At 50.1% G+C, this 69,621-nt stretch overlaps 3 protein-coding genes across 4 annotated transcripts; 1 reads left to right on the top strand and 2 right to left on the bottom strand.

Moving 5' to 3' along the window:
- Window positions 1-1,270: 1,270 nt before the first annotated feature.
- On the top strand, window positions 1,271-31,220 carry PCSK7 (proprotein convertase subtilisin/kexin type 7; the record flags this gene model as incomplete). Its single annotated transcript, XM_080703559.1, has 15 exons — window positions 1,271-1,738; window positions 2,998-3,132; window positions 3,803-3,968; window positions 6,791-6,881; window positions 7,879-7,933; window positions 8,589-8,727; window positions 9,645-9,745; window positions 12,472-12,639; window positions 13,049-13,156; window positions 13,637-13,739; window positions 28,629-28,785; window positions 29,234-29,328; window positions 30,136-30,229; window positions 30,477-30,594; window positions 30,858-31,220. The coding sequence occupies 15 exons, from the start codon at window positions 1,271-1,273 to the stop codon at window positions 31,218-31,220; spliced, it is 2,361 nt and encodes a 786-aa protein (XP_080559685.1).
- Window positions 31,221-32,445: 1,225 nt separating this feature from the next.
- Window positions 32,446-38,610, bottom strand: TAGLN (transgelin). Its single transcript, XM_080705619.1, has 5 exons — window positions 38,567-38,610; window positions 34,072-34,263; window positions 33,817-33,994; window positions 33,396-33,498; window positions 32,446-32,890 (listed from the first exon to the last, which is right to left on the bottom strand). The coding sequence occupies exons 2-5, from the start codon at window positions 34,249-34,251 to the stop codon at window positions 32,746-32,748; spliced, it is 606 nt and encodes a 201-aa protein (XP_080561745.1). The 5' UTR covers window positions 34,252-34,263; window positions 38,567-38,610; the 3' UTR covers window positions 32,446-32,745.
- Window positions 38,611-43,992: 5,382 nt separating this feature from the next.
- On the bottom strand, window positions 43,993-58,209 carry SIDT2 (SID1 transmembrane family member 2; the record flags this gene model as incomplete). 2 transcript variants are annotated; one of them, XM_080697906.1, is made up of 27 exons in its annotated part: window positions 43,993-44,055; window positions 44,144-44,257; window positions 45,726-45,836; window positions 46,356-46,461; window positions 46,905-46,951; window positions 47,124-47,200; window positions 47,440-47,548; window positions 47,726-47,862; window positions 48,308-48,425; window positions 48,687-48,810; window positions 48,947-49,020; window positions 49,791-49,857; window positions 49,941-50,014; window positions 50,293-50,411; window positions 51,245-51,307; window positions 51,489-51,560; window positions 51,743-51,814; window positions 52,494-52,546; window positions 53,135-53,228; window positions 54,156-54,221; window positions 54,411-54,510; window positions 55,335-55,418; window positions 55,526-55,627; window positions 56,014-56,059; window positions 56,139-56,303; window positions 56,495-56,616; window positions 58,036-58,209. In XM_080697906.1, the coding sequence occupies 27 exons, from the start codon at window positions 58,207-58,209 to the stop codon at window positions 43,993-43,995; spliced, it is 2,553 nt and encodes an 850-aa protein (XP_080554032.1). The 2 variants fall into 2 exon arrangements, with proteins under 2 accessions (XP_080554032.1, XP_080554033.1); XM_080697907.1 differs by lacking the exon at window positions 51,245-51,307.
- Window positions 58,210-69,621: the final 11,412 nt, after the last annotated feature.

Genomic DNA, 69,621 nt, shown 5'->3' on the forward strand with positions numbered 1-69,621 from the left:
GTAGACCTCAGAGGCTTTTAAAGGAGCCCAGCCACCCACTTTGCTACAGCTGCCCCAACAGTTGTCCACCAGTTCGAATTTGGTCCTTCTTTTTTGTTTTAGGGCTCCACAGACCAATTCCCTTGTTCTGTGAGCTTGGTCAATGGAAGGCCAGACTTGGGGCCCAGCTCATTTCCTGCCACCCTCTGAGCTAGCACTGAGCTGCCTGCCTTCCAGGCCCTCCTCTCTCGGCTGCTCACTTGCCCTGTACACAGGTTCAGTTTGGTTTTCACTGGCAGAAAGCCAGTTCCACCTGCCTGGGCATCTAGGAAGTGTATACCTTCTTCTTCAGGAGGGGTTTTGGGAACTGCTAAGTCCTGTGCTAGGCCTCTAGAAAACAAACATAAAATGAGTGGCATGGCAGTTAGGAGGAGAAGTCGAGTTTCTGGATTCTGTACTGATTTGGCTTTACCATGCCAGAACAGTCCTCATTTAGGACCCATTTTAGGAACCTGAACATAGTACTTCCTGCTGATCAGTGTCTTTGGTCAGCATCCTGGGCTTCATGGCTAGTCTCTGCTTGCTCCACTGAATTGGTGTTAAATTGTTTCTTCTGCTTGCTCCACTGAATTGGTGTTAAATTGTTTCTTCTGTTCTTGGGGCCCCCAGGTCTGCAGCCTGTGCCCAGAACCAACCCTCCTCACAGTGAAGATGACGCCTTTCCTCCATTTGCACAAAATGAGTGGGACGTTGCTAGGCAGACCAGGCGCTCGCCCTCACAGACAGTCCAGGTGGGAATGGTCTCTTGTGTAGGTTAACCCAAAGGACAGCTGGACTGAAGTCAGCTGGGATAAGAGTCATGTCCTGGCTACATAAAGGGGCAAGTCCTCTTTTGAAAAACAGCCAAGTTGCTGCCAGGCATTCACGGGATCAGCATGTACTCTGAGCCCTGTGGGTGGGACAGTGGTAGAGCAACATGGGGCCTGTGGCAGCGGGGTGCTGCCTGGCCACCTGGGGTCGGGGCCCTGGCCCCTCATGCCATGGGAGGTCCTCCAGTGGTATTAGTCCTGGCCCATACCCACCAGGGCTTAGCTCTGTTGGTCAGGGGTGGGTGTTATTTTAAAAAAGAGAGGATCTCCCCTGAAAGGATCATAAATTTAATCATTGGGATGGTTGATTGGGTGCTTCGGGGGGACACATTCATGGCCCAAAGCCACCTCTCAGCTTCCCGTGGTTATCAGCTGTCTCATCTCTTTTATACCTTTCTCTTTGCCCACAGCCTGCTGCTCTGATGCCGAAGAGGAGGCAGAAAGTGCCACATTTGGATGCCCCCCTGGGCCTGCCCACCTGCCTCTGGCTGGAATTAGCCGGGCTCTTCTTCCTGGTTCCCTGGGCCATGGGCCTAGAAGGGACGGGTGGGCCTGATGCTCAGGGTACAGGGGGGCTGAGCTGGGCCATACACCTTGACAGCCTGGAAGGTGAGAGGGTAGATGAGAGCCTAGGACAGCAGGCAGATGCCGTGGCCCAGGCTGCAGGGCTGGTGAATGTTGGGCGGATTGGCGAGCTCCGGGGACACTACCTCCTCGTCCAGCCTGCTGGTCACAGGCAGGCCGTAGAGGTGGAGCTCATCCGGCAGCAGGTGGAGGCTGTGTTGTCCAGGCATGAAGCTGTGCTCTGGCACTCAGAGCAGAGGCTGCTGAAGCGGGCCAAGCGCAGCCTGCACTTCAATGACCCCAAGTACCCGCAGCAGTGGCACCTGGTGAGTCCAGCCCTGAGTGTCCATTTTGGATGGGAGGGTTCTGGGCCAGCTCTCCAGTGGGCTTTGGACTGCATCCCTCTACAGCTGTTCCACCCCAGACCTTGAGGGAAATATCGGGGGTGGGTGCAGTGGCTCTCCCTCAGCCCTACCTTCCCCACCCTGTCCTCTGGTCTAGGGGGCACGTGTGCTACAGCCAGGCTGGCAGCTTATTAGTGCGTGCCTCAGTTCCCCACCCCCATGAAATGGAGATGTAACTGCCCTACCTCATAAAGTTATGGTTTGGACAAATGAATTAATATATATAAATACATACCTGATACATGGTAGATACTCTTTCATACATGATAACATATATATATATATATGTGTGTGTATATATATATATATATATATATATATATATATATTTATATTTGTGGGGGGTACTGGGGATAGAACCCAGGGGCATTCTACCTCTGAGCTACATCCCCAGCCCTATCTTTTATTTTTATTTTTTTTATTTATTTATTTTTTTTGGTGGTACTGGGGTTCCTGGAAGCCCTTCTACCTCCGGGCTACACTCCCAGACCTATTTTTACATTTTTCTTTGGAAACAGGGTCTCCTAAGCCAGCGCGCGCGGCTGGCTTCGAACCTGCGCGATCCTCCTGTCTCCGCCTCCCAAGCGCGGGGATTACAAGCGTGCGCCACCACGCCCGGCTACTCCCAGACCTATTTTATATTTTATTTGGAAACAGGGTCTCACTAAGTTGCTTGAGAGCCTCACTCAGTAGCTGAGGCTGGCTTCAAACCTGTGCGATCCTCCTGTCTCAGCCTCCCAAGCGCGGGGATTACAAGCGCGCGCCACCATGCCCGGCTTATTCTTTATTTTGAAACAGGGTCTCACTAAGTTGCATAGGGGCTCACTAAGTAGCTGAGGCTGGCCACGAACCCTGATCCTCCTGTCTCAGCCTCCCAAATGCTGGAATTATAAGCATGCACCACCACGCCTGGCTAACCGCTGACATTATTGTATAGTTATAATGTTATCCAAACCTTAACTCTAGCCACCATTCCACCCTGAGTCACCAGTGAGCAATACCAAACATCCCAGGATCAAGGCTCCGGCAAAGCTCTTGGCACTGTCTCCTGTACCCTGTTGGTCTACAACCACAGTCTGGCTCTTTAGTGGCATTCAAGGGTGAAAAGGGGTTGCCAGCTGTAAATCATCTCTCTGGGCTGAGATGTGTATCCCTGGATTCTTATCCCATCTCTCCCACAGAATAACCGCCGGAGCCCTGGCAGGGACATCAATGTGACAGGTGTATGGGAGCGCAATGTGACTGGAAGAGGTGTGACAGTGGTGGTGGTGGACGACGGCGTGGAGCACACCATCCAGGACATTGCACCCAACTACGTGAGTGGCCCAGAATGCCCCTCCACCCCACATCCTGCCTCCTTGAGGTCTCCTCCATCTCTCCCCTTCTCCAGTGGGTACCAAGCCAAACCACATAGCCTAGGGGGAGGGGCAGGTTCTTCTTTCTCTGCCTTCCTAGCTAGCTCTCCAGCCTGGCAGTTAGGGCAGGACAGGTGGCTCCAGCCCCAAGAGGGAGCAGTCCCTGGGGTGCTTTCTGTTCCTGATGCTGTTCCCTTGCAGGGGAGTAAGGAGTGTTCCCTCCCCTTCCCTGAACAGCTCTGAGCACCTTCCTCTCTCTACATCACGCCTTTCAGACTGTCCTAAATCTCTGTAACTCCAGGCTTCCCAAGCTGTGGAGCAGTGGACACATTCCCATAATAGGCAAGAATGCTGAGAGCTCGGGCACTTCTCAGTGCTGGCATCGTGTCCTTTGCTCCTATCTCCTAGCCCCTAGAGTTTGGAGAGAGAGAGAGAGAGAGAGAGAGAGAGAGAGAGAGAGAAGAGAAGAGAAGAGAAGAGAAGAGAAGAGAAGAGAAGAGAAGAGAAGAGAAAGAGAGAGAGAGAGAGATGAGCCTGTGGCCTTGGCTTAGAATCCCAAATTCCCACTTCCTTTCTCTCCCTGACCCCTCTGACCAGAGAATGACCCTTGATCTACCACTTGATCTTTCAGAGCCCAGAGGGTAGCTATGACCTCAACTCTAATGACCCTGACCCCATGCCCCACCCGGATATGGAAAATGGCAACCACCACGGCACGAGGTGTGCGGGAGAGATCGCTGCAGCACCCAACAACAGCTTCTGTGCAGTGGGCGTGGCCTATGGGAGCCGCATAGCAGGTGACTCCCTTCCCAGACAGCCGTGATGGGCTTCTCCTATGGGCACCGTGGTCATTCCCGCCCATCCCTCTTTGGGAAACTTTTGATCCCACCCTCAACAGGCACATCCTAGAGCAAAGGGTAAGCTTATAATAGGACAAATTAGCCAGGCATGGTGGCACACGCTTGTAATTCCAGCATTTGGGAGGCTGAGACAGGAGGACTGCAGACTCGCAGTCAGCCCCAGCTACTTAGTGAGGCCCTTTGCAACTCAGTGAGACCCCATTTCAAAATAAAGAATAAAAAATAGGTCTGGGGGTGTATCTCGGAGGTAGAATGCCCCTGGGTTCCATCCCCAGTACTGTAAATAAAATAATAATAATAATAATAATAATAATAATAATAATAATAAAAAATAATAATAATACAAATTAGCTCACTGATTTTTCTCAGTGCAGTGTTGTTTCAAACAGAATTTTTGAGCAACAAGTCCCACTATATAAAGTAGTTAGGGCTAGGGATGTAGTTCAGAGGTAGAGCTCTTGCCTAGCACACCCAAAGCCCTAGGTTCCATCACTTGCACCACAAGAACAAAACAAAACAAAAACAGATAAAAGTGGGAATGCTCTTGATATGGGCTGGAGGCCCCCAGCCCCTCCCTGCTCAGTCTCCTCTTTTTCTGATCACGCCCATGCCTCATCAGCTACTCACGTAGCTGTAAAGCTCCCTCTGTTTGACTACATTATACTCGCATTTTCATAATTCGCACAGTGCCTTCTCATCTGTTCTTTCTCCACAGCCTATGTCTATGGAGACTGTTCCCACAGACTCACTTCCCAGCCCCAAGTCAACTTATGGGTCAGTAGCTCCCCATCCTTTCAAGACAGCTAAGCGGCCCAGTCTTCCGCAGGTGGTGATTCTAACTACAGAGACACCTTCACCTCTCAGTCTTTGTCATAGCAGGAGATGGAGGGAATGTCTGGGAAACCCTTCACTTGATTGCTGATAAATGTTTGGGAAGTTGCTGACCCTATAGGCTGGCTGTAGTTCTCTTATTCTCCAGCAGAGGACAGCAGCCCTCTGCAGGTGAGACTTCAGCGAAGGCCAGAAACCTTTGGGTTAGCTGGGTTGGTAACTACATGATGTGACCTATCCCACTTTAGAGGGAGAAATTGAGCATCCCAGGGACAATAGTGGTGTGCAGTACAACTTGTTGAACATCTTTTATGCATCGAGCACTGTGCTAAGTGTTTATATGACAAAGAATAGAGATACAAAGGGAATCTTGGTTACCTACATTCTAGCCTGACTCTTAATATCAAACTCCAGGATTATTAACATCCAAGTTCTAGCCTGAAAGTAAAAAAATATTTTAGCTGAGCATGATGCCACATGCTTGTAATCACAGCTACTCAGGAGGCTGAAGCAGGAAGATTGGAAGTTGCAGAAGCCAGCCTGGTCAATTTGGCAAGACCCTGTATCAAAATGAAATGAAAAAAAAAAAAGGCTGGAAGTATATAGCTCAGTGGTACAGAGCTTGCTTAGCATGTAGGAGACCCTGGGTTCAATACTTAGTATTTTAAAAAAAAAGTTCAAGCCGGGTGTGGTGGTGCATGCTTGTAATCCCAGCATTTGGGAGGCTGAAGCAGAAGGAGCCTCAGCTGCTTAGTAAGGCCTTTTGCAACTCAGTGAGTTTCAAAACAAAGAATAGAATCCAGGGACATTCTATCTCTGAGCTTCACTCTCAGTCTGATTTTTTAATCTTTATTTTGAAACAGAGCCTCACTAAGTAACAGAGGACCTCACAAGTTGCTGAGGCTGGCTGTAAACCTGGGATCCTCCTGTTTCAGCCTCCCAAGTACCAGGAGTACAAGCATGTGCCACCATGCCCAGCTCATTTGGAATTTAACATATATGAATTACTTGTTCAAAGAATTTTTTTTTTTTTTTTGCAGTACTGGGGATGGAACCTGTTTCAAAATAAAGAATAAAAAATAGGGCTGGGGGTGTAGCTCGGAGGTAGAATGTCCTTGGGTTCTATCCCCAGTACCACACACAAAAATTTTTTTTTAATTCTTTGGAAGTTGGGCGTGGTGGTACACTCTTGTAATCCCAGCATTCAGGAGGCTGAGACTGGAGGATCGTGGTTCGAGGACAACTTAGGTTATTTATGCCCTCAGTGAGACCCTGTTTCAAAATAAAGAACAAAAAATAGGGCTGGGGGTGTAGCTTAGAAGTAGAATGCCCCTGGATTCCACACAAAAAAAATTCCAAATGAGTTGGATATGGTGGCACATGCCTATAATCCCAGTAATTGGGGGGCTGAGACAGGAAGGGCTGGGGTTGTAGCTCAGAGGTAGAATTCCCCTGAGCTCAATCCCCAGTACCACACACACACACACACACACACACACACACACACGCACAGAGGAATTTATTGTTTAGGTAGGTATAGTGGCACGTGCATATAATCACAGTACTTGGGAGGCTGAGAAAAGAGGATCATAGGTTCTCAGTCAGCCTCAGCAACTTAGCAAGGCCCTCTGCAACTTAGTGAGACTATTTAAAAATTAAAAAATAAAATAGAACTGGAGCTGTAGCTCAAAAGTAGAATGTCCCTGGGTTTAATCCCCAGTAACACAACATACACACACACACACACACACACACACACACACACGCACGCACGCACGCACGCACAATTCAAAATGTACAAAAGAGTATGAAAGGAAGAGTAAGTCTCCCATCACTCTAGCACTCAGTCCCCCATTTGGGAGACCAGCACTGTTGCCAGTTTCTTGTGGGCCAGCAGTGGTGAGGGATGGTGTGCCTTCAACGCCTAGGGATCCGAGTTCTGGACGGACCGCTCACAGACAGCATGGAAGCGGTGGCATTCAACAAGCACTACCAGATCAACGACATCTACAGCTGCAGGTGAGAGGGCAGGGGCTGGAGCGCCTGGGATGAGTCCTCCCATGGAAGGACAGAAAAACAGGCTGAACTTAGCAGGTCGGAGCAGAGGCCCCTGAATGAGGCTCTGCTAGTAAGGCCATTGCCCTCATTCCTCCAGACTCCCAGCTGTGGGGTGCTTAGTCATAAGCGCTGACTCCCTAGGAATGAGGGTGCCCCTTGAGGAGGGTTCCAGGCCTGCCTCGCTTTTATTTATTTCCCAGTCCCCTGGGAGAAGGTGGGCTTTCTTTTCCACCCAGGGTAAATGAAATCCCAGTGTCAGTTCCTGCCACTCTACAGAAATGTACCTGCATCTTCAGGCTATGGCTCTGGGCTCTGGTGGGGCTGGAGGCAGAACTGGGCTTGGGTGGCCCACGACATTGAAGGTCCTGTTCCTCCCCTAACCTGCACTCCTCTTCAATTTTTGACATCACGCACAAGATGTTTCCTTTAGATGAAGAACAGAGAACTCAGCCTAAGAACCAAGAGCTAACCCACATTGAACATCCCTTTGTGGGTACCATCAGGTCTAGCAGTAGATCCCTAGATTACAAGGGAGTGACCCTGTTCCTCTTTACCACCATGTACCATCTCCTGCTCCCTGGGGCCTGAGAAAAGACATTTAGGGGCAGCATAAAATAGTCTCAAACTGGAAGCACATTTCCAGGGCTAAGAAGAACCTTAGCATAGAGTTCTGTTTTCCTCTTTGGAGAAGGGATGAGCCCTCTGACTGTTAATTCTGAGAATCTAGTGGTAGTGATGGTAGTTCAGTGGTGGAGTGCTTGCCTAGCATGATCAAGCCCTAGGTTCCATCCCCAGCAACACACACACGCGTGCGCACAGACACATACACCATGGGAGTCCTGAACTGGAACCCCTAGGAGGAGAGTAAGAGCTTGGGCAGCTGAGACTGAAAGGTCTTGGTTGGTAGCTGGGTAGCCACAGCCTGGCTCCAGCTCTTCCTATGGCTATTTCTCAACAGTTGGGGCCCCGATGATGACGGGAAGACCGTGGATGGCCCCCATCAACTTGGAAAGGTAACAGAATCGCATGAAAGCGAGGCCTGGGATGTCCTCTTCACCCAGCCCTGGAAGCACCATCACCAGTCGGTCCCCCTTCTCCCAGTCCAGCCCTGTGGCTTCCTTTCAGGAAGAGCACAGCTAACCTGGGCAGGCCAAAGATGGGGACATTGCTGGTGGGGTGGTGCAGCAGTTCCTGTCCCCACTCTGTGATCTGAGAGAAAAGCACATCCATCAGATGTTCAACTTCCAGCTTGCTCACCATCTTGTGCCTGTCTCTAAACTTTCTGTGCCCAATGCCCTTTGAACTTTTGTTTCTTTCTCTTTATATTTATTTATTTGTTTATTTTGTGGTACTGGAGATTGAATTTGAGGGCATTCCATCTCCAAGCTACACCCTAGCCCAATTTTATTTTTAATTTTGAAATAGGGTCTTGCTAAATTGCTGAGGGCCTCACTAAGTTACTGAGGCTCATCTCAAACCTACAACCCTTCTGTCTCAGCCTCCCAAGTAGTTATACTTATTATAATAGATTCCCAAGTACTTGGATTATAAGCATGCGCCAGCACACGTAGCTGCTCCTTTCTCTTAAGAAGGGGAGGAGAGGGTGACTGGTCTCAGGGGCCACCTTCCCTGGCTCCTCAGCCATGCGCTAATGTTTTCATTCCTCAGGCTGCCTTGCAACACGGGGTGATGGCTGGCCGCCAGGGCTTTGGGAGCATCTTCGTAGTAGCCAGTGGCAACGGGGGCCAACACAATGACAACTGCAACTATGATGGCTATGCCAACTCCATATACACAGTCACCATAGGTAGGAACTGGTGGTCCTGTGTGTGCGAGTGTGAGAGAGTCACGTGTCTTGGTGGTCCCAGCTTCAGTATGTATCTGAATGTATGAGTAAAAGTGTCTCTTCAAGCTGAGCGTGGTGGCGCACACTTGTAATCCCAGCATTTGGGAGGCTGAGACTGGAGGATCATGGTTCACGAACAGCCTCAGCTATTTAGTGAGGCCCTCTGCAACTTAGTGAGACCCTGTTTCAAAATAAAGAATAAAAAATAGGGCAGGGGGTGTAGCTTGGAGGTCAAATGCCCCTGGGTTCCATCCCCAAACCCATAAAAAAAAAAAAAAAAGAGTGTCTCTTCAACACAGGTAGGACAAGCCCTGCCGTCAGAGCTTTCAGGGCTTCCCTGGGAACACTTTGAATCATTCCCTTGAGACCCCCTCTACCTCCATCCTACCAGGACTGGTCAGGCCTCTTCCACAGCCTGCTTGCCTCTTGTTTGAAGCCTTCCCAGACTCCCCACTAGCCAAAAATAAATGCTCTTTGCCTGTACTCTAATCAGAGGATTTACCATTCCAACTTCATTTGTTTACTTACTGGACTTCCTACCTGACTCTAGGTTCCTTGAGATCAGGGTGTGTTCTTTTCCAGACTGTCCTAATGCTTAACACAACATGTACTTAGTAAATGTGGGAGGATGAATGACCAGATAAAGGAGTGGAAGACCCTCAGTTTTGCCCTGAAGCCTACTGGAGAATGGTGTGAGGGTGCAGGGTACCTGCTACCACCTGAGGCTTCCTGTTCAGATGAGGAGAGTGGGCATTGAAGTGGCTCCGACCATTTTCTACATTCAAGATGGCCCCAGATAACTCAAAGACAGCTCTGATTATCAGGCCCCTGCTGCAGGACCAACTCCTCATCTTGGCTCTCATTCCCCCCTACACCAGGTGCTGTTGATGAGGAGGGACGGATGCCCTTCTATGCAGAGGAGTGTGCCTCGATGCTGGCGGTCACCTTCAGTGGCGGAGACAAGATGCTCCGGAGCATTGTGAGTGCCTCCCAGGCCCTCCATGCCCCTGCGCTCAGTCCCACAAGGTGTTCCACTCCCTGCTTTTCTGTCCCGCCCCTCAGGCCCCTCTGCCCTCACAGATCTGTATCTCTTAAGGTATGCCTCTTGCTGGGAGAACCACCAGCGACTTTGCATAAAACTGCATGAATCATCTTTATCTTAAAATTTTTACCTTGGAACTGGGCGTGGTGGCACACTCTTGTAATCCCAGTACTTGGGAGGCTGAGACAGGAGGATCTGGGTTCACAGTCAGCTTTAGCTACTTAGTAAGGCACTCTGCAATTTAGTGAGACCCTGTTTCAAAACAAATAATAAAAATCAGGCTAGGGGTGTAGCTCGGAGGTAGACTGCCCCTGAGTTCAATCCTCAGCAACACACACACACACACACACACACACACACACACACACACACACACAAATTAGCTTGGGATAAATATACGTATTGTTACAGAAACAAGTGTGGCATTACATAAACAGTTTCTTAAATGTCTGTCTATGGTAGAACTTGGCTTTGTACTACACTTTCTGTGGGCTTAAAAAGGTCATCGTGGCATTGCTATTTGGTCCTTGGATAAATACCGTGCGTTCTGTCATGCTTGTCCTTAGGAGCAGAGTGAGCAGTGTCTATGGTATGGGCAAGAAAGGGAGTCAGTGGGTCATCTCTAGTCAGAAAGGGCATCCTAGTCAGAAAGAATGACAGCAGCATTCTTGCCTAGAGCTGTAAGTGAAGCCATAGCATGGAGATTGTAGTAGGGGCCCAGAACTGTACCAGCCCATGGAGCCTTGAAGGATTCAGGGGTTACTGCCCATGCCTGCTGCCTGACTGGGCCAGGCTCCATCCCCAGCAGGTTTGAGCCAGACCTCAGGAATAGGGGCTCTGCCATCCCCTGTTGCCCATGACAGTGTATTGAGGGTATAGGAGACCTCAGGCAGGAGCTTGGGCCAGAGCCAACTGGAGTCAAATTCCCCAGTGGCAGGGTAGGAAGGGCTCTAAGGCCACTGGGAATTAGGCTGCTTTGTCTTTCTGCAGGGTCAAGTTCATTTTCCAAAACTAAAAATTTGTTATGCCAGTAAATGACTTCTGGTCAACACTATGTTCCAAGGCTCTGTGCCAATTGACCCCTACTCCCTCCTCCCCCGCAGAAAGAGAAAAGGGAGTAGACTGGCGTTAATGCAAGAGAGGCTTTGCTCTGCAGCCTGGGGCACCTGGAGTGCCCCACCCTAGGGCCAGGCTGGGTTTGGAGGAAAAGTAGGAACTCTAAACCCCAGCAGGATTCTGGGGACCCAGCTCACCCTGCCCGGCACAGGCTCCCAGGACCTCCAAGACATAATTGACACTGTTGCTCAGTGGAGCCTGGTTTTTCCCCTGAACTTAATTCAGCTTCTCATCCCTACCCCCACCTTCCTTCTGACTGTTATTTGTACAGAAACAAGAAGAGAGTTTATTTAGCCAAATTCTCGCCTTTGGAATGTCCTTGCCTTGGAAACCTCCTGTTGCAGTTTCCATGTAGTGAGTAGGCAGCTGGATGCTCTTTCTGAGGGCAGGGCTTAGGGGCCTGTGCTTCCCACCATTTGACTGCCTGGAAGCTTCTGTGGACTTTCCTGGCACTGCCTGGGCACCTGCCACCATGGCACGTTCATGGGCTACACAGCTGCTCATGGACTGTGTCCTTGAGGCTGTTTTCTTAGCAGGAAAAGCCAGTCTACTCCCTGTCCCCAACCAGGCTTCCCACTCTCACTGAGACCACAACTCAGAGAGTATTTGTGCCTTTCCTTCTGGGAGTGCACAGTGTCTGGTAAAGATCACAGCTTCTGGCAGCTTCTACAACAGCAATGAGTACAATGGAGAAAGGACAGCTCTTGGCAGAAATTGGCATCCTGGCATCTGACCCAGAAGAAGTTAAGGAGGAGGGAATTCTCCTGTCTCTACATGGGTACCAATGTGCGAGGGATCTGGTACCACGTCGTGAGGCAGCTTAGGTGGGGCCCTCCCCAGCCAGACCTTTGGTGGCTCCAGCATTGGTGGGACATGAGAAGAACAGATAGGCCACCTGTCCCCACTGTACCTCCCACCTCTGAGGATGGGAGGAAGGGACTCATGGGAGCTCAGGCGAGCCACCAGACAGAGCAAGGAAGCAGCTGACAGATCGTGGAGCCATGAGTCCATGCCAAGCCAGGATGGGCAAGGACAGAGCTTGTCTCCCTGGGAGCACATACCTTGTGTGTTCACTGGTGTTACTTCAGACCTGTCACTGAACTGCCACGCTGGATCCCTGGAAGTGCTGTCCCTGTTGTCCCAGCTCCAGTGGGGCCCCAGCAGCTCACCTGGTACCTCTTCTGTCTTGCCTGGTCACAGGGGTTAGAGAACTGCAGGAATAAAAAGTTGGGGTTGGAAGCAAAATTAGAGGAGCAAGAATCAGAAATCTCTCACCTGCACACAAATCCTTTTGTATGTCTCCACCTCCTCCTCCCCCGTCCCCAGCCATACCCTCAGAAGCAACCCTCAGTTTGATTATGCGGAAGCTCTTTAGAGCCAGAGGAGTAAGGGTCATGCCTCGTTAGTGGGCCCTTCTCTGGTCAAAGGCACAGCTCTGACGAAGGAAGGGCCCTCCTGAGAGTTTGTTCCCAGGCCCATACTCTTCCCCTCCTTCTTCATCTTCGGCCAGTCTCTAGCCCCTCCCCACTCCCTGTGCCACTTCCCAGGTGACCACTGACTGGGACCTTCAGAAGGGCACCGGCTGCACTGAGGGCCACACAGGGACCTCTGCCGCAGCACCACTGGCCGCTGGAATGATAGCCCTCATGCTGCAGGTGCGGCCCTGCCTCACATGGCGTGACGTCCAGCACATCATTGTCTTTACAGCCACCCAGGTGAGGTCCAGCCCAGGGAACCCCAGAGTCTGGGTACCAGGAGGCTTCAGGTTCAGGATGACCCAAATATAAGGTGCCAAGTTCCTTTTAGAATGGCATGTGTAAGGAACTGGTGTGGGGACCCCTCAAGACCACAGACCTAAACCACTTGTCCCTCTCCTTCAGGTGCTCTTTTACCTGCAGAGGAGCACTGGGCTCCCTCTTTCTGGCTCCCTCTCTAGAAGGAGGCTGCTGGGGTGGGGACATCCCAGGCTTTGCCCTTTTGTCCTGTCTCTCTTGGGGGAATCCATTCCTGGGGCCTCAGTAGGAGAGCATGGATTGGATCAGCCAGCAGGTGTATGGGGGCCAGAGTCAGACTGTGGAGTGTATCCTGGCCATGCAGGTGACTGACTGGGGCTTCTGCTTTCAGTATGAGGATCGCCGTGCAGACTGGCTCACCAACGAGGCCGGCTTCAGCCACAGCCACCAGCATGGCTTTGGTCTGCTCAATGCTTGGAGGCTTGTCAATGCAGCCAAGGTGAACAGATGCTGGCAGGGTGGGATTCCCTGTGTGCAGCCACCGAGGGAAAGGCCAGTTCTTAAAACATACCTGCCACATCATAGGCATTTAATAAGTATCCATCCATTTCACCACCTCAACCCTTTTAGTCTCCTCCCAGCTAGTAGCCAATTTACAAATGAAGAACACACTCAGCCCTGTAACTGAAGTCCCTCCACTTCCAGTGACCAGCAAAGGGAACCTAGTATCACCGGGACCCTTGGGCGCCGTGGCTCCCGTCCTCTACCCTGGATGTGGCCGTTTCCTCTGGCTTCTTGACATGGTGCCCTGAGGTGCATTCCAAGGCATCAGCAGAAGCCTCGGGGTGGGAGAAGAGGGTGACAAACGCCGGGCTGGCTGGGCCTTTAGAAATCACACTGACAAGCATGCCTGCGCATGTGTGTGAGGCTGAGTCTAATCGGTCTTGTTTGTTGCTGCCATCCGCCTTTCCTTTAATAGATCTGGACATCTGTCCCCTACTTAGCTTCCTATGTCAGCCCCGTGGTGAAGGAGAACAAGGCTATCCCGCGGTCCCCCAGCTCCCTGGAGGTCCTGTGGAATGGTAAGTACTCGCCACAGAAGGATGGATCTCAGGTCCGAGGTCTGGGCGGGTGAGGAAAAGCCAAGCTCGTCCTCCCTGCAGAGTCTCCCGCCCCTTTCCTTCAGGAGCTGAGCTCCAGCCAAACCTGTGGCGTTTTCTTTGACCATTTTAGGACATGTTGCTGCTTCTGAGTTGGCTGGCCCCTAGCTGCTTAAACAAGACCTTTCTCCTGAGTTCCTAGTAGTGAAAAGCTGCTGAGCAGCTGGTTGGGAAGGCGGTGGCAGTGGAAGTGGGACGTGGGGAGACTCAGCAGGAGTTGAGAGAAGTTCCTGGGGCTTCCATGCTAAGACCTTGCCAGACAACACGATCCAGCGCAGTGGCCTTTGGATGAAGTAAAGGAGCTGGGAATTCCTCCCATTGATTCTCAGGCTTATTTCATAGAGAGCCAGGTGTGGTCTATTGGGGATGGCCTAGAGGTATAAATAAAGGTCATCTAGACTAGTTACTGGTCCTCTACCCCCAACTCTGTGACATCTGGGGCCACTAGGGTTACCTGAAGGGGTGAGGGGTGTTGCTGCTAAGTCAGTGATGTGGTTGTGTGCTGAGCACAGAGGCGGTAGTCCTTCCTGAGAAATGGGAGCTGTGTTGGATGCTTGTGCTAAAAGACTGCGCAGTTTGTTATTTTGTGCCCGGGATGGAAACTGGGCCATTGTGCATGCTGAGCACGTGCTCTACCACTCAGCTACACCTCAGCCCCCATGCATGTTCCCCACTTTTCTCCACCCTCACCTCCATGGAGGATTTGAAGGATTTTGACAGCAGAGTACTCACTGCCACAACTCTGTCCTTGCTTTCTGTCTTACTAGGAAGTGCTCACCCCAGAGCTATTGCAGAGGCAAAGTGGCCACAGGAGGGCGCCCAGGAGGGGCAGGCCCCCTTGGCCAGAGTGCTGAGGAGAGTGGAGTGTCCACTCTCCAGTTTCCCTGCACATGGAAGGAGACCTAGAGCTCTGTCACTACGTTTCCCGTAAAAGGAATGCCATCTTAGAAAGGGCATAAAGCGTTAGCCAGGGCAGAGACGTTTAGAAATATGCCCAGGAGCAGCCGCCCCGGAAGCCTGGGGCTTTGCCTTGCTATCTTAAAATGCGGTGTCTTTTTCCCTTTTCCTCATCAGTCAACAAGGGAGTCAATGTAGTGAACCCTGGCCTTCCCAACTTTGCTACCCTCTGCTCTCCACTAACCAGGCGATATTGTCCTGTAGTCTAACAAACCTGCCAGGGTATTAAGGCATCTGGCAGCTGCTTGTCACTAGGAAGCGAGAGGAAGGAGGAGAAGGTGTCCTGTGGGGAGGAGAGGACAGTGGCCTCATGGAGAGAGCAGGGTGCAGAGGTGGCTCCAGAGACCAGAGAGTGTGACTAGTGCAGCCCTCCACAAGATGCCAACAGCCTGCGCTCACCTCAGAGACAGCGAAGGTAGATTCTCTGGTGTGGCTATATTTGACCCTGAGTAGACACAGTAGAGTGTTCACACTCAAGGGCTGGCTTAGAGTGTGAAGAAAGTTCAGGGAGGATGGACCTGAGTACTACATCTCACCCCTTTCCCACACACAGAGGATCTGGGTGATTCCTTGTCAGGGGCTGAAAGGGAAGTTCTCAGAAAGCAGAGGGAGACGAATGCTCTCTCTGGAGGAGAAGGTGAAGCCTCCAAGGCTCTAAAGCAGCATTGTCTTTCTCTGGTGATGGAAACAGTCTTGATCTATCACCACAGAGCCCGTTGAGCATTTGAAATGTGGCTAGTGTAGCTGGGCGTGGTGGCACACACTTGTAATCCCAGCATTTGGGAGGCTGAGACTGGAGGGCCATGGTTCACGGACAGCCTCAGCTGTCCGTGAGACCCTTTGCAACTCAGTGAGACCCTGTTTCAAAATAAAGAATAAAAAATATGGTGGGGGATATAGCTCAGAGGTCGAATGCCCCTGGGTTCCATCTCTAGACCAGCAAAATAAATAAATAAAAGAAAAATAAATGTGGCTAGTGTAACCAAGGAGCTACATTTTACCAAGGGGCATTCTACCTCTGAGCTACACCCCCAGCCCTATTTTTTTATTCTTTTATTTTGAAACAGAGTGTCACTGAGTTGCAAAGGGACTCACTAAGTAGTAGCTGAGGCTGTCTGCAAACCAATATCCTCCTGTCTCAGCCTCCCAAGTGCTGGGATTACAAGCACACCTGGCTTGTAATTAGAACTAATTTGAGCCAGGCGTAGTGGCGTACGCCTATAATCCCCGTGCTTGGGAGGCAGAGACAGGAGGATCGCATAGGTATGAAGCCAGCCTCGCTGGCTTAAGAGACCCTGTTTCCAAATAAAAATATAAAATAGGGCTGCGAGTGTAGCACGGAGGTAGAAGAGCTTCCAGGAACCCCAGTACCGCAAAAGAAAAAAAGAAAAAAAAGAACTAATTTGAATTTATGAAGTGGCTGCCATATTGGGCCACTTAAAACACAAGAATGGATGGGCGTGGTGGCGCACGCTTGTAATCCCCGTGCTTGGGAGGCGGGGACAGGAGGATCTCACAGGTTCGAAGCCAGCTGTGCTGGTTGAAGAGACCCTGTTTCCAAATAAAGTATAAAAATTGGTCTGGAGTGTAGCCCGGAGGTAGAAGGGTTTCCAGGAACCCCAGTACCACACACAAAACAAAACAACAACAACAAAAACCACACACACACACAAGAATGGTTTTCAGTTCTCTCCACTGACTGGAGGTTGGGAGAGAAAAAGGGATGGGGCTTTGGCTTACCTAGACCAGAAGGTGGGTCTGAAGTCTCCACCATAGAGTAGGAGGGAGCATGTGTTTCCTCCACAGGAGAGTCTGTGTATTGGAAGGGTCCTCAGCCGCCACTTTGTACCCATCCTTCATCCTTCTGTGGGGCTTAGTATACTCACTAACTCTCCATCTGCCCCGTGAGTCCTGCTCCTCGCCTCCCCATGCCTTCCCCCTCCCGCCATCTTGCCCCTCTGCTGAACCTTCCTGCTGCTCTCAGCCAGTAGCCTTTCATGTGAACTCACAGAATCCACTGCCCCTCTTAGCACACACTCCTTCCTTACTCATGGTGCACCTTTCCTAGTCTGATCAGGGGCTACTTCAGATTCCATCCTTGTTGACCTGCTTGCTGCGCTCACCCAGTAGTGAGACTTCCCAGCCGTCACTCTCTTCCTCTTGCTCCATACACCTCCTCTTTCCTCTCTGCCGAGTCACCAGTGTCTTCGATTGCTACTCCCAAGCCCTGAGTATCTTCTTTTTTTATTTAATTTAATTTAATTTTTTTTTTTTTTTTTGCGGGTCTGGGGATGGAACCCAGGGGCATTCGACCTCCAAGCTACACCCCCTGCCCTATTTTTTATTTTTATTTTGAAACAGGGTCTCACTAAGTTACAGAGGGCCTAAGTAGCTGAGGCTGTCCATGAATCGCGATCCTCTTGCCTCAGCCTCCCAAATGCTGGGCTTACAAGCCACCACACTCGGCTGCCCTAAGTGTCTTCTCGGACTCATTCCACAACTCTGTCCTCCCTTTGTGTCTCATTTCTTGTTGAAGTAACTGTATCTAGGTCTGCAGCTACCACCTCTCCACACATGACTGCTCAATCTAAATCTCACCCCAGTCCCTCTCCAGTACAAAGGATAGAGATTGTTATAGCTCAAAACAGATGATGGGCAAAAGAAGGGCTGGCATTTCTGGGACAGTGTGGGAGAAAGACTTCAACTCACCAAAGACCAGATAGTAATAAGAAGATGAAGATCACCCCCAAGCTCTGAGTGCTTTTTACATGCCACACTCTGTATTAGCTTTTGCTTTTTGGTTTTTGTCTTTGTTTGGTTTTGTAGTGCTAGGAATGGAAACCAGGGCCTCATGCATGCTAGGCAAGCGCTCTGCCACTGAGCTGCACCCCAAACCTGTATTAGCTCATTTAGTGTGTTAACTCATTGAATTCAGGTATAAATAGTTATAGTATACTTACATGCATTACCATCTAGCCCCCATCCACGCCAATAAAACGGGTGTAGCATGTCACCGTGTACGCTCGTACCACAGATGAGTGTGTCTTTTTCAATTCTCTTTGCTCCAAAACATGTCACCGCTCTCCAGTATGTCCCTTCTCTGCCACTTCAGTGCTGTCTTCCACCTATACCATGAACTTGTGTGTGTGTGTGTGTGTGTGTGTGTGTGTGTGTGTGTGGTATTGGAGATGGAACCCAGGGGTCTTCTACCTCCGGCCTACACTCCCAGACCTATTTTTTAAATATATATTTTATTTGGAAACAGCTGCAAGGACTTAGGGATGGCTGGAGTATGGGGTGCAGGGAAGGGGGGATCCCAGGCTGGGGTGACAGAACTGTGGGTGCTGTGATAGGGCACTTGTATTCATCTTAAAGGCTGTGAGAACCTTTCAGAAGTTATCTCCAGATGAGGTTAGCAGTTAAGGGAGATGGAGAGGAACAAAAGAACTTCCCAAGACCCCATCCTGAAATCTTTACTGATGGACTGGCACAGTGCCTGGCAATCCATGAAAGGACTGGGAAGGGGAAGAAGTAGAGGTCACCCAGGAAACAAGTATACTGGCCACATATTGGTAATTATTATTATTTTATTTTTTATTGGTACATTATATTCATACATCATAATGGGGTAAAAAACTTGTGTGTCCATACATGTACACATCACTGATTTAACCCCTACCCAGTTCCTACCCCATTCCCTCCCCATCCCCCCTTCCCACGCTTGTCTTAGTGGTTGACTTCGATATTTTTAAGTACATTGTATGTTTTAGAGAATTTCCCTCTTCTCTCCTCCCATCCCCTCATTTAGGTTGTCTTGTTTGCTCCTCTTGTAGGATTTTCTTTTTTATCTAGAGTTCCTCCTATGACCCATTTCTCCTTAGCTGTCACATATTAGGAAAAGCATCCGATTTCTTATTTTTTATGACTGACTAATCTTGCTTAGCATAATGTCCTCCAGTTCCATCCATTTCCCTGAAAATGATGTAATTGTGGGGTTTTTTTATGGCTGAGTATAATTCCATTGTATACATATCCCACAGTTTTGTAGTCCATTCATCTGTTGATGGACATCTTGGCTGGTTCCATAGCTTGACTATGGTGAATTGTGCAGCTATGAACATAGATACACATGCATTAGTTTGGTAGTTTGGTTTCCTTTGTTTTGGGTAGATACCCAGAAGTGGTATTGCTGGATCAAATGGTAGATTTGGTCCCATTCTTCTGAGGATTCTCCATACTGTTTTCCAAAGTGGTTGCACTAATTTGCAATCCCACCAACAGTGTTTTAGAGTTCCCACTTCTCCACATCCTCGCCAGCATCTGTTGTTGTTTGTGTTTTGAATGACTGCCATTCTAGTTGGAGTTAGGTGAAATCTCAGGGTAGTTTTGATTTGCATCTCTCTGATTGCCAGTGATGTTGAGCATTTCTTCATGCATTTATTGGCCATTTGAATTTCTTCCTTTGTGAAGTGTCTATTTAGTTCTTTTGCCCATTTTGTTATTGGATGCTTTGTTTTCTTAGTGTTGAGTTTCTTGAGTTCTCAGTATATTCTAGATATTAGTCCTCTATCAGAGGTGTAGGTGGCAAAAATCTTCTCCCATTCTGTTGGCTCTCAATTGAGATTCTTGACAGTTTCCTTTGCTGAACAGAAGCTCTTCAGTTTCATGTAATCCCACGTATTGATTTGCCTTTTAATTTGTTGTGCCTTTGGGGTCTTGTGGAGAAAGTGTTTATCTGTGCCTATGTGTTGAAGTGTTGGACCTATGCCCTCTTCAAGGGACTTCAAGGTCTCTGGTTTGATTTCCAAGTCTTTGATCCATCTTGAATTGACTCTTGTGCAGGGTGAGAAAGTGGGATTAACTTCCAATTTTCTTCATATGGTTACCCAGTTTTGCCAACACCAATTGTTGAAGAGGCTATCTTTTTTCCAGTGTATGTTTTTGGCCCCTTTGTCAAAAATCAATTAGCTGAAAGTGTGTGGACTTGTTTCTGGGTCTTCTATTCTGCTCCATTGATCTATGTATCTGTTTTTGTGCCAGTACCTTGCTGTTTTTATTACAATGGCTTTGTAGTATAATTTAAAGTAAGGTTTTGTGATTCCTCCTGCATGGTTTTTGTTGCTGAGAACTACTTTGGCTATTCTGTTGGTAATTATTGAAGTCAGGTGTTGAAAATATCTATTCTCTCCCATATATACTTATGGGAGAGAATATATATGAGAACATATATGAGGAGGTGCAAGGCTTTGGCTTGGTTTGACGGTGATGCTGCCAGGAGGGTTGGTCTTCCAGGAGGAAGGACATGTGAGCAAAGGCTATAGGGTACAGAGAGCTGAGGATGGTCATTGGGGCTGTGCTGGTCGAGTTTCCATATAAACTTCTCATGGTTACAACTAGAAAGCAGTTGAGTAGTTTTGGGGTATAGTCTAGAGGGAATGACCTGGGTGTCCTGGAAGGCAAAGGTTTGGAAAAGAATGAGATGAAGAAAGCCAGACATGGTGGTGCGCACTTTTAACCCCAGTACTTGGGAGGCTGAGACAGGAGGATTGTGGTTTGCAGCCAGCCTCAGCAACTTGTGAGGTGCTCCACAACTTAGTGAGACCTTGTTTCAAAATAAATAATAAAAAATAGGGCTGAGGGTATAACTTGGAGGTAGAAAGCCCCTGGGTTCAATCTCCAGTTCTGCAAAAAAAAAAAAAAGAAGAATGAGATGAGGAGGGTTGATAGGTAGATGGGATGGAAGAGGGCCCAGGACGAAGCCTAACATTGAAAGAGCAGACTTTGAAAGGAAATTGCTAAAGAAAACATAGGAGTTGGGCATGGTGGTGCCCACCTGTAATCTCAGAATTTGGAAGGTTGAGACAGGAGGATCACAGGTTCAAGAACAGCCTCAGCATTGTAGCAAGACTCTCAGCAATCTAGTTTCAAAACAAAAAATATAAAGGGCTAGGGGTTTAGTTTGGAGGTAGAATGTCCCTGGGTTCAATTCTTAGTATTAAAAAAAAAAAAAATGCTGAGCATGGTGGCAATGCTTGTAATCCCAGTACTTGGGAGGCTGAGACAGGGGGCTCGAAGGTTCAAGGATAGATAGCCTTAGCAAATAGTCAGACTTTCATCAACCTAGTGAGACCTGTTTTAAAGTAAAAATAAAAGCTGAGTGTTATGGCCCACGCTTGTAATCCCAGCATTTGGGAGGCTGAGACAGGAGGATCACAGCCTCAACTATTTAGTGAGACCCTTTCCAAGTCAGTGAGATTCTGTTTCAAAATAAAGAATAAAAAATAGGTCTGGGGTGTAGCTTGGAGGTAGAATGCCCCTGGGTTTCATCCCCGATACCAGAAAAAAAATTGTAAAATAAAAATTAAAAATGGGCTCGAGTTTACCTAAGAGATAGAGTGCTGGATTCAAGCTCCTGTAACACACACACACACACACACACACACACCAAAAAAAAAAAAAAAAGCCAAGTGTGGTGGCACGTACCTGTAATCCCACTACTTGGGAGGATGGGATAGGAAGATTGTAGATTTAAGGCCAGCTTCAGCAACTTAGTGAGACTCTCAGCAACCTAGTGAGACCCTGTTTAAAAATAATAAATAAAAAGGGCTAAGGGTGTAGCTCAGAGGTAGAATACCTCAGAGTTCAATCCTCAGTACCACAAAGAAGAAAGAAAGGAAAGAGAAGGAAGGGAAGGAAGGAAGGAAAGAAGGGAGGGGGGTGACCTAAGAGGCAAGAAAACTATGGGAAGAGTCGCAGGTGGTTCAGTGGGAGAGGCAAGCAGGAGGCCTGGAGTGCAGCTAGGTGTAACAAGGCCGGCTGTGCTGGGGAGAGTTGCTGGTGGGAGAAGATGTGTAGTTACAGCTGATGAACACATGCTTTTGTTCCTGCTTTCTCCCAAAACTCCATCAAAATAAGAATAAAAGAATCAAAGTGGTATCAGAACATGAGAGAGAAGACCACAGCAAAGAGTGATTTCATCACAGTTCAGGGAGATGGGGGGAAAAAAGCAGAAGTGAGCAGGGCCAGGAGAGCTAAGAAGCAAGCCCGCTCATGCCGGGCTCCCCAGAGGCTCAGCCCTTGAGCTTGAACACTTGAACTCCCTGAAGACTCAGCACCTGCACTGCAGGAGACAGAAATTATGCGACCAAATCAGGAGTCAGCTGGAAGTGAGACGTATTCCCTCCACTCATCCTCAGGAGCCAGTGATGGCCCCGCCCTTACCTGGGGAGGAGGGGGAGTTTCTTCTCCAGAGCCAAGGGCTCCAGGTATAGCACAAAGTGTAGGTAGAGATGATACAAGAGGAGGAGATACTCCCCACCAGGCCAGCTCTCGGGACCCAAGGCACTGCAGCCAGAGGCTGAGAGAGTCCTTGCTGGAGACGTGGAATGGCTCCTCATCAAAAACTCATCTGTGGGCTCCTGCAGTGGAACAACTGGACTCTGATCCAGTTGCATGTAGGGAAGCCTTCCAGGTGAGATGCTGCACAGTTGTTCGAGCTTCCAGCTGACTTTTGAAAATAATAGAGATCGTGGGCCATTTGGGGAAGGTCCTCCAAAGCTCTGAGGAAAAGTATCGTCAACCAATAGAACCATACCCAGCCTTACTAATAATTGCACAGGAAAGCGGAATAAGAATGTTTTTAGCTGACACAAGGCCTTTCCCATGCTCCACTTACTTGTCTGAAAACTAGAAGATGTGCCCCTCTATACCGAATGGTAGACAAAGAGAAGAAAAAGAATATCGCATCCCTAAGGCTCTGACCAGCAGAGCCTAGGGAAGAAACAAACGAACGCCGACTCTGTTGGTGAAGCTACTTCCTCTTTTAATGCTCCTTCTCAATAATAATAATGTTGCTGCTGCTGCTGCCGCCAATGCGCACAGCAGGCAAATATATATCAGTCTCATAACCCCTCCCTCATCACTCCACCAACCCCAAGCTTCCCACGGCTAGGGCATGCGCATTTCTAACCCTCTCATAGGCGGGCTGGTGGTAGCACGAGGCACTGCGTCACTGATCATCCGTAGGGCGCCTGATAGGGCTCACTGCGCAGGCTCAGGGCACCGCCAGCCTCGTGAGCCTCGTGACTTGGCTGCAAGCCTAGGTGCCATCTTGAGTCCACGCTGGCAACAAGCCTGGGTGCCATCTCGGTCCAGCCAAGTGGGCCCCGACAAAAGAAAGCAAAGGGAGGAAGGGGGAGGGAAGGACGGGAGGGGAAGGCCTGGCAACACGGGCAGATAGGAGATAGCCAGGGCTCCAGAGAGTCTCAGGGGCAGAGGCATCAAGGATCCCTGGCCTGTTTGTTCATATGGGAAGATAGTATTCAGAGATGTTACATGATTCTGTTGTGCAGTTTGGGGGGGGGGGCTCAAAAACAGGGCAATTATCAATTCCAGGGAGAAAAACAACAAGTTGTTCAGGAAATGAAATATAATCATTTATTCTATATGGTTAAATCCAATATTGTATACACAGGTCATTGTAAGGTAAACAAAATAATACTCTAACTAGAAATTATGTAGTTAGTTTGAGGAAGCAGAAGGTCAAGCTGAAGAGAAGGCATGGCATGTTAACCTGATCTGCCATTACTGAAAGTCAATAATGTCTCAAATTGATGAGCTGTTCAAGCTGGGTGGTGGTATGTGCCTGTAGTTCTAGCCACTCGGGAGACTGAGGTGGGATGATGGTTGGAACCCAGGAGTGCCTGGGTAATGTAGTGAGACCCCTGTCTCAAAAAATAAAAAAGATATATGATGAAATTGCATTATATACCTATTATCTAGAAACATGAAAGTAGACCCCAGAAGAAAACAACCCAAACCAGTCAAAAGCGCATTTGGGGAGTGGGGATCAGAAGGTGCAAAAGGAGCCGGGCCTGGTGGTGCACACTTGTAATCCCAGCATTCAGGAGGCTGAGACCGGAGGATCGCAGTTCGTAGACAGCCTCAGCTACTTAGTGAGGCCCTCTGCAACTCAGTGAGACCCAGTTTCAAAATAACGAATAAAAAATAGGGGTGGGGGTGTGGCTCAGAGGTAGAGTTTCCCTGGGTTCCATCCCCAGACCCTCAAAAAAAAAAAAAGAAGAAGGTGCTAAAGAACAGGATAAGAATTGTTCTTTTTCAGTCAGGTGTGGTAGCACATGCCTATAATCTCAGTACTTAGGAGGCTGAGGTGGGGGATTAAAGCTTGGTAACTTAGGCGCTCAGCAATCTAGCAAGACCCTGTTTCCAAATTTAAAAAAATAAAATAGGCCTGGAGTATATAGCTCGGAGGTAGAATTCCCCTGGGTTCAGCCTCCAGCACAAAAAAATAAAAAAAGAGAGAGAGAGAGAGAAAAGAAGAAGAATTGTTCTTTTTTTTTTTTTTTTTTTTTTTAAGCATTATAGAACCAACTTACTTGTAAAACAATGCTTATAGCCAGGGGAGGTAACACATACCTGAAATCCTGGTGACTCAGGAGCTGACAAGGAAGATTGAAAGTTCAAGGCCAACCTGAGCAATTTCGACTAAAATAAAATTAAAAAGCTGGAGATGTAGCTCAGAGGTAGAATGTCCCTGGGTTTAATGCTTAGCACTGCAAAAAAGACACAGAGAAGGAAGGGAGGGAGAAACCCATGCATACAATACTGTTTTCATAGAAAAACATCCAGGATGATGGGAAGGTGCCCACTAGCAATGGTGACTATAGAAAGCTTTTTCAACAAATGTCAAGGAAAAGAAATACCATTTAATATTTAACACAGTGCTAATATTTGGCAGGCACTATTCTAAACACTTTGGGGACATTAATTTAAGCCTCCTAGCAATACCGTGACATAGGTTCTGTTACTCACTTGGTAGGCAAGGCTACTTGAGTTCTCGCAGCCAGGAGGTGGAGGGCTGGGACTCGAGCCCAGGCTGGATGGCTCCAGAGGCCCTGCTCTAAGCTGGCAGATGGAAGGAAGTGAAGAGTGGAGAGAGGGTTGGCTTGTCGTGTGTACTAAGAAAGACTACAGCAGGAAATGGATAACTGGGCTGATCCACTGTTGACATTTGCCAACTGCTGCTGTGAAAGAACAAGAAAGCAGGAGCCATGGCCTACTCCAGACAGCGCTAGGGAGGGAAGGAGGGAGGGAGGGGAGGAGTGAGCACAGCGGAAAGGACCAAGCAAATGGAAGGAGGGGGTGGTTTTCAGACAAGGCGAGACCAGTGGAATTAGAGTATATACTTGTGCACACACACCTACAGAGAGGCTGGCTAAATAACTACCAACATGTCATCAGGAGTTATGGATGCCTTCCTTTCTTCTTCCTCCTCCTCCTCCTCCTCCTCCTCTCCTTCTCCTTCTCCTTCTCCTCCTTCTCCTTCTCCTTCTCCTTCTCCTTCTCCTTCTCCTCCTCCTCCTCTCCTTCTCCTTCTCCTCCTCCTTCTCCTTCTCCTTCTCCTCCTCCTCCTCCTCCTCCTCCTCCTCCTCCTCCTCCTCTTCTCCTCCTCCTCCTCCTTCTCCTCTTCTCCTTCTCCTTCTCCTTCTTCTTCTTCTCCTCCTCCTCCTCCTCCTCCTCCTTCTCCTCTTCTCCTTCTCCTTCTTCTTCTCCTCCTCCTCCTCCTCCTCCTCCTCCTCCTCCTTCTCCTTTTTTTTGTGGGTCTGGGGGTGGAACCCAGGGGCATTCGACCTCTGAGCGACATCCCCCGCCCTATTTTTTTATTCTTTATTTTGAAACAGGGTCTTACTAGGTTGTAGACAGCCTCACTAAGTAGCTGAGGCTGTCTGCAAGCTGCAATCCTCCAGTTTAGCCTCCCGAATGCTGGGATTACAAGTGTGCGTCACCATGCCCGGCTCCTGCCTTTTCAATTTTACTTTTGCTCACCTACATTTCTAACGTGTCAGTGTGTGTTGGTTATATAAGAACCATGATGAAAGTACTAAGCCATTTAGAAGTAGAGCACTCCCGGGGTATGGTCTTGGTTGTGAGGAGCTGACATGGGACAGAGAAAGGTCTTCAGAGTCAAGGGAATAAAGAAACGAGACAGCACTGGAGAGGTAGTTCGTATGGACGTTGGTGTCATAGTGGAGATTGGAGTGAGGGGCCAGGAGGAGGTCCTCAAGGACAGGGACTAGTAAGAACTGAAGTGCTGCCATGGAGAGCCTTTGGCCTGAGCCAGGCATGACAGTGCACATCTGTGATCCTTGCTTCTCAGGAGGCGGAGACAGGAGGCCAGTTTGGAAAACTTAGTGAGACCCTGTCACAAAATTAAAAAATAAAAGGCTGTAGGTATAGCTCAGTGGTTGAGAGCTCATGGGTTCAATACCCAGGAAGGAAGGCGAGCAGCCAGCGATCCAGCCAGCCTCGGGCCTTCCCTTCCCTCTCTCGCTCAATCCCAGTTGTCCATGTGCATGCCACCTCACCCCTACTCTGTGCTGGTCCTGTCACCTGCTGCCTGCTCTCTGTGATGTATCTGATCCATCGCTGGTAGGATAGTATTTCTTCAGTACCTTTTATTTTATTCTATTTTATTTGTATTTTTTTAGTACCTTTTATTTTAAACTCTGTCCATGCTCAATAATTTATACTAGCTTCCAGTTGCTCTTTAAAAAAAAAAAAATGTTGCCGGGTGTGGTGGTGCATGCTTGTAATCCCAGTACTTGGGAAGCTGAGATAGGATCATAGGTTCGAGTCCAGCCTCAGCAACACAAGGCCCTCTGCAACTTAATGAGATCCTGTTTCAAAATAAACAATAAAATAGAACTGGGAGTGTAGCTCAGAGGTAGAATGCCCCTGGCTTCAAGCCTCAGTACCACAATAAATAAATGAATGAATAATTACTAATAAAAAATGCTAAAGCCCTTCCCACCCTAGGTCCCATTTCTCCTGCTTTTCAGCACCTTTCTGGACTTTCTCACCTATAAAATGAAGGTATTCCTTTCTGTCTTACAGATTGGAATGAATTATTGGAAGAAAAAGTGCTTTAGAAAGAATTATTTTTTCATTGCAGTCTATTTTCTTAATAATCTCCAATTTGAGTCTTCTTTTTCTTTGTTTTTATTTCACATTTGTAGTTTGGAAAAATTGTAGATTCAGAGGAGGCTGCAGAATGTATGGGGAAATTTTATGAACCCCTCTCCCAGTGTTAACATCATACACAACTATAATATAATATCAAAACCAAGAAATTGAGTTGGGCTTGGTGAGGCACACCTATCAGTACTTGGGAGACTGAGACAGGAGGATTGCATATTTGAGGACAGCCTAAGCAAGTTGTGAGGCTCTCATCAACTTAGCGAGACCTTGTTTCAAGATTAAAATAGCCATTACAAGGATGTGGTGGTACATCCTTGTAATCACAGCACTCAGGAGCCTGAGACTGGAGGATCACAAGTTCGTGGACAGCCTCAGCTACTTAGTAACTCAGTGAGACCCTGTTTCAAAATAAAGAATAAAAATAGGCTGGGGAATAGCTTGGAGGTAGAATGCCCCTGGGTTCCATTCCCAGTAAGACAAAAAATAAAATAAAATAAAATAAAATAAAATAAGAGCTGGGAGTATAACTCAGAGGTAGAATGCCCCTCCTGAGTTTAATCCTCAGTACCACAAAACAACTAAACAAAATGACAAGAAATTGATGTTGGTTCAATACATAGAGCTCATTCAGTTTTTACTTGATTTTTCTGCACTCAATATTTTTTTTTTGTGTGTGTGTGTGTGTGTAGCTCTATGTGATCCATCATGTGTGTAGTCTTGTGTAGCCACAACAACCAAGATTCAAACTGTGCCATCACAGGACTCCTATGAGTTAGTTATCCTTTTATGGCCACACTCCTCCCCTGTTCCCATCCCTGTCTGCTGGCAACCACAGATCTGTTCTCCAGCTCTACAAGTATATTATTTCATAAATATCATGTAAATTCAATCATATAATATGCCTGCTCTTGAGATTGGCTTTTTTCATTCAGCAGAATTACCCTAAAGTTCATCCACTTCAGTTTTTTTTTTATTATTATTAATTTTCAAGCCAGGCGTGGTGGCACACACTTGTAATCCCCGCACTTGGGAGGCTGAGACAGGAGGATTGCACAGGTTCAAAGCCAGTCTCCGCTACTAAGTGAGGCTCTCAGCAACTTAGTGAGACCCTGTTTCCAAATAAAAATATAAAATAGGTCTGGGAGTATAGCCCTAAGCTAGAAAAGCCCCTGGGTTCCACCACCAGTACCACCAAAAAAAAAAAAAATTTAATTTTTCACTGGACATGGTATACCTGTAATCCCAGTGATTTGGCAGGTTTAGACAAGAGGATCACAAGTGAAGGCCAGCCTGAGCAACAAGTACAAAGCTCTGGGTTCAATCCCCAGTGCAGGGGAAAAAAGAACTAATTTCATATTACTTTCCATATAGGAGACTTGTTTGTTTCACCCTGTCTTTTTACCTGACATTTCCCCCTTCTGCCTCAACTAATCCATGGTCACTCCTCCTTCACACACGTCCCACAGCTGTCTGCCTCAACTCTTCTAGCTCATGTGTTTCCCCATATCAATATGTATGTCACATCATACCACTTTCTATTTGCAGGAAGAAGGCAGGGACCATGCCCAACTTATCTTTAGAGTCCCAGCATCTAGAACAGTGTCTGAAAAGTAGGAGGTCCGCAGTGGATCATTTTTGGATGAACGAATGACGTGGCTCAGTTGGGTTCATACATTGCCCTGGCTGTGGGTCTTGTCTTCCCAACTGGAATCCACAGAGGTGTGTGCTTGGAGGCCCCAGCAAAACTGATGTGGTCATTTGTGTGTGGCTTCAGAGGGCATGGCCCTCGTATATGGTGGGGAAATGGAGAACGTGCTTCTGGCTTGTTTCCCAACTGCCCGGCCTGACTTCCTACAGTCAGCAGGGTGGACCTGGAGATGTCAGGGCTGAAGACGCTGGAGCATGTGGCAGTGACAGTCTCCATCACTCACCCGCGACGCGGCAGCTTGGAGCTGAAACTGTTTTGCCCCAGTGGCATGATGTCCCTCATCGGCGCCCCCCGCAGCATGGACTCGTACGTACACCTGCACACAGCCGCCGAGCTCTCTGCAATTAGAGCCTTTTCAGGTGGATACTGGCACTGTCCTAAGCAGCATGACACTGGCTGTCCCAGGCAGCGAGTGTCATTGAGCACAGGCTTTATTCGATGCTTCTGATGTGGTAGGCACTGTACTCTATGTACATTTTCTCCAATCCTTAAAGGACCCCAGAGAGTAGACTTTGTAGCCTCCCTTGACAACTGAGATATAGATCTGTGGGACTCCATGGTCGTCTTTTCCACCAGGCCACTGGACACAAGTCCCTGAGGTCCCAGGGTCAAGGGCAGCGCTGGAGGGCCCAGCGTGTCACTCTCCCAATGGCTATATCTCATTCTGTGGCTCCTGCAGTAAGAAAATCATGTTTCTGGGAGACTGGTCAGCGCTGGCCATGCCTTCCATGCCATCTGCTTTCTCTTTCCCAAGGGATCCCAATGGCTTCAACGATTGGACCTTTTCCACTGTGCGGTGCTGGGGGGAAAGAGCGAAAGGCCTCTACAGACTCGTTATCAGGGATATAGGTAAGCTCCCTGCCCTTCTGCCAGGGCCCTCCCTTTCCTGAGTGTCATCTGGTCCCTCTGGAGTTCTGATTTCCCACAAAAAGCATCCCATGTGAAATATATAGGGTTGCCATTGGTGAAGAGGGTAGAAGCCAGAAGTGTGCCACATCCCAAGACTCGGCACTTAGTTCTGAAACTGCTTTTATACTATTCCTTGGAGAAGTGACTCATTCATTTTTCCTCAGGGTAGCAACAAAAATTCCTTGTTGAAACCACATTCCAAGTCCTTTCACACATAGCCGTCCTTCGGCCAGCCCTGGTAGGCAGGTAAGGGCTGGACTAATTTGCACCATTTTGTTTTCCAAACTGAGGCCTAGAGGTTTGAAGTGGTTTGTGTAAGGTCACAACAGCAGTGAAGGCTACAGTCTCAGTGAATATCAAATATCTGCAATATCAGTGCAGAAGCTGGAGACTGAGCCCAGCTCTCCCATCTGCCAGTCAAGTTAGCTATTCACTCAACCTATGATTTTCAAACCTTTAATTTGATAGAAGGATATTTTTCTTTGAAGGAAAATCTCAGCTAAAACCTCAACATATGGTAAATGACAGCCAAATTCCGCTTTGAGTGCGGCCTTTCAGTCTCTCCATCCCTTACCCTATGAGGACCTGTGCAGAGCCCTGGGGTGTGTGGGACACAGTTAGCCAACCTCCACAGCAGGCAGACCGACTGTGTGGTTTGGGTCCCCTGGGCGCTGGGGTGGGCTGGGCCCAGCTATCTGGTGTGGCCAACAGAGGGGCCTGGCTCACGGGTACCATTTTCTGCCCTAGGAGACGAGCCACTCCAGGTCGGCATCCTCCAGCAGTGGCAGCTGACCCTGTACGGCTCCATGTGGAGCCCTGTGGACATCAGAGAAAGACAGAGGTAGGTGGTGTCGCATGTGCCAGAGGGAAGGGATGGGAAGAGGCCACCTAGGGAGCCCCATCTTCCAAACCCTCTGTGCTCCCCAGCTCTGACCAAGCCAGTCACCGGTGCCTCGGTGCACTCCTGTCCTTTGGCTGGGAGCTTCCTTCCCTCTCTTCAGCTGCAAGGGGGGAGGCTGGGAGAAGGCAGATGATATAGTATAGGAACCATGTTTAGTAGGAATCCTGGTCTTCTTTCCTCTCCAAAGGTTGTTAGAAAGTGCCATGAGTGGAAGATACCTGCATGACGGCTTCGCGCTGCCCTGCCCACCTGGGCTGAAAATTCCTGAGGAAGTTGGTTACACCATCACCCCTAACACCCTCAAGGTAGGAACACGAGACTGCGCTGAATTCAGGCAGGACTGTCCTGGGGAATTTAGTTTTTGGTGCTGCTGTACAGGCGACCTGCAGAGGGCGGGCTGGGGACCTGGGCCAAACAGTGTTCTCACAGTACCACTCCCACCTGGAGAGGGCTGTCCTTGCATGGGAGGGAGGCAGGGGAAGTGGCAGCCCCCAGAAGGGGAGACTCCCTGAGTTCATGGTTCCAGGCTAGAAGCAGCCTCTAACACAAGTGCCTGGCTTCTCCCTAGACCCTGGTGCTGATCGGCTGTTTCACCATCTTCTGGACCATTTACTACATGCTGGAAGTGTATCTGAGTCAAAGGAATGTGGTGTCCACCCCAGGTTGTAGGAATAGACCCTGCCACTGGCCCAAACAGAATCGAAAACCCAGGGAGGAAGGGACAGAGCTAGAATCAGTACCGCTTTGCAACAGCAGGGATCTAGATGGAGCAGAGACACAGGATGTGGACCCTCTTGCCACTCCTGGCCTCCTGACTCCAGAGCTGCCCCATGAAGGGGACTGGAGCCCATCCCAGCACAGCAGTGCCCTGGACTGCCCTCATCAGCACCAAGCCCCAGATCTGTTGCAGGGAAAGGAAGAGATTTGCTGACCTAAGTGCCTCAAAGGCTCTTCCTCCCCTGAACTGGGGAAGCTGCTCCCAGGTCTGAAGGCCCTGGAAAGAAGGCAGATCTGATGCTTACATCTGGAACTCAAGGCCTGAACAGCATTTTCTGGCTGCCCTCAGGAAGGTTGAGGGCAGAGGACTAGTGCCAGAGAACAATCTGGTAAGCACCACAGGATGCTCCTCGGGCTACCAAGAGCTTTTGGTGAAGAGGTCTTGGGTGAGGGGTTAGTACCTGCATCTGGCAGGCCTCTGTTTCTCCTGGGCCAGCCAGTGACCCAAGTCATAGAGACTCCTCCCAGACATGGGCTGAGAAGGTGTGCATGGCCAGGAGAGTGTCTGGATAGAAACGTCACTGAGCCCTTCTGGAAGAGGGCGTGGGGGTGGGCTGGAAAGAGCCCTGGACACATCTGCTCTTCCTGTGCTCCTGGTCTGAAGCCAACTTTGAATGTGTTCCTGGCTCCCTTCACCGTCACCCTGCCCGCCCTTCTTCCTTCTGAAGGATGGGTACAGTGCTCCTGGCACAGCTGGGGAGGGGCACGGCTCTTTATGAAAGTCTGCAGAGCAGCTGTGAGACAGTGTCTTAAGAAGCCACTGCCACTCCAGTTCTGTGACCACCCGTCTTCCTCTGCAACATGCTCAGGGAAACGGCCTTCCTCCTGGAGGCCAGCTGTCTGCCTGACAGGCTGTGACTTTTCCTCCTTTCTTCTGAGCTAATTGATTGATCTGAACATTTTTTAATGCTTAAGACTTGATTTTTCTCTTTTCACAGCAATATTTTGTTGATTTTTTTCTGCACAGCTTTTCCAAAATAAAAACCTTCCAAACAGCTATGCCACTGCCCATCTCTCCTTTTTTCTGCCTCCTCGAAGCTTATGCAAGTAGCTAGGTTGCTCCTTTCCCGCTTCAGTCCTCTAGATTCGCTCTCCTATCCCACGGCCTGCTTCCCCTGAACCTCCTGGAATCTCGGGGCGTGAAAAGCCCTCTAAAGGACAGCAGCCAGAAACATGCGTGCACCAGATGCTCCCTGTCCCCTGCTCAGGTTTCCTGGGACTGCAACAGAAATGACTGCAACAATCAAACACAGACAGCCAAGTCTGAGAAAAGATGGATGGATATATTTTTTCCTTTGGGAATTTTAACCCCAAAAATACCCCAGGAGAAGATGGGGGAGGGTGCCAGGCTGGGTCTCCTTCCATGAGCTTTTGCTGCCTAAGAAGAGAGTGGGCTTGCCTTGCGCCCAAGCGACCCCAGCTCCCTTCCCCCACGTGGCCTGGGATGGGAAGAGCCTGTAGAGGTGGAGGCACAGCTGGGAGGAGGGGCCAGGTCAGTGGTGCTTTGGGGTAAAAAGTCAGACTGGGGAGAGGGGGAGCTGCCCATGCACAGTCACCTTTGCCCAGTGACAGCCTCAAAGCTTGGCCAGGGCTAAGAAACTACACAGGTGTGAGCGAGGCGGCTTAGCAGATGGCTGCAGCCCGGGCGGGCGCTGGGGAGGCCGCTTGCAGAGGCCCCTCTAACTGATGATCTGCCGAGGTCGTCCGTAGCCCGTCATGCCAGCCTGGGAGGCTCCTCTGTTGCTGCCCATCTGAAGGCCAATAACATGCTTTCCCTCCTGCAGTTGGCTCTCTGTGAATTCCCTCTTATGCTCTTGGGCTTTCCTAGAAGAGGAGAAACGAGGTAAAGACTGACAGAATTCAATGTTTCCACCTGTTTTCTTTTCTCTTCTTTTCTTTTCTTTTCTTTTTTTCTTTTGTGGTACTGAGGGTGGAACCCAGGGGCTTTTCTTATACTCTCAGATCCATTTTATATTTTATTTGGAAACAGGGTCTCCCTAAGTAGCTGAGGCTGGCTTCGAACCTGTGTAATCCCTCCTGTCTCAGCCTCCCAAATGCTGGAATTACAAGCATGTGCCACCATGCCCAGCTTTAACTCCATTCCTTTCATGTCACTTTTCTTTTTTGCTTCATCTAGCTGGCCTCATAGTCTAGGGAGCCCGAGTGAACTCAGGAGGGCAGAAAGGAAGGGATGGAAAGACCTGGCAGACCCTTCCCCTGCCCTCAGCCCTCAGGTGGTCCCTCCCCAGCCATCTGCTTCCCCTGATTATTCCCATGCGCTGGACAGCCCATCCACCCCATCCATGAAGAGATCCCAGTGGGCACCTACTTCATAAACCAGTTGGGATCTCCACGGTAGTGCCCATCATTCTTGGTCACTGCCAAGCTGCCCAAAGCCATCAGCATCCTCTGCACTCCTGCCATGTCTTTACCTATGAGAACAAAGAGCAGCCGGGGGACAATTTCAGGACTGTATAGACAGGACTTCAAACAAAGCCTGCTCTCATCTCTTAGAAAAATGACCAAACCAAGGGCAAGTATTCCCAAATCAAAGGCTTCAGTAGATCCTACAGCAAGTCCTATGGGTGTGGTGTGGTATCCTCTTGGCACATTTCATTCCTGCTAAGCACAGGTTATCAGGCCCTAGTTGGGGCATGTTTTGATCATTCTCTCTCCTGCCCCATGATTGGGGTCTCTGCCTGGCCAGCCGTGTCCCTCCCCACTGGTCCCAGCCCCGTTTCCCTCTTTACCTTCATAGAGGTCAACAGTTTGGAACATGTCAGTCTTGGTGACCCCATAGTCTTCTGCTGCCTTCAGGAACTGAGCCACCTGCTCCATCTGCTTGAAGACCATAGAAGATGGGTTCTCGGGGATCTTCACTGGCTTGGAGCCCTCAGGATACAGGCTGTTCACGAGCTTGCTCAGAATCTGCCGGGACACTGAGCTCAGGGCCTGCCCACGACCCCAGGCCGGCAACAGCCTCGCCCCTCCCAGGTGCCACTCACCACACCATTCTTCAGCCAGACCTGGAAGCCCAGGCGGCCGCGGTCTGGGCGACCCACGTCAGGGCCACACTGCATCACGATCCACTCCACCAGGCGTTCCTCCAGCTCCTCGTCATACTTCTTCTCAATTTTGGATTGCACTTCGCGGCTCATGCCATAAGAAGGGCCCTTGTTGGCCATGTTGAATCAGAGCTACAGCGGGGCGGGACAGAAGCAAAGGACCATAGGATCAGGGGCGGCTCTGCCTTCACTGGCCTCAGGCGGCCCTCCCGGCTCTGGGGTTCCCAGCCATCCTAGGCATTTATCACAGCACTGCCCATCCGGGTCAGGCCTGCCCTCTCAGGGCAGAGGCCTTTCTGAAATTAAACACCAGGAAACGGGACATCGAATATTTGAGGTCTAGAGTAGGGATCTATCAAGTCCTTGTATAAAGGAGCAGAAAGTATTTTAGGCCTTGTGGACCATCTGGTCTCTGATGTGGTGGCGTGAAAGCAATCATAAATGGTCATAAACAAATGAGCATGGCTGTGTGCCAATAAAACTTTAAGTTACAAAAACAAATCGCAGAGCCAGGCATGGTGGCGTACACTTGTAATCCCAGCATTCGGGAGGCTGAGACAGGAGGATCGCAGTTCCCTGACAGCCTCAGTTACTTAGTGAGGCCCTTTGCAACTCAATGAGACCCTGTTTCAAAATAAAGAATAAAAAACAACTAGGGCTGAGGGTGTTGCTCGGAGGTAAAATGCCCCTTAGTTCCATCCACAGTACCACAAAAACAAAAAACAAATAGCAGGCTGGATTTGGTCTGTGGGCTATTTTTACAACCCCTGATCAAGAACATTCTTTCTTTGTCCAGATTGGCCAGAGCACTAGAAAGGCCTTCCGAGACAGTGTCCCTCAATAAAGCCAGCAGGTGCCTTTGTCCATCTAGGCATGAGACAGTTCACTGCTTCCACCTCCAGGAATAATTATCTCCAACTCTTACTTTATACTTTAGACCAGAAGCTCGAAGTACAAAACTTGAGCTCTTTGCCAGCCTCTGACCTGGAGCTGAAGAGGCTGAAACGCACACCTAGCAAAGCTCAAAAGTTCTTGGTGAAACAGCTGCATTTCCTCCAGAGATGCAGAGGACAAACGTGCACATCCACATCCATTCCCAGTCCCCAGCCCTGTACCCTCAGGCTCTCACCACTGCAGTAGATTGAGGAACCAAGAAGTCAGAGTCCACCAGGGATATTCCAGAGGCACAAACCTGCCACCAGAGCACAGGAAGCCCCAAACTGTGGCAGCTGCTGCTGGGGGGCCCAAGCCAGACACTGCTTGTGCTGTGCCCTCCCCCTGTAGAAGGAGGGATGGGAAAACCACGGGAGCCGAGACAGGCAGGCAGGTTGCTGGGCAGACATGGCATGGCTGGACTAGAGGGACTGGACCTGGCCACAGGTGCCGCCCAGTGGTAGGATGTCTTCTGCTCTGCATTTTGGATTCCAAACTCATTCCTTGGCCTCAGAAAGGTCAGAGGCCCGGAGGGAGAGAGTAGTGTGAGGATGGAGGTGGTCGGCATGTTCCCGCGGGCCTCCCTCCTGTGAGAGCTGACACCCTCTCCCCCACCACAGCAAGACGCCAAGTGTCTTCACATCACTCTTGCCCAGACCAGCTGCCAAACTCCACTGTCCTGACAACCTTTGGGAGCTGGAGCTCCTGAGCTGTGGAACAGCACACTAGGATCTCCCTTAGAGGATGGTGAAACTACCTCGCGTGCTCCCTGGCCCTCAGCCTCGCAAGGCCAGTCTACTGTAGGTGACCTGCGAGACAGCCAGCCCTTGGCCGGGAGTCCAGCACATCCAGTGATCGCCTCTCTCCAGCCTCACCCTTTTCTCAAACTCATTTCCTGAGCCCTTGGCAAAGTTTGAGGAGGAAAAAAAAAAAACAAAAACAAAATAATGAATCTGGGCGTGGTGGCGCATGTTTGTAATCCCAGCATTTGGGAGGCTGAGACAGAAGGACCACAGTTCGAGGACAGCCTCAGCTACTTAATGAGGCCCTATGCAACTCAGTGAGACCCTGTTTCAAAATAAAGAATAAAAAAAAAAAAATAGGGTTGGCGGCATAGCTCGGAGGTAGAATGCTCCTGGGTTCCACTCCCAGTAGTGCAAACAAAACAAAAAAACCATGAGAGGGCCTTCTCTAAACAGCAGCTACTGGATGGCACACTTCTTTCTGGATCTGTGTCCTTGTGTGTACAGCAGGTGTGGGCCACAGCTGAGGACATGTTATCTTAGCACTGGGGACAAGATAGGCTCCCTGGCCACCACTCCATCCCAGCAGGGATGCTGGGAACCCAAAGGCTGGTTGGCTTTGCACAGGCACAGCCATCTCTCCCCTTCCCCGCCCCCACAGACTTCTGGGTGGAGAACTATGGTCAAGCCTCATGTCAGTTAGGACCAGGTGATTTTAGCAATCCTTCTTGGCCTCCACCCACCTCTGCCCCAGCCTTTACCCCACCATCCCAGACAGCCGTGTGCACCCTTGGCGACCAGATGCCCAGCACCTTCTGTCCCCACCCCACCCACTCATGACTGCCTTCCCCTCCCACACCACATGCTGGGCACCAGAGGGGGAGGAACAGGATGGAGAGAGTGCATCCCCCCACCCGCAGACTTCAGTCCCAGGAGGCTCAGAGCAGATAGTCCAAGTCAAGGGGGTCAAGCTGGCATGGTGACAAGAACATAAAGTTTAGATTCTGGTCAGAGTAAGGGAGGGTAAAGAAATGACTACAACCCTACCTCACCCAACACCACCCTTCCCTGCCTACATCCTAGTAGAGATACTGGAAAAAGAGAGTCCAAAAGATCTCTTAGAGTCCTCTGATGGAGACCTCCACAGTCCCACCTTCGAGTGGAGAGAGAAGAGGGCGAGCAATACCCAGGGCTGCACACCCATTTCTAGACGAAGGCTCTGGGGACAGAAGGCACGGGACGATTGATACTCAGCTCCGCTCTCCTGCCCTGTGGCTCCTTCAGGCCCCTCTCCCGGGCAGCCCAGTGGTGGGGTGGGCAGGTGGTACCTCCTACTAGCAGGGGTCCAGAACAAGCAGACACAGGAGTCTCTCCAGAACATCAATACCCTGCTCTCATCACCATAAAACACAGCAAATAGGACTGAGTACAGCTGGATCCCTAAAAGCGGGCCACTTGGCTCCTATCAATGCCAGGATGAAGAGGAGTGGCCCTACCACACAAACATGGCCTTTCTCACTGACGCACTTTGGCGAGTAGCCAGAAAGGGCAACACTGGAACCCTGTGAGAAGGGACAAGTCTCTGGCCTGCCCAGCCACCCCCACAAGGCTCTTGCACCTGCCACCCCTCTGCAACAGTGGGGCGACATCCTATGCTGATTCTGTAAACTTTCCCTGCACCCTGCCCCCCCCCCCCAGCCCGTTCCGAGCAGCTGGGGCTGCAGCTTAGTGGTAGAGGATGTATGTAGCATGCACCGGGCCCTGAGTTTGATCCCAGCACTGAAAATTTTAAAAAGAGCCGGGCGTGGTGGTGCATGCTTGTAATTCAGTACTTGGGAGGCTGAGACAGGAGAATCGCAGGTTTGCAGCCAGCCTCAGCTACTTAGCGAAACCCTTCACAACTTACTGTTTCAAAAGAGAATGAAAAATAGGGCTGGGGTGCTGGGTGTGGTGGTATATGCTTGTAATCCCAGTGCTTGGGAGGCTGAGATGGGAGGATTGCACAGGTTCGAATCCAGCCTCAGCTACTTAGTGAGGTTCTCAGCAACTTAGCGAGACCCTGTTTCCAAATAAAGTATAAAATAGGTATGAGAGTATAGCCTGGAGGTAGAAAAGCTCCTGGATTCCACTCCGGTACCACAAAAAATAAAAATAAAAAATAAAAAATAGGGCTGGGGTGAATCTTGGAGATAGAATGCCCGAGTTAAACCACTAGTACTGCAAAAAAAAAAAAAGTAAGTAAAAATAAAAAAAGAAAAAAGAAAAATAAAAAGAAAGAAAGAAAGGAAGAAAGAAAGAAAGAAAGAAAGAAAGAAAGAAAGAAAGAAAGTAATTCTGTGGTCCTTTGCCCTACCTCAGAGGCTGTTCCCAGCTCTCTTGTGCTGTTTGAGCCCTGAGGGCCAGCTCTCCAAAATCAGTGACCTCAAAATCCTTACCTCCTCAGATATCTCCTCGGGGTTAGGCCAAGCCTTGAGTCTAACATATACGCATTGCACACACTCCCTTCCACCCCAACTGCTTCCACCAGCCAAGCCATACCGAGCATTTCGAGACTGGGGTCACCCAGTCTGAGACTCAGGACTCTAGAAGTCCTATCCCACCCACCAAGTGGGGGGCAGCCCCCGTCTGAAGTCTAGGGACCCAAGCTGGCAACGAGGGCAGGCTTCCCCGGTCCTGGGACCGCTAGCAAGCCCAGCGTGGCATGTACCCCTGCGCTGTCCAGCAGCCTGCCTTTCCTCCCTGCCCAGACAGCCACTCACAGCAGTTCCTCTGGCTGGCAGGAAGAAGTGTGGCTCCGTGTCCCGGCTGGGCAGATAGGATGAGGCGCAGCCTGAGAGAGGGGTTTAAAGGGCTGCAGGAGGGTGATGTCAGCCTTGCCCCTTGCCCCTGCCTTACAGAAGGAAACCGACTCCAATCCCCCTCCAGCCCCGCCCTCCCAGTGACTCCACACAGGCTCCATATTTGGGGAAAGACACCAAGTTGGAGCAGTCTGTCAGGGGGCTGCCTGAGACATTCTCTGCATGCTTGGGAGATGCAGCGGGGGCCTGGGCGGGGCCCACTGCCACAGGGAGCCGGCAGGGAAAAGCCTTTTATGGGCAGGACCGTGAAGGCCTTCCTTGCAGTCCGGACTTAGGGCTGCTCAAGCTTCTCTGTTCCCAGCCCCAGAGTTTGAGAAGAGTCCAAGAGAGTCTGTCTGGCCAGGGAACTGGGGATTCCTGGGACTTGTGGGGACAATCAGTCATCCTCTCCTCCTAGGCTTTTAATTCTAGTCAGAGATGAGAAGTAACCTTTACTGAGGACCTACTGGCAAATACTATTTTTTTTTTTTTGGCACTGGAGGATTAAACTCAGGGACATTTTACCTCTAGCTACATCCCCAGCACCCCCCCCCCCCTTTTTTAACAGGGTCTTTCTAAGTTACAGAGACCGGTCTCTAAACTATGATCCTCCTGTCTTAGTCTTCCAAGTCCTGGCATTACAAGCAAGTGTCACCAAGCCTGGTTTTAAATACAATTATTATTATTATTATTATTATTATTATTATTACTTTGCAGTACTGGGGATGGAACCCAGGGGTATTCTATTTCTGAGAGACACTCCCAGCCTGATTTTGTATTCTTTATTTTTTATTTATTTATTTATTTATTTTGTGTGTGTGTGTGTGGTACTGGGGGTGGAACCCAGAGGCTTTCTACCTCTGGGCTGTACTCTCAGACCTATTTTATTCTTTATTTGGAAGCAGGGTCTCACTAAGTTGCTGAGAGCCTCACTCAGTAGCTGAGGCTGGCTTTGAACCTGTGAGATCCTCCTGTCTCAGCCTCCCAAGCGCTGGGATTACAAGCGTGCGCCACCACGCCCGGCTTTATTTTTTTTATTTTTATGTGGAACATATTGAAAATGGCGTACATTCAGACTGTGCTTGTTGCTCCCCCAGCTTCCCCTTCCCCCCTCCCAACAATGCGTGTCCAGGTTGACCATGCTATATTCATACTTTTACACATATTTGGATGTAGCTCCTCCATTAATCAACCTCAGCCTTCTTCTCCTATCCTTCCATTCTAGCTTTGCTGAGGTTTCCCCTCCATTATCAGGAGTCCCTCTGGTATTCTTAATAGTTCCTAGTTTGGGCATATTACAGAAAACATATGTCCCTTCTCTTTCTGTCCTTGGCTGATCTCACTTAACATAATGTTCTCCAGGTCTTTCCATCTTCTTGTGAATGACCTGATTTTGTTCTTTGTAGCTGAGTAGAATTCCATTGTGTGTATTTTGCATAATTTTGCAATCCATTCATCTGTTGATGGAGATCTAGGTTGGTTCCATATTTTGTCTATTATGAATTGTGCTGCTATGAACATGGGTATGCATATGTTACTGTAGTTCTCTGATTTCAACCTTTTCAACCTCTTTGGAAAAATACCCAGGAGTGGCATAGTTGGATCATATGGTAGATCTATTCAAAGAAATCTCCACACTGATCTCCATAGCAGCTGAACTAGTTTGCACTCCCACCAACAGTGTAAAAGAGTTAAAGAGTTCCTCTTTCCCCACATCCTCACCAGCATTTATTGTTATTTGATTTCTTTATTCTTGCCCCTCTGATTTAGATGAAATCGCAGCATAGCTTTGATTCACATCTCCCTGATGGCTAATGATGTTGAACATCTTTTCATGTATCTATTGGCCATTTGTATCTCTTCTTTTGTGAAGTGTCTATTTAATTCATTTGCTTATATCTTTGTGTGTGTGTGTGTGTGTGTGTGTGTGTGTGTGTGTGTGTGTGTGTGGTCTGGAGATGGAACCCAGGGGCATTTGACCTCTGAGCTATACCCCCTGCCCTATTTTTTATTCTTTATTTTGAAACAGGGCCTCACTAAGTAGCTGAGGCTGTCCGCAAACCACGATCCTCCTGTCTCAGCCTCCCAAATGCTGGGATTACAAGCTTGCACCACCACGCCTGGTCAGCTCTTTTTGTTTGAACAAGGACTTGCTAAAAGACTGGGCTCAAACTTGGAACCCTCCTCTCAGCTGCCTGAGGCACTGGAGTTATAGGCATATGCCATTGTACCTGGCCCATCCACTCTTTCCTGTTGTACCACCCTGCTCAGATTGAGGACAACTTTCCATTATAAAGGGTATTATATGCTTTAGTTAGGGATGATATTGGAGGACTCAGCAGCAGCAGGAGTCAGCCCTGGCCCCATCTAGAGGGCAATGATAGTAACAAGGTCTCGAAGGCCTGACTGGGTTGGAGACAGTAACACTAGAGCAGGAGGCTCAGGGAGCAGGGTCACCCCTCCCCCTTTAGGAATAGTCCCTACCTAGTCTAGAAAACAGGCTTCATTACCCCAGAAAGGAGCCCCACTCACACCTTGCTTATACCTTGCTGCAGGGGCTTGAGGGTGTGTGTGTGTGTGTGTGTGTGTGTGTGTGTGTGTCTGGGGATTGAACCCAGGTTCTTTCTGAGGTACACCTCTGCCCTATTTTATTTGGAAATAAGAGTTTTGCTAGGTTGATGAGAGTCTCACTACCTGTTGAGACTGTCCTCAAACCTGCCACCCTCCTGTCTCAGGCTTCCACAGGTATGTGTTACCATGTCTAGCTCTATAAAGGATAGTTTAAGTAAGAGATGTCCTGTGGGCCCTCTGGGCTGCCTGCTGTGAAACCACTCTCCTATCCTAGACACCTCCACTACGCACAACTCTCTCTCCCTCTTTCTCCCCCTCCCCCTCCCCCCTCTCTTCCTCTCCCTTCCTCTCCCTCTCCCTCTCTCTCTGCCAGGCTACAGGAGGGGAGGGCCTGGCTTGCCTAGTGGTGCAGAGCTTTGGTGCCTCCTAGTGGCACTGAAGGGAAAAGCGGGAGAGTAGCGGGAAACCCCACACCCTCCACCTTGGGACCCCAGGCCTCTGGTTGCATCCCAAATTCACCAGACTCCTTGGCCCCTGCGTGTTTTCCTCAGTCTGCTGAAACCACGATAAACCAAGGATTTTTTTAGATTTCCCTCCTCTTGGAGCCCACCCACCACGGTCACTGCCTCGCCGCCCCTGAGCATCAAGGCAGCACTGTCTGGCCTGCAACCCGCAGAGGCAGGAAACCTCAGGCAGAAGCTATGTGACCTCAGCCTGGTTGACCTTGCTGTTTGCCAGTTAAGGGAGGGCTATTTAATGGCAAAAGGTGTGTGTGTGTGTGTGTGTGTGTGTGTGTGTGTGTGTGTGTGTGTGTGTTACTGGGGATGGAACCCAAGGGCATTCTACCTCCAAGCCACACCCACAGCCCTATATTTTTTTTTCCCTTTACTTTGAAACAGGATCTCACTAAGTTGCAGAGGGCCTCAGTAGCTGAAGCTGGCCCCATACCCATGATCCTCCTGTCTCGGCCTCCCAAGTAGTGGGATTATAAGTGTGCACCACCACACACATCTCAGTAAAGGCTCTTTTTTTTTTTTTTTGGGGTGGTACTGGGGGTGGAACCCAGAGGCTTTCTACCTCCGGGCTATACTCCCAGGCTTTTTTTATATTTTATTTGGAAACAGGGTCTCACTAAGTTGCTGAGAGCCTCACTAAGTAGCTGAGGCTGGCTTTGAACCTGTGAGATCCTCCTGTCTCAGCCTCCCAAGCGCGGGGATTACAAACGTGCACCACCACGCCCGGCATCGGCAAAGGCTTTTAACAGACCCCTGGGGACTTTTCAGTTAATGCTGCAGCTCAAGACAGGAATGGTGTGAGAAGTTGGAGGCTGATGCCAGGGAACCACCAAAATGGTAAAGGCAGGCTGGAAGTAGGTGCCAAGGGCCTCTGATATCCCACCCAGGTAGCAGGCAGGCAGGGAGGCGAGGCCAGACATCCCACATCCCACCCAGGCAGCAAGCAGGAAAGGGCCCAGGCACTGCATCTGGTTGTTTCTTTATTGAATGCACTCATTCATTGAAAACAAATGCAACCGCAGCATGGAAAGACATAAAATGGAACCTGCCACCTCTCCCCAGCCCAAAAAGCTGTAAAAAACAAGCTGGGGAGAGTAAACCCCATTCCCACCCCGAGCCTGAGGCCTCACTTGACAGCTCCCATCCTGGCATCTGGAATGGGCCAGGTGGGGTGAAGGGGAGCCAAGGACCAGAGTGGCCAGGGGCCCAAAGCTGGGGGCATCTGCATGTAAACTCCAAGTTTCATATGCATGTATGTATGTTGGCTTAAGACTGGACGGAAGCTCAGAAGCCAGCCTTGGGTCCTAGAATGAGGCTGGGCCTGGGGACATAACAGGAAATGGCATGTCCCTTCCTTAAGCCCCTTTCTAAGATAGGCACTGGGGCTCCTGTAGCCATGGAGGGGCAGGCAGGGCTGGGCTCTTTGCACCAACCCCCTTGTCCCTGGACATTCGTGGGCAGTGTCTATGGCACTGAAAGACCCCAGCTGGGGCTTGGCAGGACTGAGGGCCTGGAAATACAGAGACGGGTGAGTTACTTTTCCCTCTGATCCTGGTGCTGGCATCAGTCTGAGGGCTTATGGGATGAGGAGGTGACCTCTAAATTCAGCCCCTCATGGAGGTGGCTCTTGAATTAGGCTGACTCTCATTGTTAAAGAGTTAGCCAGAGTACAGGTCAGAGGGAGGAGGGTCCTGTCCCGGGCCCTTCTCTGGCCTTAGCACCAAAAACCTGGCACCAGCTGGCCAGCCCCCCAAGTCTCATGCACGTGTCCATCCTGGCTGACCAGAGTGGGCAGTGATGGCAGCCAGGTCTACCTCAAAGAGAACCGAGGTCCTGGAGCAGGACAGAGAATCAGGCCCAGACTAGGACCCTGCAGTGGGAGACCGTAAGAAAGGGCTCCAGGTCCCTAGCAGAGGGGTAGAGGAGGGACGAGCAGAATTCCAGGCATGACACTAGGAGGGCATTGCCCTCCCTCTTGCCTCCTGCAGAGAGGTGAATGGAAAGCCCATCAACAGGCCATGGAAGGCTCCAACACTGAGAAAAAAGCAGCAATTTGGCCAATGTCTAGGACATCAGGGGCAGGCCTCTTCCCCGGCGGAAGGCAGCTTCAAGGTTCAGTGCCACCTGTGACTGTCCTGAGCCAGGCCTGGGATGGCCTCAGGGCTGGGCAGCAGGGCTGAGCCTCACACCCGAGCTACAGAGCGCCCAGCTGGCCGCACAGAGCTCCAGGCCCTGCGAGGTGATGCAGAGGGTCAGCATCTGCTAGAAGACGTAGATCTTGTCCCGCTGCACGGTATCCAGGTCGTCGTCCAGTGTCAGCAACACCTGGGTGTGGATGCCGGGTCAGGCATAAGGGCAGGCAGCCACCGTCTCTGCTCTACCCTCCCCACTTGGCCTGGTGTGTCCCACGTACCAGGAAGGATCCAAACATGGCAATGGAGGACAGGAAGTGCCAAATGTCATGGTCATCAAAGAAGCCCAGGAGGATGCAGTCCCGGTTGTGCTCCCTTGATTCTGCAGGGGTTTTCTGGGGCAGGACAGGGAGAGCTGTCTGATGACTCTGTTCTGGCATGGCCAGGGCCAGATCCCTCCCATTTCACTCCAGGGCACCCCCTTCCCACTCTCAGGCAGGAATGCACCCTTATTTGACTGGTCCCTTATCCTCATCCCCCACATCTAAGAAATGGGCTTTTGTTACAAATTTCTGCCCAATTTCCCTGGTTTCTGTTCTTTCCTCCCAGTCTCATCCTCCTCCCTTCATATTCACGGGATGGGGAGGCTTCAAGCAGCTGGATGTCTTCAGCTCAGAAGTCAGGGCTAGAGAAGCCTCACTCTGGTGCCCTACCCCAGATTCACTCCCTGCTCTTTATCAGTCCTCCAGGTTCACAGTTCCACCCAAAGACTACAGCTGGCTCCAGGATACAGGAGCCATGCCCTGTGACTCTTAAGATCCTCCCTCTATCCTCAACCTTTGCCCTGCCACCTTTCACTGTTCTCCACCCTGGGTCTAGGGCTCTTTGGGCTAGGCTGAGCCCACAGGCTCTTTGCTTGGCTCTCAAATTTGTACATCCCCTGACCTCCAAATCTGCCTCTTTATTTCTACCTCCATGTTATTTCTTGGGTCACAGCTTTCTCACTGCCCAGAGCCTTTATGGCCCGCCTCCTCCAGGAAGCTACCCCGGATCTCAGAACCTCGCCATTCTCTATTCTGTATACTCTCCCTGCCCTGACTCGCCTTTGTTCTTTATTTCATATTACGCTGTAAACAGCAAAACACGAACTAGGGGTTGGAGGGGTGACTAAGTGAGTGTGTTCTTAGCCTGTGCAAGGGCCTGTGTTTGATGCCCAACAGCAAATCAAAAACAAAGCATGAACTAACAGAGATTATCTTGAACCAGATTATGAGAGCCTCATGGGCAGACGTGATGTCAGACTTAGTGCTGATCATTGATTTAAAGCCAGACAGTCAGGCATGGTGGCACATGCCTGTTAACTCCAGTATTTAGGAAGCTGAGATAGGAGGACTGCAGGTTCAAGACCAGCCCCAGAAACTTAGGGAGACCTTGTTTCCAAACAAGATATAAAAAGGGCTGGAGAAATAGCTCAGAGGTAGAATTCCCCTGAGTTCAATCCCTAGTACCATAAAAAATAAACAAAGTAAATAAATCAAATAGGGCTGGGGGTATGGCTCAGAAGTAGAATGCTGCTGGGTTCAAACGCCAATAACTAACTAACTACACAAATCCAGACACACAGTAGGATTCCAGATGTGGCATCTCTGGCTTCAATCCCCTGCTGCCACTCACTGGCTGTGTGCCCCTGGGGAGGCCACTGGGCCTCTCTGGGACTCAGCTACTTCATAAGCACAATGGGATGTCTCCATGCTAGAATGCTGGCCATCAGAGGGTTCAATGAGAAAGCAGCTATGGAAGTGCTGGCCCAGGGTGACAGCAGGCCACGTGTGGCTCACTGGGAGCCTGCAGCTGACTACTCACCTGCCAGGTGCTGAGTCCCTGGAAGAAGAAGAAGAGCGCAAAGCCCCAGACCACAGAAGTGCAGATGATGCAGAGCAGGGGGATGAGCTTGATCTTCTCCCCACTCCGGAGCTGGGCAGGGTCGGGGAGGAGTAGGCTGAGGGCCAGGCCTTCCCCCAGGCCATGCCCAGCCTTCCCTGATCTCCTCTCCTGAGCTCGTAGACCCTCAGGGTTCCCTCAAGAGGCTTCTTGCAGCTACACAGTCCAACCAGTCCCCATGCTAGAGGCCTTGATGACCCCCTTGCTGGGTCTCCCTGTGCCCAGAACCCTGTGCCAGCAAAGGGTCCTGGCCAGGGGCTCTCCTCCCTTGCTGGGGAAGCCCCTGGTCCTCAGAGACCCAAGCCGCGCCTCCTCTCAGCTCTTCTTATGATGAAGGGGCCCGGGGCTGGGACGTAACTCAGTGGCTGAGCACTTGCCCAACAGCAGCTCCAGGGACATGTGCCAGAGGCTGGGGCCTCCCCCTCCTCACTGGCATGGACAGACGGGCAGAACATTCTTATTCCCTCTCAGTGCTACCCCAGGCAGGCCATGCCCATGTCCACCCTTTAATAGTAAAGCAGCCAGCGGAGGGCTCAGCCTGCCCCTATTCACCTTCATTATAATGTAGAAGGCAAAATAAAGCAGCAGGTTGCAGATGCCGATGGCCAACAAGTAGGAGGCGAAGTCATTGGGGCGCATGATGAGCCCGTAGGCAGCCCTGGTGAAAGAGAAGGGTCAGGCTGGTGAGGCGGGTGCAGAGAGCAGCACACTGTCCCCAGGCCCCAACCCCCACCATGCTACATCAGGATGGGCTGGCTCAGAGGCCCACAGGTCACTCTACAAGCCCGGGAACTAACACCTTTCTCCTCAGCCCCTATTTCTTTTGCCCAATGTTTAGAAGTTGTCCACAGTCCCCAAGATGGCCAGTAGCTGGCCATGTCCCCAGCTGTCTACTCAGCCAGCTACATGCTACATCAGGATGGGCTGGCTCAGAGGCCCACAGGTCACTCTACAAGCCCGGGAACTAACACCTTTCTCCTCAGCCCCTATTTCTTTTGCCCAATGTTTAGAAGTTGTCCACAGTCCCCAAGATGGCCAGTAGCTGGCCATGTCCCCAGCTGTCTACTCAGCCAGGCTACCAAATCCAATGGCCACACTCACAGAGACCAGTTGATAATGTTGCCCATGACCAGCAGCACCATGCGGTCCTGGGGGGAAGCAGAGACACGGGGACTGAGAGAGGGGAGAGAAACAGGGAGAGAAGTGGCAGAAGGCCCAGTCAGCCAGTCCCCACCCTGCCCTAGGCTCCCCCTGCACCTCCCTGTGCCCACTGCAGGGAAGAGTGGATGGGAGGACGGGGCTGGGGAGCTGGGCAGGTACCACGTAGAGGGGCCCGCTGCACTGCCGGATGCAGTCTGTGTAGAGCACGTGGAGGATGCGGCGCAGGATCCCCGAGTCTGCAAGGAGAAGGGAGTAGTGCTGGCCCTCAAGGGCACCAGGAAGCCAAGGCCTCCTCTAACTCCTCACCCACTGATCCCTTCAGGGGTCACATGTGAAACAGCAGGTGAGCTTGATCCCCAGGGAAAGGACAGACCAAAGAGTCTCCTGTGCATCCAGGTCCCTGAGACCGCCAACCCCTCAGTCCAGAGGGTCCCCTAGCTTCCCTTTCCACACCCTGTGCTGGACATGGCCTCACCCAGCTTCCAGCGGCCCATGTAGTACAGCTGCGTGCTGAGGAGCAGGGTGGCAATGATGTGAATGACAGAGAAGACGATCCAGAATACAGTGTTCCCTTTGCCAAAGACCTGTTGGGATGCGCCAGAGGAATGGCTGAGGGGCTGCGGGGGCACCTGCTCCCAGGCCTGTCCTTGCTGGGGTTGGTTGTGTGACCAGGCTGGGACTCTCAGAGTGGCTCAGGAAGACCCCTGGGAAGGAACATGGCTCCTCCTGCAGTGCTCATCTCCCACGGGTTAGAGCCTCACCACACCCAGCACAGAGAAGAAGATGACAATGGCCAGGCAGGCATAGGCACTGTAGGCACTGGCGTTGATGTCCGGGTGACGCTTCTGGTAGAGCTTCAGCATGCAGAGCCCAGCGATCATGTACATGAACGAGGTGTCTAGGTCAGGGGACACAGAAGCAAAGTACAGAGAATGCCACCAGACCCCAGCATGGAACTCCTGGCTCAACAATGGAGAGGGAGAGAGAGCCCAACACAGCAGAATGGCATGGGGTGAGCCGGTGGCAGATGTCCCTCAGCCCTTAACTGTCCCTGCCACCACACCGGCTGTCACCCAGATCCAAACCCCTGATGACCAGGACAACTTAGTCTGAGCATCTGAGTCTATGAGGACCCTGTGATCAGGGCCATTCCCTGATGACCTCTGTGTGTCTTAATGAAGGAAAAGTTTGAAGGAGGCCCATTTTCCACAAGTAAGGATGTGTGCAGTGTCAGGCACCCCAGCTCTGCAGGTTCCTACAGGGCTAAGTCTTGGGGATCCCTGTGGGTGGGTGGGTGGGTGGGGTGGCTCTAGGTTCAGCCAGAGAAGAGAGAGCTCACTCACCAAACTGGAAATTGGTATAGTTGGGGCAGACGTGATAGCAAGCACTAAGCAGCCCCTCCATCATCAGGGCAGTGCCCATGGCGTAGAACAGACCAAAGTGTTTAGGGATCCCACATTCCTGGACAAGAGAAGGAGGAAGCAGGGAGGTGAGGTCAGAAGGGAAGGGACCCTCCCCCCAGAAGAGGGAACCCTGAGAAAAACAGGAGTGAGATGTATGTTGAGTGGATCTATGTGCCGGGCAGGGCAGGGAGGGCTTGGGTAAGACAGGGTTGGGCAAGCCTGGCAGGATAAAGCCAGGCCTGCCAAAAGGAATACATCAGATCTGTGCTCAGAGTGCTTTTCAGAGCCCTGGAGAGCAGGCGGGCAGGCACCCACTCACCAGCGCGCAGAGGTCGTTGCGTAGCAGTGCCCGGTTGTGGTTGATCTCCCGCTGCAGGATGATGAGCAGAAAGAGCAGCCCCAGCAGGATGTACCCCAGGTTGCTGAGGATGTTGTTGAAGGCGCTAGAAGGGGCCACACAGGTGCACACAGGCTCAGCCTCATAGACAGACCTCGTCCCTGGCTCAGAAAGGCTTATCACGAAGCCCCGCCCCTGCCCTGTACTGCCCTGGACAAGGGGCCTCCCAGTGAGATTCCCACCTGAGGTTGCCCAGCGGGTGGGCACAGAGGAAGTTGTAGTAGCAGATGTCCTGATTCCCTGTGACATTCACCACCTGCAGCAGTAGTGGGGGCAGGGAACGGGCTGCTCACTGTCTGGTTCAGCCCGCAGCCCATGCCGCACCACTTGGCCCAACTGGCAAAAGAGAGTAAGCGTAGCCATGGCTAACATGTGCATAAGCCCAGCACCCCAGGCACGCATTCCTTCTGAAAAAAAGGAGGCCAAATCTGGGCATGGTGGCCCATGCTTGTAATCCCAGTATTTGGGAGGCTGAGACAGGAGGATCACAGGTTCATGGCCAGCCTCAGCTACTTAGTGAGAGGCCCTCTGCAACTAAGTAAGACAGTTTTAATGAAAAATAGGGCTGGGGGTGTAGCTTGGAGGTAGAATGCCCTTGGGCTCAATCCCAGTACTACAAAAATAAATAAATAAACGAATGAACAAATGAATGAAAAGGAGGAGGCCAAGCAGCTATCACTGCCCCCACCTTGAGTGTGGCTGAAAACCTCAGGATATAACCATGCCACAAGTTTGTGCCTTGCAGCACAGAGAAAAGGGAAGGGAAACCCACACTTCCAAAGTTCCATGTCTTTTGTTTCATCAGCCCCAATACTCAGGCCTTCATGCCGGCCGCATTTGCAGATGGAGTGACTGACACTCAGGGAAGTAAAAAGACTGGTCCCAGGTTTCAGCTGTAAGGGCAGAGCTGGGATTGAAATGGTCCTGTGACCTAAAATCCAGTTCACTGCAGATCCCAAGTGGGAGCTGTGCTCTATGGGGCAGAATCCCAGAGTCCGGCAAGGTGAACCAGCCCTGCCTGCTCACCGTCTGGTAGGTGATGACCAGCTGCACCACGGGAAGGGCGTAGAAGACGGCGATGGTGGCAATGTTCCTGAGGAGCAGGGCAGCAGTGAGGTGGACAGGGCCTGAGGAACACCCAGCTGTAAAAGGACCCCCGCCTGCTCATCTACTCACCAGAAGTAGATCTGGTACTTCTTCCGCAGAACACGCTTGTCCTTCCGTGCCAGGTCAGCCACGTAGAGGTATTGCTGAGGGAGAAGTGGGAGTGAGCCTCACTTGCCCACCAGCGGGGGGAAACCCTTGTCACTCGCCCAGGTTCCTTCGGTCAGACTCAAATTCAGGTGGGCAGAGGTAAAGCCCATCGCACTGCTGTAGCCAGTTAGCCCAAGAGGGTTTAGCCAACCAGTTCCACAGGGGTTGGAGGCCTACCTTGCCCCCATGAGCTCGTTCCCCCTGCTTTCCTAATGTGCCTAATGCAGAAGGCCCCTGGGAAGCCCCTGGCCAGGGCCAGGCGGGTGGGCCAGACCTTGGTGCGAATGACATTCTTGTCTGAATCGATGTCAGTCAGTGTGTCGTAGTCATCCTCCTCCACTGAGCTCATGGAATCCAATCGTGGCCGAGTGCCCACTGGATCAAAGGAGCGGTCTGTGAAGGGGAGGAGGAAAGGGGTTGGGCTGGTGGGCACAAAACCCAAGGTCTGCCCGCGCCCACCTGAAGCAATTGTCAAAATTACTCGGCACTGGGGAAGAGGCAAATGTGAGCTAAGGCTCAGAGCGGGTGCAGAGGTCGGCTCAGGTGCTGGGAGATGTCGGAAGCTCCCAAGTCAGGGGGGGAGCAGCCGTAGTCTGCAATGAGGCCACCAAATGGAATGACTCCAGCTTGTTCCATTCCTGGCTTTCCTCCCTGAGCTGGAGCTTCCCAGACCAGCACACTGAGCAGAGCCTGGGCCTTGATACAAGCAACAGGATTGAACTTGCCAGTCATGCTGATTACAAGCTGTCCAGCCCTGTGGGTTCTGAGAAGACACTTGCCTTAGTCCCCACTAGGTTAAAGACCCAGTAAGCTTGGGGTGCAGGCAAGGGCAACAGGATGCCTCTAAGAAGTGCACCCACCCCTCCTTCATCCTCATCTGTCTCTTGCCTTCATAGGCTTTCTCCTGTGACTTTCCCTGGCCAAAGTCCTGGGTTAGAATGTGACACCCACACCCAGGAGCCTGACCAGGAGCAAGGCCAGGAAGGGAGAATGCTGCGCAAAGCAAGAGCACACTAGACCATCTGGCCTGGGGAAGACAAGGTACCTCTAGCTGGCCTTGGGGGCCAGTGCCTGTCGATCTCAGAAGACACACAGGCTGGCATTACTGGCATTAAATGGGGAAGCCATGCACCAAGCATCTTTCTGGCCCAGAGCCGGCAGGCCCCAGTCCACCGCCCTGGCAGAATCTGATTGGCAGGGCAGCCCTACCCCCTCCCCACATCTACCCATGGCAATGCACAGCTGCCGCATCTGGCCAGAGGGGAGGCGCCGCTTGAACTGGTCGTGCCCTTCAAAGGAAAGGGAAAGTTATGGGGGAACTGGGGCTGAGGAGGAAAGGATGAAGGAGAGGGGCAGAACAGCAGGCCCTTCCCTGGTTCCAGCGTCTGGCAGAAGAGGAAACCGCCCACCGTGACGCTTCACCCAGCCAACAGCAGCCCTGCACCACACGCCCCTGCCTGGTCCACTTACCCTGGTAACCATAAGAGAGGTCCCCAGTACCCGCACTGTCAACCAAACCATCGGTGGATCCAGAACCATTCTCTGCAGGGAATGGTAAGTGGTGAGGCAGGTGTGGAAGGGAACGTCGGACCACCCTATGGGGCTCTGAGGGGCTGTGAGGGCAAGGGCATCAGGAGGCCAGCTGCCACTTCACCACCTCAGAGGTGGCAGCTGGGAGACCAGGCGGGCAGTGGGTAAGTACAGTCTCTGGCTCTGACACATACCAAAGGAGCCATAGTTGTAGCCCTCATAAGGGGAGCTGCCAGGAAAGGAATCAGCCAGGACCCGAGGATGACCTGCAACAAGAAGTCAAAGTTCCCTTAGCTTTGGAAGCAGAGAGGCCTGGAGCCGGGGAGAAGAAGAAGGGAGGATCCAGAAAAGACAGCTACAAGGCTTATTCACTCCCACAGCCACCAAGTGCCCTGGACTCCAGGGCATCTCTCAAGGGAGCCACATCAGCCTGTGTCCTTCCTACAGAGAGAGGAAGGTCAGAAACCAATGCATCTAAGCCACTAGCAGCAAGGACAAATGACACCTGGCTGCCTGGGTCCCCCAGACAGCCCTGTGCTTCACCTCCCTCCCTCTATCCACAAGCACCTGGGGCTTACCAAGGAGAGAAGCTGAGAGAAGGTCCCAAGCAGGAGGGAGGATAGAAAGTGAGGGCAGGTGAAAAAAAGGGAGAAAGGAAAGTTAATAACCCAGAGGCTGTGAGCAGCACTGCCTGCGGCAGACAGACAGTACAGGAAGACACAAAGAACAGACCAAGTGACAGCTTCTGGGGTGCATGCAATAGGCATGGACAGCTAACAAGTGCACAAGACCCAACACTGTTTTCACCCATGGAATGAAACTCCCAATATGAGCATCTAGAAGCCCCTAGCCCTCCTCCTCCAACTCTAGAGGGAGACCACCCACACGTTCCCACCACAAACACTAAGCGAACCCTGTCTTCCCCACCAGCCCCCTTGGAGGTACCGCTTTCTGGGCAGGCTCGGTCTATGGCCACCAACAGGGTCTTCTTCTTTTGCCTGCAGGGACAGAATTCAAACGATACAGATGTGGCAGGGTGAGGATCCCTCTGTGCTAGGCTGATTTTGCTTCTACCCTCTCTACCCCTTGTTGATCCCTATAGGGTTCCTTCCAGGCTAGGGAGCAATGCTGGGTCTCCTGCTTGGGAAGGATATTGAGGAAAAGGACTGTTTTTTTTTTTTTTTTTTTTTTGTGTGTGTGTGTGTGTGTGTGTGTGGTACTGGGGGTGGAACCCAGGGGTTTTTCTAGCTTGGGGCTATACTCCCAGGCCTATTTTATATTTTACTTAGAAACAGGGTCTCACTAAGTTGCTGAGAGCCTAAGTAGCTGAGGCTGGCTTTGAACCTGTGTGATCCTCCTGTCTCAGCCTCCCAAGCGCAGGGATTACAAGCGTGCGCCACCACGCCCGGCCCTAAAAGGGCTGGTTTTTAAAGTCCATGTACCACAGTCTCCATGGACCATAGACCATAGATGTCTGCCTTGCTGTGCCCTAGGGATTGTTACAAGATCACCCTGGGCCAGCTCAGATCTTGCCAGGCTATCTCCCCCACATCAGACCAGAGGAGGGCGTAGAAGTTTCACCCTACCTCCAGTTCTCCCAGCAGGCCAGGAGAACAGTCAGCAGGTAGAAGGAGAGAAATATGCCCAGGCAAAACAGCATCCCACCAACATATGCCTCAGCTGCAGGGAGGGAAGCAGAAAGGCGATCATGGCGAACCTGCCAACACTGCCCATCGGGTGCCCAAGGCCTTTGCATCTGCCCAGACCAACCTCACCACGCCTCCCCTCAAATGTAACGCCCCAGGCAGCACCAAGACCAGGCAATTCTCCAAATATGCCAAACTCTGACACCACCCTGTATGTGCTCACGTTGCTTCCTGTGCCAGAATTTTATCTTCTGCTTCTTCAAAACTCCATCTTGATTTAACCTTCAAGCCAAGCACACAGACTGTGCCCGCTAGGAAGGGTCTCTGCCCGATATTCCCACAGTGGCCTGTCCTTGGCTCATGACAGCTCTCAGCACCCGCAGAGCCATAGCCTCCTGTCCCTCTGTGCAGGAGCTCCCTACGCACCACAGCGCCAGCACAGCGCCTGCTACCCAGGAGGGGCTTGAGGAGTGTTTGCTGAGTAAATAAGCCACGTAGGAAAAGCATCTTCCCCACCTCCTGCCACGATCCCTTATTTACAGATTATGCTCTTCAGTTTATAAAGTGCCCCATTTAATTGCTCAGTAAATGTTTACTATCTGGAGGCCCAGGACTTTGTTACTCATTTCATACGAAGCTTCACAGCTGAGTGAGTCTAATAGAACAAATTTTATTATTTTTGTTATAGAGTCAGGGAAACTGAGGCTCAATGAGAGTCTGTTGATAAGTTACACAGTTAAATAGAACTTAGCTCTTCAATCTTTGGTCACAGATTCTGTCCCACATTATGCTGCAGCCCACCTCCAGGCCTCCTTGTCTTGAAATAAGAACACTCTTTCTTACCCATGAGCCTGCTCGGGAAGTCCTCGCCACCCTCCCATTCAGAGTAGTACCCTCTCTCCTGGGTCTCAGAGGAAGAGCCAGGGAGGTTTGTCCATACCATTCAGCCACCCACACTCACATGTCACTGCTTGAGATACCAGTACTGACAGGGTTTTCTGGCGGTGCCCTTGATCAACTGGTTCATCTGGAAATAAAACATCAAAGTGGCAAAGCAGTGGTTGCCTGGAGCTTGGCTAGAGATGTTGGGCCTTGGAGAGTCCAGGACCCCAAACCCATGTTCCTTCAGCCAAACACAGCCATGCAGGCTCCTCTAGATCCCAGGAAGCCACCAAGCCTTCCTTGTCCCTAGCCAGGCTCAGGGCGTAAAACATACCTTCTACAAAGGGATAGAAAGGCAGGGAACCCCCACAGGCCTGGTCTTCAGTCTTCACCACCACGACCACATAAAAGCTGTTGCTGGGGAAGTCTTTGCGCTGCAGGAAAACAAAGAGGGGAGGGGCTCCTCATCATGGCCACTTTCCCTTTCAGAATACTTTCTTTGGGCCAGACATTATGCCAAGTTCCTTACAAATATTTTACTCAATCTATGCAATGATCCTTGCCTTGTTGGACAAACTTAATAGTCACACTGCCACTAACTGGAAGAGCCAGGATTATTCAGCACCAGAGCCCAAACCCACAAACTCAAAACTCCATCAAGGCTAAGTGAATAAATCCAAGTACCCCACAAAGGTTGTGCTATCCAGGTGAAGCACTGTCAGGAGAAGAGCAAGGCGCCATGCTATCCATCAGCTATGCATCACATGGCTTCCTGTGCCCAGAATAGGTCTTGGCTTTCACCAAGGGTAACACCTTTCATTTCTTTACTTGCATTATCATAAACGAAATAACAACAGTAAGAAAGGGAATTCTAGCCGAGCGTGGTGGCACACACTTGTAATCCCAGCATTTAGGAGGCTGAGACAGAGAACAGCGGTTCGAGGACAGCCTCAGCTACTTAGTGTGGCCCTTTGCAATTCAGTGAGACCCTGTTTCAAAATAAAGAATGAAAAATAGGGCTGGAGGTGTTGCTCAGAGGTAGAATACCCCTGGGTTCCATTCTCAGTAACCACACACACACAAAAAAGAAGGAATTCTGCTCTTTCAGATCCCCAAGGGCAATTGGGATTATGGTTCAACTTTCACATATCAGGAACCCAAAGAAACAGGGACTGGAGGGCAAGACTCAGCCTTGTGTAGGCCAGTCATGGGGCAGAAGAGGAGTCACCAGCTTATCAGGGTCAGGTGCACTTCCTACCTGCACAGTGATGGCTGCCTTCTTGGTCATAGTCTGATACATGCCAATGAAGGCTACATTATTGTCCAAGTCGTAGACAGGACACTGCAGAGGGAGAAGGAGAGAGGCTGATGGACAGCGATCTGGGCCTGTCTCCTTTCTTTAGTAGCCCTGCTACCCACTGGTGGAGAGTAAAAGGACAGGCAACTTACCAGAACATCCTGGATGGAGATGACTGAGCAGGGGAAGGCCTTGTTGGAGGTCACCTTAACAATGACTGAGTCCACTCCCTCGGGGAACTCATACTTGAAGTACTGAGGGCAGAGGAAGGACAGAGGGGCCCATCTCGTGAGGGTGCTCTCTCTGCCCCCCTACAATGGAATGGTCTCCTAGGAGCCAGGCCCCAGAATCCTCCTGGGTTGGGCAGTGGAAGCCTTCTGGGGAGGGTAGCCTGACCATCAGCAACACCACTTGCTCTACACCATCTCCTTTGACCTCAGCAGCCACTCAGGACATGCCTGAGGCAGAACAGGAAAGACATCCACCATGTGTCTGTACCACCCCCGCCGTTTCAGCCTGGAGCTCCTGCTTCCAGAGAGTCACTTCATGGAAGACAAGGCTCAGCATGGCTGCTGACCACTGCGGTTTCATGTTCAAGCTCCCCCACTTCTTTCCATCAGGAGTCAACAGGGGATTTTACCTGGGGCTGGGCTGCGGTCGTATTGAAACTAAACTGCTCCCCAGTCCTGCAGAGCAAAGAAGAACCCTAGTCTCTCCAGAGCTTGGACAGGAGGCCAGCCCATCCCCTCGCTCCACCTTGCACACCTGAGCACAAAGTCATCCATCCGGCTGACTCGGAGATGATAGGTAATGTTGACTGGCGACAGGGTAGACACATCCACATAGAAGAACTGGACCTCAGACTCATTTTTGGTAGGGGGCTGACACAGCGTTCGTTCCACCTTTTGGTATAGGTACTTGCGCTGATACCTATGGCCCAAGGAAGACAGAAGTGACTCCTGTCTCAGCCGGCCCACCACTCCGGAGGAATGAGGCCAGTTCTTCCTGTCAGGTCCCCACACCTCCCCACCCCTGAGGAAAAGAAAAAGGGCGCTTCTGTGCGAGGTTATGAAAAGGCCTGGTAGAAGCTATCCCCCTCCCTGACCCCAGGTCCTACTCACAGCCCTCGCAGGATTAGGGGCACCTGGAAGGACACCACAGCTTCCTTCTGACGGACCACAAACAACAAAGGCGCTCCCTTCTGCTTGTCCAGGACGTTCACAGACACACGGACGCCTTCTGTCTGCAGATCACATGAAATACCCTCATTCAACCTCTGGGTTCCCCAAAACATAAGGTTCAAGAGTCTGTGTGGTCAGGCTGGAACGCTACCTATGCCCCCTCTCCTGCCAGAACAAACCCTGTCTTCTGGAAGGAGTGGTACTGAGCGAGATGCAGGCAGTGGTAGGGCCTAGTGACCTGACAAGCACAATGGAAATCCCACTCCTATCCTATCCATGTGCACAAGACATGCAGAGCTGAACCATGAGCACAAGAGAGCAAGAGTGTTCTAACCGCCTTCCTTGTAAGCCAGGCTGCCAGCAGGAAGCTCTGGTTCAACAACTAGTCTGGGGGCCAGAGCCCAGTTGGGAACAGAGCAGAGAAAAAATTGGAGGAGGGGAGGCATAGAAGAAAACCAAAGTGTATCCTTAGCTCTGACCATGGGACAGGGCTGTGGAGAAGTCACTTTCTGTCTGAGCCTCAATTTCCCCTTCTACAAAATAACATGGTCACCCTTAGTTATGTAAGAACATAGCTACAAGAGTTGGAATTTAAAGGAAAAGACAGATCAAAAGCAAATCCAGGGAGTGCTTGTTATTTGGTTACTGAAACCCAACCAAGCTGTCCAGTTGCATTTCCTAAAGGGGCAGGCATCAGAACTTGGGGGATGACCCCAGATAAGGGACAAAAGGACTCCAAGCAGATCAAACTTCAGGGATCCAGCCCTGAAGACAGATCCCAGCTTTCAAAACCCTGTCTGTTCTGGAAGAAAAGAAAATCCAGATTCTCCACTCTCAACTCCACTGCTTCTCAGTACATTCAAATCCAGTCTTGGAAAGACAGCAAGAGGTAGGCAGGGGACCACACAGGCTGGCTGCAAGAAGTCTCTGTCTCTGCTCTGCCAGGCGTCTGGACTCTCTAGGACCTAAGTGTGCTCATGGTTAACTTTAAAAGCCAAGGTGAGAAGTATTCTTCACGGTGGTGGGGGGGTGGGACCCCAACTTAATGGTTGTCTCATCTCTGCCACTCTCTACTTACAAGGCCAGCTGGCTTTCAGAAGCCAACAGGGGACTGGGAAGTCCTGCATTCATCTCTCTGGGGACTCAGAGCTGTGCTTGCCTGGGCAGGGCCTTTCAGTTCTGGGCCTGTCTCATCTCCTGGGGGTGTTTGGGCAAGCTAGTAGCAAAACTGCTTCCCTTCCACACAGACCCCACGGGGCGGGAGGCCACTTGTAGGGATGGATGAGAAGGTAGGAGAGACAACTTCAAAACTCCAGCTGGAGCTTCAGAGAACACTGGTCAAGCAGCTCCGACCCAACACGTTTTGAGAAACAGAAACCTAGCTGAATGGGTTCTAGGGGCTCCAGAAAGGGTAGGGGAGTGGCAGAACCGTCTCACCCGTCTGGTCTCCCACTCCCCACCAGCTCGGCCCCCGCCCTCACCCGGTTGCGGGTCACGGTATGGTTGAAGGTGTAGATGTTCACCAGCTCGCTGTTGACCCCATCCTGATAGACGTGCTCAAACTCGGCGTCTTTCTGCGAGACATTCTTGGGCCCCAGAACCCCCAGATGGCTCTCGACAGAGGCCACCAGAAGCACCAAACCCAAGGCGAACATGGCCCCGGCAGGGCGGCAGCGGCAGCGGCGGTGCGGGCGGCGGCGGCGGGCAACGGGACACCTCCGGGGCGGGCGGCGGCAGCGGCCGCAGCTTCCAGCATCTCACCAGGACCAGAACTTTAACCCCGGCCGGAGATTAGGAAACGCGCCCTCCCCGAGCCGCGGAGGCGCTCCCCGGGGCCCGGGCGGGGAGGGGCGGCGAGCGGGTGGGGGCCGCGAGGAGGCACCCCGGCCCGCGACCCTGCAGCCAGCTGAGGCGAGGGGCGGCTGGTGGCGGGCGGCTGCGCCGGGGGGCGGCCGGGGCGAGGGGCGTGATGGGAAGCGCCGGCCGCGAGCCGCCTGCGCGACCAGGGTTCCGGGACGCGGGCCCTTTAAGGGCGGGCGGACGCGGCGCTCGCGAGCGCGGAACTCGGGAACTGAGAGGCGCGGCGCGGCGTCAACAGCAGGCGGGCCGTCCGCTGACGTCAGGGGAACTGGCTCGGATTTAAAGGGCCGGCTTGAAATTTTTAGGGACTGGCCCTTAAAGGGGCCACAGCGCTCCAGCTGGAGAGGGAAGCCAGACACCTCCAACCTCTGCCCTGCTACTGCCTCTGGTTCGGCTGCCCCTCGCTGGAAGCGGCGAGGTTTCTAAGAAGGCACTCCAAGTGTCACGTTCTTGTTGACAAATTTTCTTTGCTCACACACAGAGGTGCCCTATCCCCACGGCCATTAACGATAACATCCTTTCCCAACCCCCAGCCCTGCCCCATTTTTTTTCTCCAAGGTTCTTAACATAAGGGAACTCAAGGAATTAAACTGAAATTAAACAGAATTACACAGAAGTAGAAACTTTTCTAGGAAGTATTTTGGCACCTTGTTTCAAGAAGTTTTTACCTGCCTGGCGTAGTGGCACACGCTTTTAATCTTAGTATTTAGGAGGCTGAGACAAGAGGATCGAAGGTTCGCGACCAGCCTCAGCTACTTAGTGAGGCCTCTGCAACTTAGTAAAACCTTGTTTCAAAAAAGAATAAAAAAGGTCTGGGAATGTAGCTCCGAGGTAGAATGCCCGGGGTTCAATCTCTAGTACAGAAAACAAAAAGCTTTATACCCTTTGAGCCAATAATTCCACTCCTAGGACTCTGTCTTCAGGAGTAAGAACTACGATATCTGTGTGTGTGTGTGTGTGTGTGTGTGTGTGTGTGTGTGTGTGTGTGTGTGTGTGTGTGTGTGTGTATTTTTTACAGTACTGGGATTGAACCCAGGAACATTCTACCTTTGAGCTACACCCCAGCCCTCTATTTTTTAATTTTTTTTAGATCTGGGGATGGAACCCAGAGGCCTTCAACCTCCGATCTACACCCCCTGTCCCATTTTTTTTTTTTTTTTTTTTAACTGGGGCTGGAACCCAGGGGCCTTCTACTTCCCAGCTACACTCCCAGACCTATTTTATATTTTATTTGGAAAGAGGGACTCTTAAGCCAGCGTGATCCTCCTGTCTCAGTCTCGAAATTGTGGGGATTATAAGCGTGGGCCACCATGCCCAGCTATTTTATATATATATGTATATAATTTTTTTGGGGGGGGCGGGTCTGGGGATGGAATCCAGGGTCATTCGACCTCTGAGCTACAGCCCCTGCCCTATTTTTTATTCTTTATTTTGAAACCGGGTCTCACTGAGTTGCGGAGGGCCCCACTAAGTAGCTGAGGCTGTCCACAAATCCCGATCCTCAGGTCTCAGCCTCCCGAATGCTGGGATTACAAGCTTGCGCCACCACGCCCAGCTCTGTTTTCTTTCTTTCTTTTTCTTTTCCTTTCCTTTCCTTTTTCTTTTTTCTTTTTTGGAACCCAGTGGCTTTTCTACCTCCTGACTATACTCCCAGACCTACTTTATTTGGAAACAGAATTTCACTAAGTTGCTGAGAGCCTCACTCAGTAGCTGAGGCTGGTTTCAAACCTGTGGGATCCTCTTGTCTCAGCCACCCAAGTGCTGGGACTACAAGGGTGTGCCACCACACTCAGCTCATTCTTTCTTTTGAAACAGGGTCTCACTAAGTTGCAGAGGACCTAAGTAGCTGAGGCTGTCCAGGAACTGCAGTTTTCTGGTCTCAGCCTCCAGAATGCTGGGATTACAAACATGCTCCACCAGGCCTGACCCTATTATTATTATTATTATTATTATTATTATTATTATTATTATTATTTTGCAGTATTGGGGTTGGAATCCAAGGGCATTCTACCTCCGAATGACATTCCCCAGCCCTATTTTTTTATTCTTTATTTTGAAACAGGGTCTCACTAAGTTGCAAAGGGCCTAAGTAGTTGAGACTGTCTGAAAACCAGTCCTCCTGTCTCAGCCCTCTCAAATGCTGGGATTACAACCATGCTGGGCAAGGCAGGCCATTTTAAGGGGTGGAGGGCATCGCAGTTCATGGACAGTAATGAGGCTCTTTGCAGCTCAGTGAGACCCCGTTTCAAAATAAAATAAAGAGCCGGCTGTGGTGGCGCATGCTTGTAATCCCAGCATTTGGGAGGCTGAGACCGGAGGATCGCAGTTCACAGACAGCTTCAGCTATTTAGTGAGTGAGGCCCTTCACAACTCAGTGAGACCCTGTTTCAAAATAAAGAATAAAATAATTGGGCAGGGGGTGTAGCTCGGAGGTCAAATGCCTCTGGGTTCCATCCCCAGACCTGCAAATAAAATAAAGAATAAAAAATAGGGATAGGGGTGTAGCTTGAAGGTAGATTGCCCCTGGGTTCCGTCCCCAGTACTGCAAAAATAAATAAATAAAGTTGTGATTAGAAGTATGGGCCCAGCCGGGCCTGGTGGCACACTCTTGTAATCCCAGAATTCAGGAGGCTGAGACTGGAGGATTGCGGTTAGCGGACAGCCTCAGCTACTTAGTGAGGCCCTCTGCAACTCAGTGAGACCCTGTTTCAAAAAAAAGAAAAAGTGTGGGCCCAATCCGAGTGTGGGGGCACACGCTTGTCATCCCAGCATTTGGGAGGCTAAAACAGGAGGATCGCGGTTCACTGACAGCCTCAATTACTTAGTGAGGCCTTTTACAACTTAGTGAGAACCTGTTTCAAAATAAAGAATAAAAATAGGGCTGGGGGTATAGCTCAGAGGTCAAATGTTTGGGGTTCCATTCCCAGACCCGCAAAATACAATAAAAGTGTGGGCCCTTTGAGGCTTCTGCCTAAAACACTCTAGCCGGGCATGATGGCACATGCTTGTAATCCCAGCATTTGGGAGACTGAGACCGGAGGATCGCGGTTCGTGGACAGCCTCAGCTACTTAGCGAGGTCCTTCGCAACTCAGTGAGACCCTGTTTCAAAATAAAGAATAAAAAATTGGGCAGGGGTTGTAGCTTGGAGGTCAAATACCTCTGGGTTCCACCCCCAGACCCGCAAAATAAATAAATAAATAAAACACACTCTAAAACTACGTTCTCCTTTCCTTCCAAATTTCATCTCCTTTTTACCTAAAACTTGATTCTTCTAGTCTGCCTCATCACTGCGATCCCCTATTTCAGCCTCCCAAGTACTGGGATTATAAGCCTCTACCAACACACCTGGCTCTATGTATTCCATTTGTAAGACAAATATGTTTAAAGGAAAAGAAATGTGGCCATTTCTTTTGACATTGTTGGACATTCTGATGAAGCCTTCTCAGAATACTCAGATGTCAGAATTACAGTAGGCTCAGCTCCTGGCCCTGCTTTATTGTTGGGGCATCGTTCCAATGAGGGAGATTTTAACTGACGACCAGTTATAAATATTCCTGCAATAAATATTTAATGGGCACCTACTGTGTGCCAGGTATTATTCTAGTTAATGGGCAATTGGTGAATGGAAGAATTAGAACTGGCCCTTGTCCAAGTATAGCATGCTTCAAGATGATACCAGAACTCTAGAAAGTCAGCCAGAAGAGCACCTTAGGGGTTTCCTTGGCCAGCCTCTCATTGTATAGATGGATAAAGGGAAGCCCAGAAAAAAAAAAAAAACCTGCTTATTAGTAGCTTACTACACTCAAGTCTTTGTGTGTGTGTGGGGGGGGGGGCACTGGGGATGGAACCTGGGGGCTTTCTATCTCCAGGCTATCCTCTCTGACCTATTTCATATTTTATTTGGAAACAGGGTCTCACTAAGTTGCTGAGAGCCTCACTAAGTAGTTGAGGCTGGCTTCGAACCTGCACAATCCTCCTGTCTCAGCCTCCTAAGTAGTGATTACAAGTGTGTACCATCACACCCGGCTTTCAAGTTTTTATTTATTTATTTAGTGCTAGGGATTAAACCCAGGGTGTTATTCATGCTAACAATGAGCTCTACCACTGAGTTACAACCCCAGTCCTTACACTAAAGTCTCTTGCACCTTGGTCCAGTACTTTTTTGTATAGTACTAGGGATTAAATTCAGAGGTATTCTGCCTCTGAAGTATACCCCTACCTCCCCCTTTTTTTGTGGTATTGGGAATGGAACTCAGGGGCATTCTACCTCTGAGCTACACCACCACCCTTATTTTTATTTATTTTTTATTTTTTATTTTTTTGCGATACTGGGGATGGAACCCAGGGGCATTTACCTTCAAGGTACCACGTTAACCCTAGTTTTTTTTTTTGTTTGTTTGTTTGTTTGTTTGTTTGTTTTTGGTGGTACTGGGGTTCCTGGAAACCCTTCTACCTCCAGGCTACACTCCCAGACCTATTTTTATATTTGGAAACAGGTTCTCTTAAGCCAGTGTGGCTGGTTTCGAACCTGCGCAATCGTCCTCCCAAGTGCGGAGATTACAAGTGTGTGCCACCACACCCGGCTCTAGCCCTAGTTTTTATTTATTATTTTGAAACAGGGTCTCACTGAGTTGCAAAGGGCCTCACTAAGTAACTGAGGCTGTCCATGAACCGTGATCCTTTTGCCTCAGCCTCCCAAATGCTGAGATTACAAGTGTGTGCTCCGGTTAGCCCGTCTTAAATTCTTGAAAATTTGAAACAGAGTCAAGCTGGACGCAGTGGCACACTCCTATAATCCCAGTACTTGGGAGGCTGAGCTAGGAAGATCATAGGTTCGAAGATACCTTAGCAAGTAGTGAGACTCTGATCAACCTAGCAAAACCCTGTTTAAAAATAAAAATAAAAGCCAGGCGTGGTGGCACAAGCTTGTAATCCCAGCATTTGGGAGGCTGAGACTGGAGGATCGCAATTTGCGGACAGCCTCAGCTACTTAGTGAGGCCTTCTGCAACTCAGTGAGACCTGGTTTCAAAATAAAGAATAAAATGCCGGGTGTGGTGGCACACGGTTGTAATCCCCGCGTTTGGGAGGCAGAGACAGGAGGATCGCTCAGGTTCGAAGCCAGCCGCTCACGCAGGTTCGAAGCCAGCCGCTCGCACTGGCTTAGGAGACCCTGTTTCCAAATAAAAATGTAAAAATAGGTCTGGGAGTGTAGCCCGGAGGTAGAAGGGCTTCCAGGAACCCCAGTACCACCAAAAAGAAAGAAAGAAAGAAAGAAAGAAAGAAAGAAAGAAAGAAAGAAAGAAAGAAAGAAAGAATAAAAAAATAGGGCAAGGAGTATAGCTCGGATTTCAAATGATCCTGGGTTCCATCCCTTGACCTGCCAATAAATAGATAAATAAATAAATAAATAATGCTTGGGGTTTAGCTCTGAGTTAAAATGACTCTGAGTTCAGTCCCCAGTCCCCCTCGCCCCTACACGCATACACCAAAAAAGAAAGAAAGAAAGAAAGGAAGGAAGGAAGAGAGAAAAGAAAAGGAATAAGGGCTTGCTAAATTGCTGAATACCTAAGTGTTGCTGAGGCTCATGTTGCTGAGGCTGGTCTCAAACCTGATCCTCCTGTCTCGGCTTTCCAAGTACTGGGATTATAGGCATGCACCACCATGCCTGGCTGGTCCAGTACTCTTGCCAGCACATTTAGATAAATAAACCTAGATCAGAGGACCCTCAGAACAACAAGAAGTATCTTCAAATATGGCCTCCATTGAATCAGATGTCCAGTTTGGAGAATCAACGTAGGATTTCCATATTCCAACTGGGCTTTTCATCCTCTTTCATGGTGACTAACCTCATCCTGCCAGCAAACAATCTGAAACGCCAAGAAACATTCACACAATTAGCATGAGTTTCTCATTTACAGTCTGATGTAATTTAAAGGGCCAGTGCCTGGAACTTTGTAGTGAGAACAAGCAGATCATACTCTCTGCTACTGCCTGAATGGTGCTGTGGTGTGCATTGAATAAGCCCGGGCTGGGTGGCTGCAAGGAGCTTTCTAGTTTGGCCTCTTAGGCTTTTGAGCAAAATGTGATCCTAGTTCTATTTAAAATACACATCTAGCTGGGCGTGGTGGCGCACACTTGTAATCCCAGCATTCGGGAAGCTGAGACGGGAGGATCGTGGTTTGCGGACAGCTTCAGCTACTTAGTGAGGCCCTCTGCAACTCAGTGAGACCGGTTTCTAAATAAAGAATAAAAAAATAGAGCAGGGAGTGTAGCTCGAAGGTTGAATGCCCCTGGGTTCCATTCCCAGACCCGCAAAAAACAAACAAACAAAAACCCAAAAAACACATCACTGTGGAGCCCTGAAATCTGCATGTTAACAAACTCCAGGGGCTTGTGCAATAAATTCTGAGAACTTACCCTTGGGTCACACAACTGTAGGTTAAAAATATTCCCATTTAATTCCTTTCTCTTCACAGTATCTTGAGAGAAACTACTCAACCAAGTCCAGGAACCCAGACTTTCTTGCTACTCTCAGGTCTATAGAATTTTCCTCAACCCCCCACCCCCACAAACAGGAGGAGTGTTGTTATGAATGGGCCCTTTCTGAGGTCTGGCAAAGAGGAGAGAAAACCTTTTTGTTGGCTGCAAGCAGTCAGCAAAAAAGAAAAGCAGTACCTGGTCTCAAAGCCAGATTTGTGAGCACAAAAGATGTTTAAGTTTCAAGGCAGTGCCTTTGGCCTTCTGCACAGGTCCTGATATATATATGTACACACACACACACACACATACATACATACACACACACATACATACATACACATACACACACATACATACATACACACACACACACACACACACACACACACACACACACACACACATATATATTTTATGGTACTGGGGATGGAACCCAGGGGCATTCTAACTCCAAACTACACCCCAGCCCGATTTTTTTTTCTTTATTTTGAAACAGAGTCTCACTAAATTGCGGAGGACCTCACTAAGTAGCTGAGGCTGGCTGTGAACCCAGATCCTCTGGGCTCAGCCTCCCAAGTACTGGGAATACACCACGCCCAGCTTCCTGGTACAGATTACACAAAAAGTTTGACTCAAAATAGCCCTGAAGGGGGCTGGGTGGGGCATGTAGGCTCCAGGCTCCTTTCCCTTTTCCTGAGCCAGAGTGCTGAATGGGCCATTCATTTACCTAGTAGAGGATAGCTTTGCATAGGCTCTCCCCTATGTTAAGTGATGGGGGATTTGTGAAGTTTGGGGTGACAGGACCAGTAAAAAGCTCCAGCTGGTTGTGAAGTATTGTTAGAATGAACTGACGACTACACCAGACACAGAATTTGTAAAAATCACAGTAAATGGATGAATATAATCAAGTACATAATTTAGGGACTTGGGAGGATGGGAGTGGCTGTGCCTGTAGCAGCATAAAGCAGACCTTGGAATCAAGCACTGCCATCACCAAGGCTGCAAAACCAACTCCAAGCTGGGCGTGGTGGTGCATGCTTATAATCCCAGCATTTGGGAGGCTGAGACAGGAGGATCACGGTTCATGGCCAGTGTCAGCTACTTAGTGGGGCCCTTATCAACTCAGAGAGACCCTGTTTCAAAACAAAAATAAGCCGGGCGTGGTGGCGCACGCTTGTAATCCCCGCGCTTGGGAGGCAGAGACAGGAGGATTGCACAGGTTCGAAGCCAGCCGCGCGTGCTGGCTTAGGAGACCCTGTTTCCAAATAAAAAGAAAATGTAAAAATAGGTCTGGGAGTGTATCCCGGAGGTAGAAGGGCTTCCAGGAACCCCAGTACCACCAAGAAAAAAAAAAAAAAAAGAATAAAAAAGAATGCTTGCCCAAACCATGCATGAAGCCCTGGGTCTGATACCCAGCACTGCAAACAAAGTAAAGTGCTGGGGGTGTAGCTCAGAGATAGAATGCCCCTGGGTTCCATCCCCAGTACCGCAAACAACAACAACAACAACAACAACAACAACAACCACCACCACCAAACATAAAAAGGGCTCCATGTGTCTTGGAGCTAAAAAAAAGAAAGTCTTGACAAAGCAGCTCAGAACTGCAATACTTCCTTTCATCAGGCAAATTTGATTTTTCTCCAGGCTGCCTTTGTGCTAGTTGATCTCTCCTTAAAGGATGAAAAACTGGATGCACACCAGATTAGGAATTAGTTAAAGACAGGATTATTCAGCTACTCTGAGGATAAGGTCTCTAAACCTATAATATGGCTTTTGAAGGTAAGGTCTCTCAACCTATCATATAGTAAAAGCAAGGTCATTGAAGAAGAATGCTTGCCCAAACCATGCATGAAGCCCTGGGTCTGATACCCAGCACTGCAAACAAAGTAAATAAATAAATAAAAATAAAACAGCCAGGCATGGTGGTGCACACTTGTAATCCCAGTACTTGGGAGGCTGAGACAGTAGGATGGCAGGTTCCAGGTCAGCCTCAGCTACTCAGTGAGGCCCTCCTAAACTTAGTGAGACCCTGTTTCAAAATAAAGAATTAAAAATAGGACTGGGAGTGTAGCTTGGAGGTAGAATGCCCCTGGGTTCAATCCTCAGTACTGAAAAAATAAAATAAAGCAAGAATGGCTGGGCATGGTGGCACACGCTTGTAATCCCAGCATTTGGGAGGCTTAAAAAGGGAGATCGCAGTTCCTGGACAGCCTCAACTACTTAGTGAGGCCCTTTGCAACTCAGTGAGACCCTGTTTCAAAATAAAGAACACAAAATAGTGCTGGGAGTGTAGCTTGGAGGTAGGATGCCCCTGGGTTCCATTCCTAGTACCGCAAAAGAAAGAAAGAAAAGCTGGGTGTGGTGGTTTACGCTTGTAATCCCAGCATTTTGGGAGGCTGAGTCCGGAAAATTGTGGTTCCTGGACAGCCTCAGCTACTTAGTGAGGCCCTCTGCAATTTAGCGGGACCCTGTTTCAAAATAAAGAATAAAAGCCGGGTGTGGTGGCGCATGCTTGTATTCCCAGAATCTGGGAGGCAGAGACAGGAGTATTGTGGTTCACAGACAGCCTCAGCTACTTTGTGAGGCCCACCGCAACTTAGTGAGACCCTATTTCAAAATAAAGAATAAGCCAGGCGTGGTGGCGCAGGCTTGTAATTCCCGCCCTTGGGAGGTGGAGACAGGGGGGTCATGCAGGTTCGAAGCCAGCCTCCCTGGTTTAAGAGACCCTGTTTCCAAATAAAAAAATATAAAAAATAGGTGTCTGGGAGTGTAGCCCAGAGGTAGAAGGGTTTCCAGGAATCCCAGTACCATCAAAAATAAATAAATAAATAAATAAATAAATAAATAAATAAATAATTAGGGCAAGGGGTGTAGCTCGGAGGTCAAATGCCCCTGGGTTCCAACCCCAGACCCGCAAAAACAAACAAAAAAAAAAAAAAAAGAGAGAGAGAGAGAGAGAGAGAGAGAGAGAGAGAGAGAGAGAGAGAAAGAATGAACAAACTTTGGCAAAAAGTTTGATTTAAACCCCTGGATTGAGCCAGGGCGCATGCTTGTAATCCCAGAGTTTGGGAAGCCAAAACAGGAGGATCGCACAGGTTTGAAGCCAGCCTTAGCTACTTAGTGAGACTCTCAGCAACTCATTGGGACCCTGTTTCCAAATAAAGTATAAAATAGGTCTGAGGGTATAGCCCGGAAGTAGAAAAGCCCCTGGGTTCCACCCTCAGTACCATAAATTAATAAATAAATCCCTGGATTGTGTGACCTAGGCAAATTAAACTCTGAGCCTTTAGGAGCTATTTCTTATCTCTGGAGTTATAAATACTACTCTTTCTCTCTCTTTTAGGAGGATTACTGTTTGAGGATAGTCTCAGCCATCCAGCCACTTAGTGAGGCTCTTTGCACCTCAGTGAGACCCTGTTTCAAAATAAAGGATAAAGCCGGGCGTGGTGGCACACGTTTGTAATCCCCGCGTTTGGGAGGCTGAGACAGGAGGATCACACGGGTTTGAAGCCAGCCTCAGCTACTTAGTGAGGCTCTCAGCAACTTAGTGAGACCCTGTTTCCAAATAAAATATAAAAAAGGTCTGGGAGTATAGCCCGGAGGTAGAAAGCCTCTGGGTTCCTCCCCCAGTACCACAAATAAATAAATAAATAAATAAATAAATAAATAAATAAATAAATAAATAAATAAAAATAAAGGATAAAAAATAGGGCTGGGGGTGTAGCTCAGAGGTAGAATGTTCCTGGGTTTCACTCTCAGTACTGAAAATAAAACAAACAAACAAAAACAAAACAAAACAAAAAAAAGCCCCAAACAGGAAGAGAGACAAGAGAGCAGTTTTGACTAAGTGGGCAAGACTTTCTGCAGGAGATACATCAGTCACTTTCTATTTCTTTTTTTTTTCTTTTTTTTTTTTTGCGGGTCTGGGGATGGAACCCAGGGGCATTCAACCTCTGAGCTACACCCCCTGCCCTATATTTTTTATTCTTTATTTTGAAACAGGGTCTCACTAAGTTGCAGAGGGCCTCACTAAATAGCTGAAGCTGTCCGAGAACCGTGACCCTCCGGTCTCAGGCTCCCAAATGCTGGGATTACAGACGTGCACCACACCATGCCTAGCTAATCACTTTCTATTTCCGTTCATACTGGGAAAAGGCTGCAATACTTTCGAGTTCTGCATCTGGTTCTCTCTGGTCATGTGATGGAACCATCAGAGCTTTCCAGGAAACCAGGCTGGTCATCATGTTTCAGGAAATAAGCACATGAATAATTGATCAGTTCAAATCTGTACCTCCAAAGATCACTGATAAAAAACAAGCTCCAATTTCAAGAAGTGTGGGTCTTTGGTTAAGAAGTCAGAAGAAACAACTAAGGAAATTTGACCATTGATGGCTATATCTAAAGATCGCATACAGCTACCCACATATTATTCCAGGTTGATCTTCCTATTAGAAAGGAACCCTCAGTCGGGTGTAGTGGCACATGCTTGTAATCCCAGTTCTTAGGAGGCTGAGACAAGAGGACAGCAGGTTCAAGAACAACCTGCTACTTACTTAGTGAAGCCTTCTGCAACTTGTTGAGACCTTGTTTCAAAATAAAGAATGAAAACAGGTCTGGAGGTACAGCTTGGAGGTAGAATGACCCTGGGTTCCATCCCCACACTCACACACACACACACACACACACACACACACACACACACACACACACACACAAAAAAAAAAA

This window comes from Muscardinus avellanarius (assembly GCF_963383645.1).
Source record: "Muscardinus avellanarius genome assembly, chromosome: 1".
Taxonomy (NCBI): Eukaryota; Metazoa; Chordata; class Mammalia; order Rodentia; family Gliridae; genus Muscardinus; species Muscardinus avellanarius.

Bases quoted from the DNA above. Each gene is read 5' to 3' on its own strand.
- TAGLN (XM_080705619.1), bottom strand. From the start codon at position 34,251: ATGGCCAACAAGGGCCCTTCTTATGGCATGAGCCGCGAAGTGCAATCC. The intron at 33,995-34,071 runs GTGAGTGGCACC...GTGTCCCGGCAG, and splicing joins TCTGGCTGAAGAATGGTGTG to ATTCTGAGCAAGCTCGTGAA. The intron at 33,499-33,816 runs GTAAAGAGGGAA...TTGTTCTCATAG, and splicing joins AACTGTTGACCTCTATGAAG to GTAAAGACATGGCAGGAGTG.